Below are 72,089 nucleotides of genomic sequence, written 5' to 3' on the forward strand. Positions count from 1 at the left end.
TTGTGTCCAAAAATGACCTCTAATGCAACTCCTAGATCAAAAGGTGACAGCAACACGTAAGGCTTGCCATTTAAGATGAACATCTAAGGTGTTAAATGCAGGTGCTGAAGCTGATAATGAAGAAACTCATAAAATTCTAGAAGAGCTTTGATATCAATATGGACATTGATATCATTGCTAAATCCTTGAATGTTATAACAAATGACTGCTTGCATTGAAGGTGGCAGAAACTTCTCCTTTACTTAATTGTTGATTTTGAAGTATTTGAACATCAGAACAACTTTACAAATCAAAGTAAGCTGTATTGATATAGTGAAAAACTGTTAAATTTAAGGAGACAGAAAATGAGGATATTAAAGAGCTTCTAGAATATGACTGATAACACAATCACAGAAAACTTGAGTCTACGAGAAAACTCATTGCTGACCCCAGGGAGGGGATGTAGCTTGTTTGGCATTGAGGGAGGATAGGGATTCCCTGGATCAGGATCAAAATGGATAGTTTGAAATTCAGGGAAAGTCTTTGGCTATTTGTATTTGGTTTTGCCCTGGTATTCTTGTGAAATAGATAGTTTTGCATTCTGTTTTCCTTATAAATTTGCATGTTCATTTATACCATTTGGCTCCAGATTACTAATAACATTTATTCTAATTCCTGAGTTAGATTGCAGCAGTTCTCAAACTTTTTAGTTTTGGGAACACTAATGTTTTAAGTTATTTTGGAGCCCACAGAGCTTTTTAATGCAATTATATATTATACATACATATATATACATATATATTTGCATGTCTATTACTATATTTGGTGTTCTTAAAATTTAAATATATTTATATTATTATGAAAATAGTTTGAATTCACTGAGCGTGTCAAGACCCAGGGATCCATGATCACAGGGGAACTAATGGATGTAGAGAATAGAGAAATGAACAAAATGCTTACCTTAAAGGAGATTTTTTTCAAAAGTGCTCAGGAATAATCTTTATGAGAACTTAGCCAACAAATTGCCTTAGGAATGAATAACAGAAGGAAGCATTATTACAAAGGCCACATGACTATGCAGGTATATGCTTAGTTAGGGATATGATTCTTAATTCTTGCCTAAAACACTATTTTATCTTTACTATGCAGCTATTCCTCAAATGCCTAGCAATAGCATAGGGCTATCTAGGAGCAATTCTGTCTAAAATTAGTGCTGATTTCAATTAAAAAACCCAACAGATCACCCTGATGTACACAAGAGATTTATAAGGAATGTAGCAGCTGTTGCTCCTGGCACTGAGAGCTGCTGCTAGAGAAGCTGGGGAAGCCCTATATTTCTAGGGTCAGTCATTCATTTCTTGATGTCTCTTACACAGGCAACACTCCTGTAGTGGAGAAAGACAGCCCTTCATTTAATCAATGGATGCTGCTGCACAATGTAAATACATATATTCTTACCCCTTACAAATGAAACTTGATAGTATTTATTAGAAGAAATAGCAATTGTCTGGAATCCCAAATAGTTCATTTTAAGTTTATGATCACATAAGTGTTTGATGCTATTTTCTGATTCATACTATGATGAGACCCTAAGGGCAAAGCTTGGAGATAGAATGTGTAGGTGAGTTATGTAGCAGCTGTTGACTAAGCATCATCAAGGTGGCAGTACAGAGTCAATAAATGGTTGAGAAATAACTCATTGCAATGATTGAAAAGCATTTTGAAAAGCACAGAATGTCACATAGTTCTTCCAAAGACTAAAGATTAAAATAGTTAATAATTTTAATGGCGTTACCTAGTTCAAAAATATGTCTTGTTAAGAAAGAGTAAAATCAAAATCTCCATAATTTCCAGTTCATTCTTAACTTATAGTCTAAGAGATTCACCTGGAGGCACTGAGAGACATATAATTTGTCCTTAGTCATGTAGCAAGTATGTTTTAGTGGCTAGATTTGAATCAATTTCTTTCTCTAGAGAAGACCAATTTTTTATGACCTAAGCTAGACTGGCTCAAAACCTTTATAATACTCAATTAAGTGCCATCATCATTTATTATAGATATAATAGATATCCAGAACCCTCCCTTTCCATATCAAGTTTAGCCTCTATTACACTGAGTGCTCAAGACTATAATCAACATCTTTCATAATTTGTTCTCAACTTACTTCTCTAAATATTTCATTTGCCATTTTTTCTAATAATTTTTTTCATTTTACTGTAGAATTGACAATGCATTTTCTTCACACCTTTGTGGTGTATATAGAAGAGTATAATCTTGTACTGTTGGTTAGGATTCAGAAAAAAAAAGGAAAAAAATGACCTTGGTTACATGACCAATCAGCCCAGGCTTTGAGTCTAAATGATTTCTTCAAAAAAATTTCACCTCACATAGACCTTTTGCTTGGTCACTGTTAATGATCTACTTTTTGTCCCTCCAAAATGCCATGTATATTTCAGTTCCTCTCTGGAATGTTTGCTCTCTTTCTCTTCGGTTTTCTTAGACCTATCCTTCCTTCAATGTTTAACTGGAACATCTTGAAGCATTCCCCAAACTTCTTATCCCAGCCTCTAGTGATAAGGCTCTATCCTTTTCATCTCTCTTTCCTTTGAACTCTCATGTTCTGTATTTATAGTGTCTGTACCATTAATCTCCAACTCATCCTGTTACTTTATATTGCTATCTATTTTTATGCCTTATGAAGTCCTTCCTCCTTTATACTCCCAGAATCTCAACTCCATTTTACAGACCAGGAAATCATATCCTGCCCAGGGTCATATAACTAGTAATTTTCTGAGACAAGATTCAATCCTTGATCTCCTTGGCTCCCAGTCCACTGCTCTATCCACTGTTCCATACTGTCTTTAAAAAAGCAAGCAGGTGTTAAATGAATACCTGTTAATTATGTTGCTAATGATAATCATTATCGAAAGCAAACTCTATACATTATCTAAATAGCTTCTACACAAGATTTATCACAACTCAGGAGAGGTGACTACAAATATCTGTTCCTCTGTTCTCATAAAATTAATCCAATTAGTTTAGATGACCAAAACAATGATCTCAAGGGCACAAATTCTGTGCATAGGTTGTCTGCATTGAATGATTGGAAAGTCTACTTCCCTTTATGATAAACAGATAGTACCTGCATTTTGTTTGAAGGTTTTGTGCCTCTAAACCATATTCAAATTAATCGTTCCTGGAAGATGGAAAATCTCAGCCAAATTTTACCTGTTTTCCATAGCTTTTAGCAACAAACATCTAGTTATAGCAGATGGGGCTGTTACTATGAAAAAGCGAATTATTAAGCCAGGAAAATGAAAGATGATGCCCTCCAAATTCCAAGAGAAGTTAGGATTTTTCTTCATTGAGAAACATGAATCACAGAAAATGCTACAAAACAGCTTTTTTCCTTCCAATTTTTTTTGTGATGAAATTACATATGGATTGTGATTCTCAAAATGTTAAAACTCAGGACATTGTGAATAGTAATCCTAATGTAGAGTCACCATTTATTTTTCAAAGAAAGGCCAACTTTGGCTAATCTCTCAGATTTCTTGTTAAACCTGTTTCTTATAGTAACTAGCAGTTCTTTTGCTTCCTAAATGATTTTTAGGAGGAATGTAGATGCTATCTATTTTTTCTAGATTCCTTTAGATGAAATTTCAACAAAGAATATGTGGCAGAATTGTTTTTATAGTGAACTTAGTGTAGCTTCACAAGGATGGCTACATTTATTTTATATATGTATATAAATCACATAAATATATGCATAGATGTATACATATAAATATGTAGGCATATTTATATTATTATGTTGTATTATATTAGATATGAATGTAATATCCAGATTGATTATATTACATATTCCTGTGATTTTTAAATATTTAGAAATTACGTCATGTCTATATTTACAACAATGACTATTTCTCTAAAATTTTTATTTTACATTTTTGACTCTATCTAGGGCATTTTCAATTGTAATTCTTACTATTGCCTCAACCGCATTATTAAAATAGAAATCAGTATCTTACCCCATCATGAATTCTAATCCTAGTTACTTCTCTCTGATTAATTTATAGTTAATGATTAACCAATGTCTATTCAATGAATTATTTCTTTTAATTACAGAATTTCAGTGTGAGAAGAGTCTAATTTAACCAGTACCTCTATGATAATTTTCCTTTATAAAATTCCAATAACTGGTTATTTAACCTTTGCTAGAAGACATCTGATAATTAATATATGTACTCATCAGGCCTGATTTATACATATATAACACACATATTAGATATATTTTATACATATGATAAGACATAGTAATATACCCTATGTCATTAATATTTTATCAGTTTTTTACATAATTGCTAGGTCATTTGGATAACTAGGCAATACAATGCAGTGTTAAATTTTGAGTTAGAAATATTCAAGTTGAATCCAACCTCAACCACTGAGCTAGTTGTATAACCTTGAGCAAGTCATTTAACTTCTTTGAGTCTTAATTTCTCCCCCCTGTTGATGGGTATAATAGCATTTGTTTTGCATTGTTGAGGTGAGAATCAAATGAAATAATATCCATAAAAGGCTTTTCAAATCTTAAAGTGTTATATAAATGCTAGCTGATATATTCATTATTATTATTATGGTTATTATGATTATTTTCATCCAATTAATCATTCCATAAATCTATGTTAAGATTATTATGGCAAAAGCGTTATTTCCTCTCAAATTTTTTTTCCTAAATCAGTTTTCTCTTTAGTATTCCAGAAAATTTATGACATAAACAATTACAACTTTCTCTGAAAATTTTGCATTGTTTTGTTTTACCTGGTGGAAAGGCCAAAATATTTTTAAGTATTGCTTTCATAAACTGGTTCTATTTAATCACAAGATTATTATTGCACAATCCTAGTTGTCATGATACATGAATATACACAATATTAGCTCTATTATGCACTCCTTCATAAGTAAGTTTATCCTTACATTGACCCTACAATTTACACTGTACAGCTTCTACTCATTCCTCCAAGTTCTGCCCTACTCAGAAGATGAACAGATCTAATCAGGTGTCATTACTCTTGTGTATTATAACATTTATAATTATCTAGGACTGCTATTATACCTCTTATAAACCTTATTATCTAATGACTAAAAGAAGCCCATTTCATTCAATGAACCCTTCATGGCAAGACTTATAGTTGCTTCACTAACTTAGCCATTCTTTTCAGGATGAGCTCAAGCTCATCAATTTTCTTCCTAAGATGCTGTACACTCAGTAGATGGCACATATTCCAAACATTGCCTTGTGCCATTCATTTTAAATGTTTTAATTAGAGTTAATTTAATTTAATTAGAGTTCACACTTATCTAGTGAATTGAAGTTTATGAAGACCTCTTCTCAGAACATTACTAAGCATTTAAGTCATGCCATATTAATTCCATTTGAGAAAACTGAGGATATGAAAATCCAAGTAACAGACACATGACAAAGTCAGTGGCTCATGGGTTTATTAAAGTTGTAAATGAACTTAGTGATCAGCTTGTCTGATCTTCTCATTTTACCGATGAGCAAACTGACACTCAGAATGGTTCACAGATTTGCTCAAAGTCAGAGAGGTAGGATGTGGTAGAGCCAGGATTTAAGTTGATTTCTTTTCCTTCCAAATTAAGTGGTTCTCTGCAATGCCTAGCAACTTAATCTCCAATTGAGGTCTTCTGATGCTCAGCCATGTCATTTTCCCCCTGAGTCACATGTTAACTAGGTCTATGGATTGATAGGGAATTGAATGCTAATAAATTTTAATGTGACCGAAAAAAAGGAATAAATTAATTATTAAATAATTGCTATTCCACTATGTGCCACACACTGTGCTAAGTGCTTTAGAAATATTAGCTCAATTGATACTCACAACAACTTTGGGAGATAGCTCTCTTATTATCTCTATTTTATACTTGAGGAAACTGAGATAAAAAAAGAGATGATTAATGCAGAGTGACATAATTATCAAGAACATGAGATCACATTCATACTTAAGTTTCTGGATTCCAGGTCCAGCTCTGTATCCACCTAACCAGTTAACTGCCTCTAGCCCTGCATGGCTATAATCAGTATTGCAAAATGATGTCAGCTTGGAGTTTATAAAGTGATATGTGTTTTAAAACTAAGCACAGGAAGATATGTTTTGGTATAAGGAAACTGTTTGCAAAGGCTTCTTGTCACTGAATGATAGTCATAAATCAAACCATTGCTCCAGGCATTTTATATATAAATTTGTTTTACATTCAAAAATGAAACTTTAGCTATTGAATAGCATTTTAAACTAGATTTTCTTTTTTTTTCTCTTTTGGTTGTGGATATAAAAAATTTGTGGGGAGAAAACTGTACTCAGAAATATGTTCTTAGAATATATGACTAAAACTAAGAGTTTCCAATACAGAAACTACCTTTGACATTGATCAAGTGTTCTGTAACATATGGTCTTAGAAAATTGCTTTTTTGCACTGAAATGTTATATGATTGTCTCAGGATCACATAACCAATGTATATCAGAGGCCAGATGAGATCCCATTTTGCTCTATCTCTGTGGTCATTTCTCTACCATACCATGATACCACTCCTAAGTTATTTAACAATATGAAATATATCATTAGGACACAATGTATGATAGGGAAATGAGGAAGGCCATTCACATAGCAAGAAATAAGAATTAAATGTGAATAATCAAACTGCTGTACTGGCACCTGTGAACCATAGAAATGTCTAGAAGGAAGTTTGTGATGTCTTGGGTAGAACTCTGTAATATATCTGGAAGGGCATGTACAAGAACCATACTGGTGTTAAAAGGCAAGTTCGGTAGAGGGAAATATTTTGGGGAAAGAAAACAAATTCTGATTTGGACATCATGAAATTGCTTTGCCATGAATACCTCTATGAATATAGTAACTGTGTCACTTTTCATCTGTGTGCCCTGTATAGTGTCTCTGCCTATAGGAGTTAATTAATGGATGTTTGTTCTATTGAAATTAATTTTAATTCCAAACAGAATTTAATGACAACTTTACTTTCTCATTATATGAAAGAAGAGAAGACACTTTATAAACAACACCATAAATATCTAGCATTAGCTTTGAGTGATTTATAATCCTGATTTTGTCTATTAATATAAAAATATGTTATGTATGAATTGAGAATGTTTATGCCTATTTTTCATGTCTAAAAATTCTTTATTAGAAGTTATATATGTATCAAAAATTTCTTTAATGAAGATATCAAGAAGGAATAGGCTGGCTTTGGTACACAAAATTCTCTATAAGATCATATCTTCACAGTCACATAATTTATCAAAATATTCACAGTATTTAAGACTGAGTGAACTTTTGACTAGGAAAAAGGATTCAATTCTGTAGAAAAAATTCTGTCATGAGGGTCATTTTCCAATAATGTACCTACTATGCATCTATTAAAATTAGATAAGGTTTCTTCGTAGATGGAACACTAGAAATAACTGTGTTCAAAGACTAAATATTATGATGAAGAGTCTACATCAATGAGAAATGTTCAGGAATAGCCTTTGGTTCCAACTCCAAATGGAAGGAAGATACTCTAGAGATGATGAAGTAGTTAAGTGGATGATATTATGTTGATTTCATCAGACACCATAATATTGCAGGGCATTATCATTATAAGTAATCACTTCAAAAACTCTCCCTAACCATGTATACAATAAACAATTGAAATGTAAATGAAGGTGGCCTATTATTTATGTTTTTCTCTTTTTTCTTTCCTTTGATTTTGCTTTATTGTTTTTGATTTCTCATGTAAATATTAAAATTAATATCCAATACTCCAAGTATTATATTTAATGATATTTATCTTGAAGTATAAGGAAGTAAGCCTAACAAAAAACCAAGAGCTTCTCCTCCGTCCTCCACATGGATCCCAAGAGAGTGTGTAGGCAGAAAAAAGAAACTCAAAACTCCCTCCACTTAAAGAGACTCATAAAGAGGAAAAGGAAAAGGGGATTGGGGGAAATGTAGTATCTAGGGTTCAAGATTCTAAATCAATACATTCCCTCATATGATCCCTTGGGAGGCCAGTATCCCCCAATGGATCATGAAAACATAACTAACTTATAAATTGAACTAGAGGTATATACAAATGTTACAGTTTTTAAAGAGAAATTACAGTAATTTGGGGATAAGAGGAAAATAAAAGAGGAAAGGAACAAAACCAATAATAGGTACATTGAAGAAAAGTCAATTAGGGGGCATTCTCCTTTGGTATAAGAATGTACATTCAAAATAAAAGCATTTCAAACCCCCCACCCCAGGTTCAAATTCTCCATATCTCAAAGTTCACTCTGGATCTTCTGGTACAGGGTATGGTATCGGCAAGCAACTTCACAGCGCCTTCTAGATACTGGGAGGTAGTCTCTTGTTCTAAATTTTGCTCAAATTCAAGTCAAAGTTTACAATAATAACATAATCCCCCCTGAGGAAAATAATAATACATTGTCGCCCCCTGAGGAGGATACAGGGATGCATGTAGGAATTACACAGAGATACATGTTTGAGTCATAAAACATATGAATCAAGTATCAAAAAAACATCAAGGAATCAAAGAAATTAAAATAAAAAATAACTTCTGAGTCAGACAAAATATAAAAAGAAAACTTGAAGAAAAATATTCTGGGAAAATGAAAGTAAAGAAAATAAAGGAAAAAAATAACTGTAACTGCGAAAATGTGGGTTTCAAGACTGTGAATTGCCAAAACTGTAAAGATAATTTTTAGTGTCTTGATTTAAATCAAAAATAAGTGGTTGCCATGGGAAAATTCCCAAATATGAAAATACCCAAGTCAGCTGGGTTTTATGGAGATTTTAATTAATACAAATGAAGGAATTAAGGGAAGAGAGAGAGAGAGAGAGAGAGAGAGAAGAGAAAAAAATAGTAGGAAGGGCCTAGGCCTGTACCTTAAGAGAGACTAGTCAGTCTTTTTTTTTTTGTTTTGTTTTGTTTTTTGCATTTTAATAATATTTTATTTGATCATTTCCAAGCATTATTAATTAAAGACAAAGATCATTTTCTTTTCCTCCCTCCCACCCCCCATAGCCGATGCATGATTCCACTGGGTGTCACATGTGTTCTTGATTCGAACCCATTTCCATGTTGTTAATATTTGCATTAGAGTTTCATTTAGAGTCTTTCCTCTGTCATGTCCCCTCACCCGCTGTAGTCAGGCAGTTGTTTTTCCTCGGTGTTTCTATTCCCATAGTTTATCCTTTGCTTATGAATAGTGTTTTTTCTAGATCCCTGTAGATTGTTCAGGGACCTTACACCGCCACCAATGGAGAAGTCCATTACGTTCGATGATACCACAGTGTGTTTGTCTCTGTGTACAATGTTCTCCTGGTTCTGCTCCTCTCGCTCTGCATCACTTCCTGGAGGTTGTTCCAGTTCACATGGAATTCCTCCACTTTATTATTCCTTTGAGCACAATAGTATTCCATCACCAACATATACCACAGTTTGTTCAGCCATTCCCCAATTGATGGGCATCCCCTCGTTTTCCAGTTTTTGGCCACCACAAAGAGTGCAGCTATGAATATTTTTGTACAAGTCTTTTTCCTTATTATCTCTTTGGGGTACAAACCCAGCAGTGCTATGGCTGGGTCAAAGGATAGATATTCTTTTGTCGCCCTTTGGGCATAGTTCCAGATTGCCCTCCAGAATGGTTGGATCAGTTCACAACTCCACCAGCAATGAATTAATGTCCCTACTTTGCCACATCCCCTCCAGCATTCATTACTTTCCATAGCTGTCATGTTAGCCAATCTGCTAGGTGTGAGGTGATACCTCAGAGTTGTTTTTATTTGCATCTCTCTGATTATAAGAGATTTAGAACATTTCTTCATGTGCTTATTAATAGTTTTGATTTCTTTATCTGAGAACTGCCTATCCATGTCCCTTGCCCATTTATCAATTGGAGAATGGCTTGATTTTTTGTACAATTGATTTAGCTCTTTGTAAATTTGAGTAATTGAACCTTTGTCAGAGGTTTCTATGAAGATTTTTCCCCAATTTGTTGTTTCCCTTCTGATTTTAGTTACATTTGGTTTTGTTTGTACAAAAGCTTTTTAGTTTGATGTAGTCAAAATTATTTATTTTACATTTTGTGATTCTTTCTATGTCTTGCTTGGTTTTAAAGCCTTTCCCCTCCCAAAGGTCTGACATGTATACTATTCTGTGTTTACCCAATTTACTTATGGTTTCCTTCTTTATGTTTAAGTCACTCACCCATTTTGAATTTATCTTGGTGTAGGGTGTGAGGTGTTGATCTATTCCTAGTCTCTCCCACACTGTCTTCCAATTTTCCCAGCAGTTTTTATCGAATAGTGGATTTTTGTCCCAAAAGCTGGGATCTTTGGGTTTATCGTATACTGTCTTGCTGAGGTCACTTTCCCCCAGTCTATTCCACTGATCTTCCTTTCTGTTTCTTAGCCAGTACCAAATTGTTTTGATGACTGCTGCTTTGTAATATAGTTTAAGGTCTGGGACTGCAAGGCCCCCCTCATTTGTGTTTTTTTTTTCATTATTTCCCTGGATATCCTTGATCCTTTGTTCTTCCAAATGAACTTTGTTATGGTTTTTTCTACATCAGTAAAAAAATTATTTTGGGAGTTCAATGGGTATGGCACTAAATAGATAAATAAATAGATAAATAAGTTAGTGCCTTCAACAATCCCAGATTTCTCTCTTGAATGAAGATCTATCTTAAAAAATAATAATAATGCTCTATGAATACAAATTATGTAATTTCCCTGTATCCTATGATGTCATGAAATCTCTAGTAAAGTAGCAAAGTGCTGAGCTGTTCCTTATGGATGATTTTTGGAAATAGATGGATAAAACTTTTTATAGGATAAGAGAAGAGTTATTAACAACACTATTGAGAAGAATACTTGGATAGAAGAAATCAGAGATTTTAAAAATGTATAAGTAATTTATAATCTTTTAAAAAATCAGAGGCCATTGGCCTCTAGTATTATTAGAAAGAAATTATTTCTATGTTATATATTTTGCAATTCCCTTTCTCAGATTATGTTGATTCCTCAGAAGTTCCCATTATGTCTTGTGGTCTGAGTTCCTTAAATAATTTTTGGATATTTCAATTTTGATCAGATATCCTGTCAGTGGGTCATAGTAGATAAAGCCTTTGAGTCAGGAGGATCTATGTTCAAAGCCTTCCTATGACACATACTATCTGAATGACTACAGACCAGGCTCTTAACCTCTCAAAGTGGTCTGTAACTTTCTAAGATTTCTAAGATTAGCAGAGAAGATTTCCAAGTTGTGAGTTTCCTATGCCAATTTAAATGAAGTCCTAAAACAATTGTTCATACACATGCTGCTATAAATCCTCCTCATAGAGGAATTGGGGAGACTAAAGATTTTTAGGACCTATAAGAGCACAATGATCTATCGAGAAAAGGACAATTAATTAAATCAGCTGTGAGAAATAGAAAATGAGAGGATGTTTGATATACTCTTGGTGCATGGAGATAGAAGCAGAGGTTGAGAATTCTAAGGTGTGAAGGTTGTGATTCTAGTAAAGTAAAACTGGGGTACCAGGAAAGAAGTAAGGACTGAAATTCATGTGAGTGGGAGGCTGAGTAGGAGGAAAGGAAAAGGTACAAGGTATCTCCTTATCATGGTGAAATGGAGCAAGTACCTCATGACTGGTTCTTGGGTACAAAGCCAGGGGAGGACTAGTAATAATTTGATAAATATTTATTAAAGATTGGCTAATGGACTGTTCTTTATATTGGGGATATAAAATACAAACATAAAGAAGTCCCTGTCTTTAGAGAGTTTACATTCTATTGTACTCAGGGAAGTAAAATATGAAATATTTTAAGGAAAGAGAAAACAGTTAGAGAGATCAGAAAAGGTTTCCTATGGGAAAAAGCATCTGTATTGAGCCTTGAAGGATGCTAATGATTCTAAGAAGTAGAAGTGAGCAAGATTGACTTAATGCTGAGTCAGGGAATTATTGGCAGTTCTGTACTTCTATTCAGGAATATATAGGTTCAAGCCTTGTCTCAGAAACTTAATAGCCATGTGAACCTTAGTCCTCTCTAGGCATTCTGGACTTTTTATAAAATATCACAGGAATTTCTTCACCTTGAAAAGCTCACTCTACTCCTGGAATTCACAAAGTGTAATCATCCTTTATTCTTGTAGCATCTTCTCTAATGTCATGACTCCTCCCAGAACCTCTGGACTCTATCATTTTTCCTCCACCATACCATCATCTTTCTTCATCTTTCTCTTCATCCTTATTTTATGTATTGTTTTCCTTTATTACAATGTAAGCTCCTTGAAGGGAGAAATTGTTTTTCTGTTTATACTTGTTTTGTTAGTACTTATCAAAGTGTCTGGCATATAGTAAACACTTAATAAGTGTGTGTCTTTTTTATATCTATCTGCTTTAGTTTTCTTATCTGTAAAATAGAGATGGCAATAGCCTCTACCTCACAGGTTTGTTATGAAGATTAAAATAGATAATATTTAAAGTATAAACTTTGCATGTGTAAAGCTCTGTCTAAATGCTAGCTGTCAGTATTGTTTATTTTTATTATAACATGATTAAAATTCTCTGGAGACCGTGCCTTAATTTATAATTATTAAATAATAAAAACTGGTACAGAGAAAGTTAGGCACTAGCCACATGTTGGCCAGCAGCACTCTTCTCTGCCTCTCCTATATGAGCCTGCCCCAGCCCTGGCCTGACATCATGTCTCCTCAGTTTTGAATTCCAAGCAAAAGACCTTACTTCCTCCCCTACTCCAATTGGTGCTCTTCACTATAGCATTTTAGAACCTTCTTTGATGGGAAGACTAAGACATCAGTTTGGACAAGACAAGCTTCTGGAAGACAGGAGTCAACATTTGGAATGGCTGTATAGGGTGAATATGCATTTTTCTCTGCCTCATTTTTCCTAGCTTACTTAGTTGATTCATTATGCAAGGGACTTGTTTACAGATAAAGAAAGAGCTTGAGCCACCCTGATTCTGCAAGGAGGAAGAAGCAGGCTTTATGTAGTTTCAGTCTTAAGATCCATCTTTATCTAGGTGCCAAAAAAAAAGATGCACAAATTAATATTAAATTTACACAATAATAATTATTGTTATTTTAAAGTTGAAGACTTGGAACTCCGTTTAGAGAAAGGATGAGTCAGAGTATGAGCATGGGCTGAATTGACAAGGAGAGTGATATTAAATAGGCCCAGGTACCATGTTATATCAGGGAGGACACTGGCCTTTACTAGCTGCTTGTTATTTAAACTATTCAAGAGATTTTCTTGTTAATCTAAAAAAGTAATTCCAATAGCACTCTATTCAGCCCCATCACTGAAGTAACTTGAATTTTTTTAGTACCTCATGCAAAGTAGTATGATTTGTGTCCCAAGGAAGCTTCATATTGCCCATTTCCAGGAAACTGGGAGAAATTTTCTCTAATGAACAGTTCTCTAAAGAAAAATTATGAAAGCTTTGTGAAGGAATTGTGAAGACATTGAAATTATGTGGATGGAAGCCAGGCCTCTTGAGGAAACTCTCTAGACGAGCTCATTGACTTCCTGACAAACACTCTATTCTGTGTGCTGCAAGAAAGTTGGAAGTTCAATATACTTTTGGAAATGAGATCATGGGAGGGGGAGAGGAGGGAAGTGTCCCTATCTTTCATTTTAGCAAGATGGTCCATTTGATTTGTTTCTTGCAGTTCTCAAACAATAAATTTGATCAGAGTAGTCTTGTAATCTTAATGTTAATTCAAAGAGGGGAAAGATTTTTTCAGTCAAAGAATATTTTTCCTATGAAAAGCAGCCTCATGTTCTGGTCTAATGAGAATCTGAAGTACTCACCTGGTAATATATCTCAAAGCGACCTCTTGATGTTGCATACTCCAGCCTATTTGAATGCTGACCCTGTCAATGAAAATAATGTCATCTCTACAAGAAGTACTTATTGGGTGTTCTTGTCTCTGTCAAAAACAGAGATGGCTTCAAATAATTGAAACATGTTCACTTGGAAGAAGGATTAGCCTTTTCTGCATAGCTCCATAAAACAGGACCAACGGCAGTAGGTAAAAGTATAAGCAGGCATTTTCTAACAATTTTAGAGTTGCCTATAAATGAAATGGGCTGCTGCTGTATGAGGTCGTTTGTTTCTCATTCTTAGAGGTATAGAAAAGAGGGCAGATGAATGTCTCTTAAGGATTGTGGAGAAGAGAATTCCTGATATAAAGGGAAGGGATTGTGATATGTATGATAAAAATAAATTTGATTTTTTCCCCATAAACTTGTTGAGATTAACAGAATATGGACCTTTGCTGGAAGGATATACTTCCCCTGGAGCTAGACTTGTTCCCTGACAACTTGCAAGATAAACACAGAAAACTCTAGACTGAATGCTTGATACTATGGTCTAGTGATTCATTGACAGGTTTGAAGCATAGACTATTTTCAGAGGAATCATTCTCTATGTGGACTATGTAATTGGGAGGTGAATGGACTCATTTTTATATCTTTCTTTTCTTCCTCACACTTTATTTCCCATTGGCTTTTAGACCCAAGTGTAAAAGTCGTAGAACATTTCTCCTATCTTCAGGCTGCAGAGACAGAAGAAGATTATGACATCCAGAAGAAACTGGTAGTATTTTAGTGCCTCCTTCTGAAGCAGGTGTGCCTGAGCGGTGAGTTCCTAGACCTGCTAGTCTTGACTACCTTCTTCTTCCTTACTCTTTTTTTTTTCAGTTCATAGGATTCTGTGACACCTTAGCAAGGGCATAGAAACAAACCTGATGTTCTCATTATGCTCAGTGTTCCCTAATAACAATCATGTTAGAATAAATAAGTGATTTCAAAACATAAATTACAGCAGAATTGCTTGTAGGAAGATACAAATTTTAGAATGAAGGTATCAGGAAAGATCTAATATTGAAAGAGGTTATAGAGATGATCCTTGAAGGGAGGTAGAGTTTCTAAGAGGTAAAGTAATAAGGTATAGTATTACAAATATGGAAGATTATGCAAAGACTTGGAGGTAGGAAATAGAATGCTGCATACAAATGCTATACACCAATGAGTACTCTAATTCCACTGGAACATGGACTAGTTTGCTGGTTAAATCCCTTTCACTCTGAGGTTCTTTGATTTGACATGGGCACACTGGCTGTCATCAAAATTATTTCCCCAAATAAAACTTTAAAGGCTTAAGAATACTACTTGAGAGTATTTTTTCATTGTTCATATTTGAATTCTCACAAACTAGAATAGTGCCTGGAACTGGTAGATATTCAGTAAATATTTCTTTGTTCATTTATTGATTATATTAAGATCAAATGGAAATTGTGTTTAAAAAAGAGAAGAGCAGGCTATGGAGTGTCTAAAGTTTCTTTTCTTTAATCTAGTGCTTAAGGTACAGGAGTTATTTTCTAACTGCCTTAATTTTTTATTAAAAGAAAGGGTAAACTATCATCAGCTATGTGCTACTGTGTATGTATGGAACATACCTCTCTTCACCCCTTGAACTCTCAAATGATAAAGAAGCAAAGTTAACCAATTACTCAATGAGGATACTATTTGAAAATAACCTAGTGTCTGAAGACTTACAACCCACCACATAAATTCTTGTTAATTTACTTAAAATGAATCCCTTATGCTCTGTTGACATAATTCCTGATATTATCAAGTTATCTGTAAAAGAAATATCCTTAAAGTTATTATTGGAGTAGTACATATATAATTTTTTAATTCATAATTTTAATTTTTTTATATTTAATTCTTTAATAAGGTACAATGCAGTTTTTAGAATCTATTATATGAAACTCATTTTATAGCATCAGTGAAAGAAACAACTATTGACTATCCATGCCTTACCTTACTATGACCCAACCTGAGCTTAGTGTGTATTTGGCAGTATAAGGCAATGAGATACCAGGGCTAGATTTAGGAGATTAATTCTTGAGCAGGATAGAGTATATGAATGTGTATATGTTGTTTTTCCTTCTCCTCTCACCCCCATAGGCAATCAATTAAGTCCTGTTGATTCTTCCTTTGTGACCTCTTTCATCCATCACTTCTTTTCCATTTCTGCTGTTGCTACTACAAGTCTCTCTTGAATTCATGGCTGCTTTATTGCCCTGGCCTCCTAACTAATGTCCCTGTCTCCAGCATCTCTCCCCCAACAATCTATCCTACACATCACTGCCAGATTCATCTTTCTAAAAGGGCATTTTCGCCATGTTGTACTTCTCAAAAATCTCTAGTTCTTCTTGTATCCTTCTATGATAAATACAAAATCCCTAGGCAGTTAAGATCCTTCTCAATCTGTCTCTAACCTCGTTCATTATTTTCTCCACTATGTAGTACTACCTCCCTACATACATACATTCAAGTGTCCTGAATGTCCAGATTTACACAGTAGTTTATATGTTATGTTTAAGATGCTACTGACTTGGCTAAACATTTGAGTGCTTCAATTTTTAGAAAACTGTGTGAAATATTCTTTTTTCTGGTGTTTAATCAGCCTCTTCAATTGTGAGTCTAAAGAAGCACCTCCAGTATGGGCTGCTCCCATGCGAACCCACCAGGCATGCTTCTTGTCATGACCCCTGCATTATGGTATAATCTAATAATGATGATGTTGCAGACCTCTGATTTTTTCTGCTGAGGCTCACATTCTTCCTCTCAGCAGTCTTGTTCTCTATTAGCCAGATAATTATTTCATTACATTTGTCAAGGATTTTCATTGTGTTCCTCAATGATTTTGCTTTGGAATTTCCTGGAGGTCACTTTTTCTTGATGCTTCTCATGTTCATCTTTCTATTTCTCAACCACCTGGACCATATGCCCAATGTCATTTTCATTCAAATGACCTTCCTCATTGATGATGGTGATCTTATTCTCCTTGCCTTTGTTCTTTTCCACAGTTTAAATATTTAATATTCCATTTACATCAATGCCAAACATTATTTCAATTTGAGGAACACTCCTGGGGAAGGAGGATTACTATAAGTTCAAACTTGCCAACCAGATTGTTATCCCTTGTCGTTGCTTTCACCCCTTCACAAACCTGAATAAACACACCAGACTGGTTGTCTAAGTAGGTGGTGATGGTCTGTGTCTACTTGGTGGTGATAGGGGTTTAGCACAGCTAGGAATACTAGCTTTGATCAGAACTGTCAAAATTCCACCAGGAGTTTCAAGTCATAGAAAAGGAGTGATGTTTGACAGCACCAAATCTTGAACATTCTCAGATTTATCTCAGGATGAGATGATGGTATGCATAGGCAACAGCCTCAACAGAACTGCTACCCAAATTCATCTGAAATGACAAAAGGTCAAAAATAGCAAAGGAATTAATGAAAAACTGTCAGGAAAGGTGGCCTGGCAGTACCACATCTCAAACTGAATGATAAAGTGGAAACCATCAATCAGTCTGATATTGGCTAAGAAATAGAATGATGGATAAATGAAATATATTACATACATAATATATAGGGGGGAATGATCTTACAAATCCAGTGTTTTATAGACCCAAAGATAAAAGCTTTTGGGATAAGAATTCAAATTTAACAAAAACTTCTGGGAAAACTGGAAAACAATATGGAAGAAACTAGGTATAGACCAATTTTTCATATGATATACCAAGGTAAGGTCAAAAATGGGTATATGATTTAGACATATAGAGTAACACCATAAGTAAATTAGAGAAATATGAATATTTTACCTCTAAGATCTATGGAGAAGTAAAGAAATTATGACGAGACAAGAGACAGAAAGAATTATAATCTATAAAATAAATAATTTTGATTAGATTAAATTAAGAAGCTGTTGTATAAATAAACCAATGGAACCAAGATTAGAAGGGAAACAACAAACTGGGAAATTTTTTATAGCAAATTTCTCTGATAAAGGTCTTTCTCAAATTTGTAAGAATACAAGTAATTCCCCAATTGGCAAATAATCAAAGGATATAAACAAGAATTTTCCAATGAAGAAATCAAAGCTATCAATAAACATGAAAAAATACTCTAAATCACTCTTGATCAGAGATATACAAATTAAAACAACTCTGAGATACCTATCATATTTGTCCCTATTAAATTGGCTAATATGACAGTAAAGTAATAAATGTTGGAGGGAATATGGCTAAATTGGGGGATTAAGGCATTGTTGCTTCAGTTTGTGAACTGGTCTTAACATTTTGGAGGACCAATTTGTATATATATATATATATATACATATATATATATATATTTATGCCCATGGGTCTATAAAACTGTGCACACCATTTGATCCTGCAATTCCACTGCTAGGACCAAAGAAGTCATAAAAAAAGGAGAAAAGACCTACTTGCACAAAATTATTTATAGCAGCTCTTTTTGTTGGGGCAAAGAATTGGAAATTGAGTAGATGTCCATTAATTTGGGATTGACTGAACAAATTGTTGTATATGATCATGATGGTATACTTTTGTGCTGTTAGAAATGATAAGGATTATTTCAGAAAAAGCTGGGAATATCTACACAAACTAATGCAGAGCAAAATATGCAGAAGCAGGAGAATATTCTACCCAGCAACATCAATATTGCGGAATAATCACCAGTGAAAGACTTAGCTACTCTCAGCAATACAGTGATCCAGGATAACTCCTAAGGACTGATGACAAAGAATTCTATCCATCTCTAAAGAAAAACTGTTTGAGTCACATGCAGATCAAAGCACACTATTTTTACATTAATTTATTTATGGTTTTATTTTGTTTATTTGGTGTTATATGAGTATTTTCTTATAACAATGATTCATATAGAGGTACATTTTGCATGATAATACATGTATAACACAAATCAAATTGCTTATTATATCTGGGGGAAGTGAGGGAAGGTAGGGAAGAAGACAATTTGGATTTCATAATTTCAGAAAACATGTTGAAATTTGTTTTTACATATAATCTGGAAATAAAATCTTTGATTAAAAAAATATTTGATACTCTTGTTGAGCTCCTTACCAATGAAGAATTCCTACAGAAGTTCCTGGATTTGGAGATTCTGAGTAGATTTCTACCCCATACAAGATGTAATGAACTAAGGACATAAGTAGCTTGGTGTCTCTTAGTACCTTTTTCACATTATCCATTGTGTTTTGGAAGAAGGCGGCATTCAGTTTTTAAAAAAATTAATTAATTAGTTAATTAATTTAGAATATTTTCCCATGGTTACATGATTCGTGTTCTTTACATCCAAACCTACCTCTCTCCTCCTGTAGCCAATAAGCAATCACACTGGGCTTTACATATATGATTGATTAAGATCTATTTCCATATTATTCATATTTGCAATAGAGTAATTGTTTAGAGTCTAAATCCCCAATCATATCACAATCAAACTATGTGATCAATCATATGTTTTTCTTTTGTTTTTCTACTCCCACAGTTCTTTCTTTGGATATGCATTGTTTCTCATAAGTCTCTCAGAATTGTCCTGGATCATTGTATTGCTGCTAGTAGAGAAGTCTATTACATTTGATTGTGTCCCAATGTATCATTCTCTGTCTACAATGTTCTCCTGGTTCTGCTCCTTTCACTCTGCATCAATTCCTGAAGGTCTTTCCAGTTCACATAGAAATCCTCCATTTCATTATTCCTTTAAGCACAATACTATAACATCACCATCAGCCATTCCCCAATTGTTGGACACCCCCTCATTTTCCAATCAAAGGGAAAGAAGTCTTTTAAAGCCCTTTGGACATAGTTTCAAATTGTCTTCCAGAATGCTTGGATCAATTCACAGCTCCACCAGCAATGCATTAGTGTCCTGATTTTTCCATATCCTTTCCAACATTTATTACTTTCCTTTGCTGCCATATTGGCCAATCTGGTAGGTGTAAAGTGGTACATGAGAGTTGTTTTTATTTGTATTTCTCTAATCAGGAGGAATTTAGAATGCTTTTTCATGTGATTATTGATAGTTTTGATTTCATCTAAAAACTGCCTATTCATGTCCCTTGCCCATTTGTTAATTGGGGAATGACTTGAATTTTGGTACAAATTATTTAGTTTCTTATAAATTTGAGGATTTAATGTAGGGGATGATCTACGGATTCTTTCAATGTCTATTTTCCTCTCTTGTTCAAGAATATCAGGGCAGTTTTCTTGGACAATTTCTTGTAATATGATCCTAAGAGTTTTATTTTTTCCCTAGGCCTTAAGGTAGATCAATAATTTTCAGACTGTCTCTCCTGGATCTGTTTTCTCGGTCAGTTGTCTTTTCAATGAGACATTTCATGTTTCCTTCTAATTGTCATTCTTTTGTTTTTACTTTATTAATTCTTGCTGTCTTGTGACATCATTAGCTTATACTTGTTCCCAATTCTAGTTTTTAAAAACTGATTTTTAGCTATGACCTTTTAATTTTCCTTTTCATTTTGGTCTAATCTGCTTTTCATGGTTTCCAGCAGGTCTATTCTGGTCTCCAATTTGCTTATTTCATTTGATTTCTATCCTCTTTTTCCATGTGGACAATTTTGTCTTTTAAGCTAATATGTTCTTTTGAATTATGTTCATTTCTTTTCCCCGCTTTTCTTCCCATTTTTCTTCTTTTTTTCTAATTTGGCTATTAAACATCTTTTTGAGTTCCTTAAGAGCTTGTGACCAATTTCCATTTTTATGGGAAAATTTGGATGTGTTTGCTTATTTGTCACTCTCTACTGTTGCTTCTGTAATTTTCTCTTTTTCTTCATAGAAATTAACCAGGGTAAAAAACTTTTTCTACTAGTGATTATTTCTTTTGCTACTTATGAATTGTGGTTCCTGCATATTGGTGGACATTGCTTTCTTAGCTTCTATCTCATAGGGTTTTGCCTTGTGTAATGAGGAGGGTTGTAAACAGAAGGGATCACTAACTAACTAACTAACTATATATAACAATTTTATTATCTAAAGGGATAAGGGAATGAAAGGGGAATAGGAGATTACTTACTACTATTAAATCACCCAGATATTAATTCTTAGACTTTCTAAATAAACCTTAACCTAACTAAATAAACTAATAAAAGATACAAGGGGTTACTAATGTCCACAGGGCCAGATTCTTACAACTCCAGAGTCCTTGATTGGGTCAAGCTGCAGAATCAAGATGTAGGGTCTTCATAAGGTCCAGGAAGGGAGGAGGTTCACACCCATTCACACAGTCCATCAGGGTGTAGGTAAACACTCACTCAACCTTTGAAAAGATAATCCAAGTCCTTGGCAGATTCACAGTTGGTTTATACAGGGAGACACTTTGACACATAGCCTCTCTGTCTGCAACCCAGCTTGAGAGAGACAGTTGCCAGTTCCCAACTGTCTTAGCATGCTGACCCAGTCAGCTCTGTAGAATCTTGTTTGGAAGGCTGTCAGTCAAGCCTTGCAAATTCTCATGCCTCACTTGGTAGAATTTTCTAGGCAATTCTTTGTGTACCATATTTTAAAGCATTTTGCCCTGAGGCTATTTTTCCAGTCCCTGCTGCCTTCCCTGTGGTCATCCTTTTTTTCTGCCCAATCTCTATGCTCTGTTGTCCAGACTCTGCACTCTTCAACCTTGGGTCCCAAGTGTCACTGCCAAGGTCTTGCACTGCTTTCAGGGGTAAGTCTATGGTCAGCCATCCCCTGAGAATTTAGAGATTCCCTTGCCCTTGCTCTCACTCTGGTATGATAGGTGGTATGGGGGAGGTGATTATCTCATGCTTTGATAAGTGTAGTTTCCCACCCTTATGGTATGGAAATCTCCAAACAATGACTAGCTTTAAGGCTGTGTCCCATGGGAGAGCCCCTTTACTTCTCTGATTTCCATTTCTGTCCTTCTGAGACTCTCTGTATTGATTGAATGGAAGGATATTTAGAAAGTTCCTGCGATTCCACAACCATCTTAACTCTGCCCAGCATTCAGTTCTTATAAATGGGCATAGCAGATAGATACGTAGAAGTCAATACCTTCATAGAAAGAGACAATCTCAGTAATGACCTCAGTTCTTGAAGAGAGGGTGTGTTTTGCATATTCAAAGTGGTGTACAGATGGTAGATAGCCCTTTTTTTCTCACTGACTTCCTTATGTGTGTTCACTTGAACCAAAAATGAAATGGTTGGCCATGTGGTTGTCAAATTCCTCCCCAAACAAGTGGGTATTCTTAGCTGTGGACATTACTTCAAATATGCCATCTTCAATGACAAAAAGAGAAACACTGAAAGCATCACGCTCAAGGTCAAAGATGAACACATTTCTCTCAGCACTGCCCTTTTGTCCAAACCATAAGCAGAAGCATCAGCATTTGGCTCATTGATGATTTGAAGCACATTGAGACCAGCAATGCTTCTAGCACCTCTGGTTGCCTGATGTTGGGAATCTTTGAAATAGACTGGTATTGTGATAAAAGCTTTTGTGTCAGTCTTCCCAAAGGAAGCCTTGATAATTTCTTTCATCTTGGTCAAGGCCATAGAAAATACTTCTTCTGGACAGGAAATTTTGGTCTTCCTTTTATAGTCCATTTGGACCTTAGGTCTGTCTGTATCATTCACCACTGAGAGAGACCAGTGTTTTAGGTCTGACTGTACAACTGAATAATCAAATTTGTGACTAGTCAGACATTTGGCTTTAGACACTGGGTTGGCATGATTCATTGCAATTTGATTCTTTGCAGCATCACCAGTTAAACATTAAGTGTCAGCAAAGGCAATGTAGCTTGGGGTAGTCCTGTTTCCTTAGCCATTAGCAATGATCTTACCTTTTCCATGTTGGAAGATACCCACATAGGTTGTGACAGGATCAGTGCAAACTGGGGGTGTAAAATGGACTGGAATCTAGAACTTCAATCCCCACAAGCCTTTGCTCCACTTCCCCAGAATGCTTTTTAATCTCACCTGGGCCGAGATCGAGAAGGTATTTAACCTGGTGGCAAAGGTTTTTGGGTCTCTTTTTGGACTTCCTTTTTGGAGCAGATGCAGCTCTTTCCATAATGTAGGTGAGGTCTTGTCTAGGCCTCTGTGACCTAGGCACTATGTGTTTCTTATCCTGTATTTTCTTTAATCCTTAATCTTCACTAAACCTCTAAAAAATATAATACTCCTTGCAGAGAGAAACTAATTTCTACCTGCCTCAGTCTCCCCTAAATTTTTTAACTGTTACAGTTTGGCGACCTAATGAGAGAGAAATAGCTCAATCTTCTGATTTCTTTTCTGATCTTAAATTCAGTTTTAATAGTTAGTGCCTAGAAAAAAAAAAATTTTAAGCCACGTTTTCTCTGGCCGAGGTTTTTTTTACCCTTGTAAAGCTTCCTGCCTGCCTGCCTGTTTGCCGTTTGCCTCTCACCTGATTCCCGGCTGCTTTGTTCTGCCTGCGTGCTGCTATTGACCCCTCTCTGTCCTCACCTGGTCCCGGCCCTGCCCACCCTGGAGGCCCTCTCTGGCTCTGATCTCCCGGCCCTGCCTGCCTGTTTCTGCGCCCCAGACCCATGAGCGCGATCCCAGCTGGCTCATCACCCAGATCCTTGGAGCAGATCGTGCACAGGGCCAGCTGGTAACTATTGGCCATGTGGGCGGATGGTAACAGGGGAGAGAGAAAAAAGGGAGAGAGAGAAGAAACAGACTTTTCAAGCAGTAACCTTAATAGCAATGGGCTGTTTAAAAGGATACCTTTTGACTGATCTGGTAATTTCATTGATTTCACCTGTGTGCCAGAAGAAAGATTCAGCCCAAAGATTCAACTTTGGGGAGGCAAATGGGTGGCTCAGCGAACTGAGAGCCAGGCCTACAGACATGTGGTCCTGGGTTAAAATCTGGCCTCAGATACTTCCCAGCTGTGGGGCCCTGGATGGGTCCCTTAATCCCCATTGCTTAGCCCTTACCACTCTGCCTTCAGACAATAGACATTTAAATGGATAAACACACCTAAGGAACTTTAAAGACTAGAGGCTATATTTTAAGGCATTTTAGACTCCAATGGTTTATACAAATCTCTGTACTCTATTGCATTTTTCCTGATTGTTTTAAGATATAACTTTGTGATTTTAAGTTCATATATTACTGGATTGAATATTATTCTGTTATACTGTTCATTTTAATGCACTGAGTTAACTACTGTTAAATTCTGTTGTTTTCCCCCTATAACTGTGCTGAACAAATATTATTGAATAAGCCCATATATATAAAAAAAACAAAACAAAACAAAACAAAACAGCTTTTTTCTATTTTTGCCTTTGTCACATAGAGGATAGATGGACTTCAGAACTGGTTACAATTGTATAAAACCCTTGGAAAATTAATGTGCTAAAAACCTCAAATGATTTTAAGGGTTTTTTAAATATGATTTTTGGAAATTTTTTTTTAACAATCTCTGGTTATTTTTGCCTGCCCCTACCACGAGGTAAGGCCAATTGTAGCTGAAGTGAAATACATTTTATAACCCCCAACCTTCCCGCATTTGTGAATGGAAGTTGGGCAGTTAATCTCAGGGCATTTGTACCCCCAAAAAGCCTCCAAAAAGGAGCACCCCTTTATTTATACTCTTCAGCTCACTATTTTACTTGCACCAGAATGATATATAGATTTCTTGATTATGTTCTTAACCCAAGATGAGTTTTACTTTGTTTAAAAATATGTTTATTACCAAGTTTGAAAGATTGCTATGTTTGTAAAAACTGTGACAAATATCCATCAATTCATAGGCTTTTGAAAATGCCACACAGCAACTTATGTGAAATATGAAAGTGTGTTTGTTTGCTATTGTAATTAATTGGGCTATTGAGAATTTTGGGGATTTTGATATCTACATATTTGTACTACTGTATTTTTAAAAATGAAAAAATGTTAACCTTGTTCAATTCATTTGCCTTCTATTTACAGTGGAGCATGGCCAGATATTAAGAGGAAATGGATCACATTTTTGGTGAGAAAACCTTGCATTTTATATTTTCTTAGCTGACACAGAGCGTCAATGATTATAAGCTATATTTTTTAATTTTTTAAAGCTCTTTTATTATTATATTTTCTTGCATGTGCAATATGCTATTTCAGTTTTTTTTTTAATTTTTCTCTCTTTTTATATTTGAAGCTAATGTCACCAGTATTAAGATTTTCTTTAACTTTTTGATTTTTCAGTACTATAAGTTTAAGATACATTTGCCAATGCATACCCCAAAGCTTGTGACTATAAAAATGATGACACTAATTATTTAAATAAATTATGGAGCTTTGCTTAATGATTCTGTCTGATTCCAGGACAACATATATACACAAGAGCCATTTCACAGAGCCAAAGAAAAGCTAATCCAGGATGGATTGATGCACTTCTAGGCCAATACAAAGGTTTTGAACCTAGTGTGAGACTTGTGGTTGCGACACTTGACTTATGTTAAGATGTAGGCCTTCCTTGTGTCCCCACTCACTCTGAAGATACTCACAGACGAGTATCCCCAAACTTGGCTTCTACTTGGCTTCTATAATCTAGTCCCTTTCTTTTCTGCCTCTCATAGTGTGGCAACTTTCTGTAGTCCTGGCTACTGACTGGGTAAATGCATCATTGCTTAGATCATTTTGATTGGGCCCTGATTGAAGGACCTGTTATAGATTTATTTTTCTTTACTTGGAATTTTTACACATAAGACTTTGATAGTCTATATTTTCATCCAGTTTTTTCTTTTTTTTTTCTTTGGATTTTTCTGATGTCTTTTTAATTTCTCTTACCAATTGATTCATATACCTCATACCTCAGCCATGCATCCCTAAGTGATCCTGTATTTGTCAATCACCCTCTTCATGGGGGAAATGTAAAAAAAATATCATTATTTAAATTGCAAAGTTTAAATTCCTTTTGAGAAGAATTTTAGGTAAAGAAGATGCTACGTCTGAATCCAGAACTGAACTGTTGGAGAAGCCACCATGAAGAAGCCTCCAGACCACAAGTTGCCCAAAATTTAACTTTGGGTGTGGTTGATTGAACATTTATTTGTATGTATACTTTTATGCCAAAGGGGACTGCCCCCTAACTGGCTTTCTGTCAATGTGTCCAGTAATTATTGGTTTTGTTCTTTTTTTTTTCTTATCCTCAAATTATTGTAATCTTTAAATTGATAATGTTTTTATGATCCTTTGGGGAAGGACTTCTTCCCAGAGGATCAAACGGGGGGAATGTAAAAATGGACTGGAATCCAGGACTTCAATCCCCACAAGCCTTTGCTCCACTTCCCCAGAATGCTTTTTAATCTCACCTGGGCCGAGATCGAGAAGGTATTTAACCTGGTGGCAAAGGTTTTTGGGTCTCTTTTTGGACTTCTGTTTTGGAGCAGACGTGGCTCTTTCCATAATGTAGATGAGGTCTTGTCTAGGCCTCTGTGGCCTAGGCACCACGTGTTTCTTATCCTGTATTTTCTTTAATCCTTAATCTTCACTAAACCTCTACAAAATATAATACTCCTTGCAGAGAGAAACTAATTTCTACCTGCCTCAGTCTCCCCTAAATTTTTTAACTGTTACAGTGGTCCCTTTGACATGGTTGCTAAAACATTGGGGGGTCATAGCTGACTTCTGTGTAGTAAGAAAGGCAGCTGCTGTGCTGAGTAAGCCATATTCACATTGCAAAGCCAAATTCACATCACATATGCTCTTGTTGCCTCTCCTGACCACTGTAGGCATTAATTATTTTCCATCCTTTCCATATTTATGGTATCTATTATCTCTACTCTTCATTTGTCATTTCTCCCAGTCTCTAGTTTCTTCATTACTTCCCTTCACATTGTCTAACTTGCTTCTGGCAGATTGTCATTCCAATACTCAAAGAGCTTTAGTGCCATCCTGTTGCCAATCAAATAAAGGCCAAATGCCTTTTACTAATTTCCAAGGCCTTCCAAAATCTCTTTCTAGCTTTTTACCATTAGTGCTATTTACACAATTAACTCTCCATTAAAATGGGGTAGCTGGGTGACTGCTTATTATCCAAATATGTTAGATATTTCTTTATATTCCTGCACTTGTTCATACTATCCGTTGGGCCTATTGTTCCCTCCTCCATCATCTATATTTGTTTAAATTATACTTTCTTCAACATTCGAGTCAAGTGCTACTTCCCCATATATGTTAGATCAATTTTTACAGCCTTGTGAGATTTATTGTTAAATTTTCCATATTAGCACTTATATTTCAGAAATTTGCAAACACTATAGATTAGGGCTTGATTTATTGGTTTATGGATTGTCTGTACTTAAGAAAGTGATGGAAACATCTTAATAATGTAGATTAAGTTTAAAATGCAAACTGCATAATTTTTCTAGAGAGAAATTTTTAAACATTTACAAGCACATCTCTGACCACTTCATTAATGAAACAATATATTTTTTTACTTTTTAATTTAATTTACTTTTTAAATTTTTATTTAGAATATTTTTCTATGGTTACATGATTCATGATTCTTCCCCCTCCCGTGCTCTCTCCTCCCCACTCCAAAAGCCAACAAGCAGTTTCACTGGGTCATACATGTATCATTGTTCAAAACCAGTTTCCATGTTATGCATAGTTGCAGTAGAGTGATCTTTTAACATCAAAACACTAATCACATCCCTATCTCACAATGTGATCGATCATATTTTTTTTCAATATATTTCTGCTCCCACAGTTCTTTCTTTGCATGTGAATTGCATTTTTTCTCTTAAATTCCTCTGAATTATCCTGGATTATTGCATTGCTCCTAGTAGAAAAGTCAGTTACATTCGATTGTGCCATAATGTATCAGTCTCTATACAATGTTCTCCTGGTTCTGCTCCTTTCACTCTGCATCAATTCTTGGCGTTTGTTCCAGTTCACATAGAAATCTTCCATTTCTTTATTCTTTTCAGCACAATACTATTCCATCATCATCATATACAACAATTTATTCAGCCATTCCCCAATCAATGGACAACACCTCTTTTTCCAATTTTTTGCCACCACAAAGAGTACAGCTATGAATATTTCTGTACAAGTCTTTTTCCTTATTATTTCATTGGGGTACAAACCCAGCAGCAGTAGGGCTTGGTCAAAGGGTAGGCATTCATTTAAAGCCCTTTGCACATAGTTCCAAATTACCCTCCAGAATGGTTGGATTAATTCACAACCCCACCAGCAATGTATTAGTGTTCCAATTTTGCCACATCCCCTCAACATTTATCATTTTCCTTTGCTGTCATATTGGCCTATCTTCTAGGTATGAGGTGGTACCTCAGAGTTGTTTTAATTTGCATTTCTCTAATTATGGAAATTTAGAGAACTTTTTCATGTCCTTATTGATGGTTTTGATTTCATCCTGTGAAAACTGCCTATTCATGTCCTTTGTCAATTGGGGAATGGCTTGATTATTTTTTTTGTATATTTGACTTAGTTCCTTCTATAATTGGGGAACTAAAAATTTGTCAGAGAGTTTTGTAATAAAAATATTCTCCCTGTTTGTTGCTTTCCTTCTAATTTTGGTTGCATTGGTTTTGTTGTACAAAAACTTTTTAAATTTGATATAATCAAAGTCATTCATTTTACATTTTGCAATGTTCTCTGTCTCTTGCTTGGTCTTAAATTCCTTCCTTTTCCACAGATCTTACAGGCATACTAATCTATGTTCATCTACTTTTTTTATTATTTCACCCTTTATATTTAAGTCATTTACCTGTTTTGAATTTTTTTTTCATTTAGGGTGTAAGATGTTGATCTAAACCTAATTGTCCCCATACTGTTTTCCAATTTTCCCAGCAGTTTTTGACAAATAGTGAGTTCTTGTCCCAAAAGCTGGGGTCTTTGGGTTTAATCAAACACTAGCTTACCAAGGTCATTTATCCCTAGTCTTTTCCATTAATCCACCCTTCTGTCTCTTAGCCAGTACCATATTATTTTGATAATCACTGCTTTTTAGTACAGTTTAAGATCTGGTACTCCTAGGCCTTCATCCTTCACTTTTTTTTTTCATTATTTTCCTTGATATTCTTGATCTCTCATTCTTCCAGATGAATTTTGTCATAATTTTTTCCAATTCTATGAAAATATTTTTGTTAGTTTGATAGATATGGCACTGAATAAATAGATTAATTTGGATAGGATTGTCATTTTTATTATATTTGCTCAATCTACCCAGGAACAATTCATGTTTTTCCAATTGTTTAGATCTAATTTTAATTGTATGAAAAGTGTTTTGTAGTTGTGTTCATATAATTCCTGTGTTGGCCTTGGCAGATAGATTCTTAAATATTTTATATTGTCTAGAGTGATTTTAAATGGAATTTCTCGTTCTAACTCCTGCTGCTGAGTTTTGTTGGAAATATATCAACATGCTGATGATTAATGTGGGTTTATCTTATACTCTGCTATTTTATTAAAGTTGTTAATTATTTCCCCTACCCTTTTAATTGATTTTCTGGGATTCTTAAAGTATACAAATTGAATTATATTTGACATGATATTTAACATGACATTATTACTGACTCAGTCAATTAAAATTTATTAAGTCACTATTATATTCTAGGCATTGTGCTAAATACTGTGAATACAAAAAAAGGGCAAAATACTGTTTCCACCCTCGAGAAAACGAACGAAGCTCACATACACACATACTTACACACACATATTTGAAGCCTTTATTAACTCTTCTTAATATTTGAGTTTTCCCTAAGTTAATTATTTTCTACATATTATATATATGATAGACGACAAAAAAACTCTTTCACACATGTAGTTTATTTATCATATGATCATATGAATGAAATGAATAAAATCCTTTTATATCTTATAATGCACATATAAGATTATATGTAATATCTTGTTCATGCTGTATATAATAATTCATATCTATATGTATATAGCTTGTGTATTCTATATATGATATAATAATTTAATTATAATTATAATTTTATATTTGTATTTATAATTATATCACATATATCTCCATATACATATATACATATAGTCTCTCACTATACATACATATAGAGAGTGTTTAGTTATGCTTATTTATCTTTTATATATCTTTTTAGTAAATAATTAAGGTAAGGAAATCATTTGGTTAAGTATCCTCAGCCTTATGGACTGCCAACAGCAGACTATGGTGAAGATTTGGTCTTAGGGCAAATAAGAATGGCAGGTCAACTCAACCAGTCTAATCCACTATACCAGCAGAGGAGAGAAAAGAGTGAAGATTCCCTCCAGGGCAGAGCAGTGCAAATGCCCTGTTCTATATAAACCAACAATTTACAGTGGGGGTGGATGGGAGGGGGAATGAGTAAAAAAAAAAAGGAGGCAATGATTTGAAAGGCTCTGTGGGCATAAAGATGAAAGAATAAAACCAACAGAGGTTGACAGGATCCAAGGAATTTCAAGCAAAATCTCAAAAAATCCAGGGAATTGGACTCAGGCTCTGGAAGAGCTGAAAAAGGAGTTAAAAAAAAATAAAATACAACAGGTTGAAGAAAAATGAGAAAAAGTAAACAATAGCTTAAAAAGCAAAGTAGTTCATCTGGAAACTGAAGCATGTGAATTAATACAAGGAAATAGTGTTTTAAAAGACAGAATTGACCAACTGAAAACTGAGGCAAAAACGTTAAGGATGTAAAGGATGACTTGAAAAGAAGAATGGACCAATTGGAGAAGTACAAAAATGAAAGAAGAAACTTTGTGATAAGATTTTTTGCCAAAGATCTAATTTCCCAAACATATAAAAAGAGCTAAGCCATATGTACAAGGATTCAAGCAATTCCCCAATTGACAAATGGTCAAAGCATATGAAAGCATCTTCAGATGAAGAAATCAAAACTATCAGTAATCACATGAAAAAGTGTTCTAAATTCTTCATGTTTAGAGAAATACAAATAAAAATAACTCTCAGGTACCCCATCTCATACCAGCAGATTGTCCAATATGACAGTAAAGGAAAGAAAAATAAAATGTTAGAGGGGATGTGGCAAAGTTGAGATACTTATTTATGCATTATTGGTGGAGTTGTAAATTGATCCTATCATTTTGGATGACAATTTGGGATTATGCCCAAAGGGCTACTACTAGGTTCATACCCCAAAGAGATATTAAATAATGTTTGTACAAAAATATGTATAACCTCATTCTTTGTGGTAGCAAAAAATAGGAAAACAAGGGGATATTCCTCAAATGGGGAATGACTGAACAAACTGTGGTATATGATTGTGATGAAATATTATTGTACTATAAGGAATGATGAACTGCTTTGATTTCTTTTTCTTGCCTTCTTGCCTTCTTGCCTTCTTGCCTTCTTGCCTTCTTTCTTTCTTGCCTTCTTGCCTTCTTTCTTTCTTTCTTTCTTTCTTTCTTTCTTTCTTTCTTTCTTTCTTTCTTTCTTTCTTTCTTTCTTTCTTTCTTTCTTTCTTTCTTTCTTTCTTTCTTTCTTTCTTTCTTTCTTTCTTTCTTCCTTCCTTCCTTCCTTCCTTCCTTCCTTCCTTCCTTCCTTCCTTCCTTCCTTCCTTCCTTCCTTCCTTCCTTCCTTCCTTCCTTCCTTCCTTCTTTCTTTCTTTCTTTCTTTCTTTCTTTCTTTCTTTCTTTCTTTCTTTCTTTCTTTCTTTCTTCCTTCCTTCCTTCCTTCCTTCCTTCCTTCCTTCCTTCCTTCCTTCCTTCCTTCCTTCCTTCCTTCCTTCCTTCCTTCCTTCCTTCCTTCCTTCCTTCCTTCCTTCCTTCCTTCCTTCCTTCCTTCCTTCCTTTCTTTCTTTCTTTCTTTCTTTCTTTCTTTCTTTCTTTCTTTCTTTCTTTCTTTCTTTCTTTCTTTCTTTCTTTCTTTCTTTCTTTCTTTCTTTCTTTCTTTCTTTCTTTCTTTCTTTCTTTCTTTCTTAACAATGTGAAGACTTTATTGATGGTACACAAAATAGGACACTATGCCCAAACAGTGTATTGGATCACCAGCCTAAGGACATGGGTTTTTATGGATGTGGGTTCCCCAGTGGAGGAATTGCTCTTTTTTGTCTGGGGATGAAAACCCATTGCTTTCCACTTTACTCCTTGGAGGCCATTTATATCATGAGGTCTACTACATGGTGACTGTAACTGTATTCATTGTAATACCAAGAGAAGAACTTGACAAACTGTTTAGGGTAATGCCAGCGCCAGCATTGAAAGTAGAAGAGTGGGTGTCACTGTTAAAATCATAGGATACAAACTGTGTAGCCCAAGATGCCCTTCAAGGCAGTTTTCTCCAGATGCCAAGTCAGATCCTCCATGGACACACTTGGAGTGGGGACACAGAAGGCCATGCCCGTGAGCTTCCTGTTCAGCTCAGGTATGACATTGCCCACAGTCTTGGCAGGACCAGTGGAAGCAGGGATGATATTCTGGGCAGCACAATGTTCATCAAACCATAGATTGCCAGAGGGGACATCTACTGTCTTCTTGGTAGTGATAATAGCATGGACTGTGGTCATGAGCCCTTCCACAATGCTGAAGTTGTCATGAATGATCTTGGCCAAGGAACCCATGCAGTTGGTAGTGTAGGTGGCATTACTGATGATCTTGATGGAATTATCATATTTCTCATGATTAACCCCCATCACGAACACTGGGACATCAGCCAAAGGGCCAGAGATAATGACCCACTTGACTCCACCGTTCGAGTGAACCCTGGCCTTTTACATGGTGGCAAAGGTGCCAGTGGACTCCACAATGTACTTGGCTCAAGCATTTCCCCACTTAATATACGTGGGACCCTGCTCCTAGAAGATGGTAATGGCTTTTTCATTGATCACAGACTCCATTCTCTGCCTTTACAGTGCCCTTGAATTTGCCATGGGTGGAATCATATTGGAACCATGTAAACCATGTAGTTGAGGTCAATTAAGGGATCATTGATTGCCACTACATCTACTCCACTGGAGTTGAATGCTGCCCTGGTCACCAGGTGTATAATATGGGCAAATCCATTGACTCTGATCTTCGCTATCCAATCTCTTGACTGCAGCAGAGAATCCTGGCAGTGAGCTTGGGAGAAGAGCTAACTTCTTTGATTTCTTTAAAAACTAAGAAGACCTCCATGAACTGATATGGAATGAAATGAGTGGAACCAGGAGAACTTTGTACACAGTAACTGAAACATTATGGGAAGATCAAATATGATAGACTTTGCTACTAATAGCAATGTAATAATCCAGGACAACTCCAAGGGACTTATGATCCACATCAAGAGAAAGAATTGTGGGAGTATACACACAGAAGAAAAACATATGATTTATCACTTGTTCATATCAGTATATTATTTGGGGGTTTCGTTTTAAAAGACTACTCTATTACAAAAATGAATAATATAGAAATGGGTTTTGAGTGATAATATATGTATAACCCAGTGGAATTGCTTGTGAGCTCCAAGAGGGGAGGGAAGAGGGGAAGGAGAGAACATGAATTATGTAGCCTTGGAAAAATAATTAAAAATAAATAAATTTTTTCAAAAATCATCTGCAATACTATAAAAACAACAACTACACAAAGTCTACATTGTAACAAAGGGCTAATTTGTGCATTAGTAGAAAGAATTTTCTCATTGGGATTTCCATATTCTAAGGAAATCATTGGCCTACTCTAATCTGTATTGCAGACTGAGATTATATGAACTTTTTTGGCTGCCACCTTATTCTGTGAACTCATATTGAGCTAGAATTTCAGTTAAGCCCATGGACCTTTTTTCAGTAAAAACACATGCTTATAAATGCCTCTTCAGTACATCCTTGGAAGCTGATTTCTTGAAATAATATAGATCTTAATATTCTTATTTAATTTATCCTTTTCCAGTTCATTTTAATTCTATATTAATAAGATCTTTTAAGATTCTTTGTAATTTATTATGTAAGCTTTCCTCAGCATTCTGTCATAAATGGCTTTCATTCAGTTCATTGGTTTAAAAAGATATTAAAATATACCAACCTAGGTAAAATATTTAGTCTTCTCTACCTAAGAACACCATTCAGACTGCCACTGAATAGTTAATTCTTAACTTGAATCAGATTATTCAACCAGTTCTATATAGACCACATTTCTCCATCTTGTTCACAAAGTACCATGAGAGACTTTATGAAATGTGAACTATCTTAATAATAGTTCAATTTTTCCCCCTGCTAGAGCGAATGTCCTCAAATTCATATTGACTTCTGAGGTGGTAGAAACATGGATCATTCTGTAGAACAGATCAGTGCTAGGTCTTATAGTATCTGTAAAAAATTATGAAAATCCCTTCTTTCAATAAAATTTGAGCATGACTGTGAAATTATAGATATATACTACTTTACCACAAAGCCTAGTGTTATGAATCATATTAAAAATTACCCTACTGTGGTGCCCAAAACCATGAAGGTTAAAGTATTTTTATACTAGGTAGCTGAAGGCATTATAGTAGGCACACCTGGTATTCAATCATAAAAGAAATCCTAAAAAAAATCAAACTACTAAGGAATGTTTTATTTCCTTAAGCTCAAAAGAAATGTTCTTTTCAGTGCACACCTAACTGAACTTTACATTTTGAGATTCATGAATTAAAGTATATTTAGAATGACTCTCCTAAGATTTAATATTCAATCTGTGATGGGTGAGAGTGATCACATTATAGTTTCCATGAATTCCACTTGTTCCTTACTTCCTTAATTTTCTCTAAAAACAGAAGAATAAATCAAACATTTAGAAAATGCTTTCTATGTGCCAAGCCCTGTGCTAAACACTGGCATGGCAATACAAGTGCAATCAAATGATCTCTGTCCCCAAGAAACTCACATGCCAATTGGACAAGACAAAGAGGGGCTAGAAAAATGGATAAAAAAGGGGGATGTTTAAAAGTGTAAGGTGGAAACACTTGGAGGGTCAGGAGTAGAACAAAGAGGGAAGTATGTAATAAATGTCACAAAGAATAAGGGAAATTTATATCTGAAAGAGATTTAAAAATCACCAGGGTCAGTACTTTTCTTCCCCTCTTCTCAATTTTACAGAGGAGTATCCTGAGAAATATATAGGTTACAAATAACCAATGTCCAAGAGTTAGTGCAGAGTTGAGTTATTTGATGTCTAAGCTAATGGTCTTTTTGGTATAGTCCATTACAATATGATTGATAAATTCAACACTTCAGAGTGGAGAGATGTTTCTAATATAGGGGATATATTTTTTATTTCAACATGATACTTTACTTAATTTGAAAAGAAAAAAAAAATAATCTATACTAACCTATAAGCATTATATTAATCTTTATAATGTTCATTGTGTTATTAGATAATGATGGTGTTATAATTAAAAATTAATATTTCCCTGACCTTTATTAAAAATGAACTAGAAGCCAAGTTCAAATTTAAAATATTATCATTTACCCTAAGCCAATAGGGTTTCTAAACTTGTTGATATCAGTTACTCATCCTAAAACCTTGATGTCACCCTACTTCTTTCACATTTTGTCAGTAACTAAATTCAATTAACTATTGCATTATCTTTACTCTCTTTTGCATATTTAAAAACTTCCATATCATGCTAAAACATAAAATTCATGAACACTTTTTTTAAACCTGGATTATTCAACTGTTCACACTCTCATCTGTGTCATAAACAAACTTTTTGTATTATGTCAACTCTAAATTTCATATACATGTGTATCTGTGTATATTTTTGTGTATAAATTCGTTTTTTCCTCATTTATTTGCTTGTTAATGTTCAATATCTGTGTAAATCACCAAAAAAAAAAATCCAATGCAGGTTTCACCATTCCATTTCAGGTTTCCAATGGATGAAAGATATTATTACTTTTCTAATGATGGAAAAAGATGAAGTGGAATAATTCATTATGTCAACTCACCTTACAACAGCCCTGAGTTGCTGTGAGAAAGATAGAAGGCACTTTGAAGCTAATAGTAGGCTATAGTTGAACAAAATTGTTATGCCCATCAATACAACTCTTAGGGAACTCATCAGTCAACATTATAGTGCTAGTAACACAGACTCAGTGGATGTGATATGGTGCTATTTATCTCAGCAATGTTCATTTCTCTATTCTTGTGACTAAGACTATTCAAGAGCCATTGACCACCTGTAGGGTTCAATTTATTTCACTATCCTTCTCCAGGACTACCTGAACTCTCCCTCATATTGACACATTATTGAAGGAGAGTATTGATCTGTAAGAGACCTCTCTTCCTGAATGAATTGAAGTATGCTATTAATACATTAATGTTGTAATGTTGTTAAAGCTATATTAAGCCATGGTAAAAGAGGATCTAGATCAGATGGTAGACCGTCATACAAGGGACACTTAGCAGGAGAACCATTCTGAAAAAATCCAGGGTCCATCCTTGTGTAAGGTTAAAAATTAATATCCAAATATTTTAAATATTATAATTTTATAAGATTTATTAATAATAACTGTAAGTAAAGAATACTGATAGTCTTAGTAAAGAGGAGGATTCCAGCCTAGGTGCGAGTGAGAGAGAGAGAGAGTGAGAGGGCAGAGTTCACAGCAACTTATGTTCAAAATTTAAGGACTTAATGTAGGGAATGTAATTCAAAGAATTCTGGGGAAAGTAAGGGAATTCTGGGGAACATAGTCCTGGGGCACAAAACTCTGTATACACATACTGACCCTGGGATCCTTTGGGAGACTAGTCTCTCCAATGGATCATGGAAACATAAACTTAAAACTCTAAATATTTTTAAGTAAAGGTACATAAAATATTGAAGTGTCTAAAGGGAAATTACAATAATTTGGGGATAAAATGGAAACAAAGGAGAAAAAGAACAAAACCAACAATTGCCACATTGACAAAATCCAATTTGGGGGCAGTCTCCCTTGGAATAAGAGTGTATATTCAAAATAAATGCATTCAACCCCCTACAGTTCAAATCACAACATCCCAAAGTTCACTCTGAATCTTTTGATGTAGCATGTGGTTTCTGCAGGCATCTGCATGGAGCCTTCTCCAAATAGTTCACTTTCTGGATTTGGAGAGGTAGCAAGTTTCTTATCCTAAAATTACTCTCAAAAGAATTTAAACTTTGCATTATAAGATAATAATACATTACCCCCTAAGCAGGATATTAACAAACACAAGGATCACTGAGGTATGTATGGCTAATTTATGAGGTATATGAATCAATTGTCAAAAGAAATAAAATAAAATCCAAATAAAAGAGAAAAAGTAACTTCTGGATGATATATAAAATATCAAAGTCTCATGTGTAAAAATTCTAAGTAAAGGACAAATAAACTTATAACAGGTCCTTGAATCAGGGCCCAATTAAAGTTTCATAAGCCTATAGTATATGTCTCATAAGCCTATAGTAGCAAGAATGCACTTACCCAATCAGCAGCCAGGACTAAAGAAAATTTGCCACACTGTGAAAGACAGAAAAGGGACTAGATTTTAGCAGCAAATTGGGAAATAGAATTCCCTGGTCTGATTTTACCTTATCTCTCAAGGATACAGTAGCCATGATGGCAGCCCAAGTGTGGTGCTTGGTAGAATGTGGCTCAGGGGAGTCCTGTGTCTAACATATGTCAAATAGCCACAACCTTGTGCCTCAAACAAGTTCAAGTCCTCTGTGTCTTGGCGCAATATCTCATCAATCCCACTGGGATTGGTTTTGGTCTCTTTGACCTTGTGCTTGATTGGCCTTATGCAAGTTAGTTTTGTGTTTCTTTGGCACTGTGCAGTGCCTCTTTTTTGTTTTCCCTTCTCCTGGAATAAAACAGAATCATAAAGCAAAGTCCTATAAGTTTAAACAATGAATGGCAGGTTTCTGTAGTCTAAAGTTTTTGAGTATACATTTATATTAGGGTTAATGGATATTTTAAACTTACCCTAGTGCAAAAGTAAAAAAAAATAACCTTAATACTTATAACATGTGCTTCAAGTACAAAAATTTTGAGAGAAAAAATAAAACTCAAATATTTTATTACACACACAAGGGAAAACAATAATAAAACAAGTTTAAAAAATATATATGTATAGCTTACAGTCAGTGACACACTGTGTCAGCCAAGGAGAGATAGAATACAAAGCTTTCTCACCCCCAAATGAGATCCATTTCCTTTTTAACTTGGCCATGATCCACAGTGTGTGTGCAAATGATTTTCACAAAGTAGTTTTATAAAACAGTAGTAGAGTAGGCAATGCACATTCAAAGAAAGTACCAAATGGAGAAGAAGCCAGAGCCAAAGCCAGACCTGAGGGGGGGGTCAGGGACAGCTGGGGACCCGGGGGAGGGGACTGAGGTAATGACGACAACCACAAGTGCTAACTGCCACCCGGTCAGGCGAGGGAATGTCGAAGAACACAGTGTCGTCAGCCCGGTTCCAAAAAGTGGACGTGGATGTGTATGACAAGAACAAGTTTGTGTATGAAGAGGATGGGGGTGATGGCCAGGCTGGGCCCAATGAGGGAGAGGTGGACTCGTGTCTGCGACAAGGGAACATGACAGCTGCATTACAAACAGCTCTGAAAAATCCTCCACCTCCACCAAAATCAACACCAAGAGTCACGCAATTAAGGACCGAGCAGGCAGCATTGTCCTGAAGGTGCTTATCTCTTTTAAAGCTAATGATATTGAAAAGGCAGTGCAGTCTCTGGACAAGAATGGTGTGGATCTTCTCATGAAGTACATTTATAAAGGTTTTGAAAGTCCCTCGGAAAACAGCAGTGCTGTGCTACTGCAGTGGCACAAAAAGGCACTTGCTGCTGGAGGGGTGAGGTCCATTGTACATGTCTTGACTGCCAGGAAAATGGTTTAGTCCAGCAAGAAGTAAGCATCTGCCACAGCTATGGGATTTGCTGGTTCAAAGACAAAAGCAGCCAAATGCCACTGCTGTCCTGTGGGGAGCATCCTTGTCTCTCAGCATTGCCTTGCTTCTTTTTTCATATATGTGAAGGAAAAAAAATGCATATCAGTTTTTCTTTAGTTAAAAATTGGGGTAATGTAGAGGTACAATTTTGTTTTAGCAGGCATATTTGATGCTCTCAAAACTGTTTAAGTCATACATACACACATACACACACACCTGTTTATAAAATGATTTGCATTCAAGTATATTTGTGCAGTTTTAACCCCCACTGGCTTGATCTTTCAAGCTAATAGAGAAGTATTTGATCAGAACCTGAGAGCCGTGTCTTAACACATTGCCAAACAGAGGAGTATACCTTAAAAAAGATGTTTGAGAGACTGGCAGCTATTAACATTGCAAAAATGGACCAACTGCTAGTCAAGAAGAATGTATTACTGAAACAGATTTTTTAAAAAGAAAATACATTCCTTACAGCTTTGGTTCTCTTTGCATCCAGATTATCTATGTTGTGAGTTGTGTGTTCTTTCTCTTAGCATCTACTATTTATATCTTCTCAGCTTCTTTGACTATTGTGTGTCCAGAACAAGGGGTCAAAGTATATCCATAAGTATCTTCACAATATTACTGCCTGACCAGCATAAACGTAAAGCTTTTGCCCCAGTAGAATGGCCCTGTTTAAGGGAACTGTGATCCTGATGGGAATCATGATATGATTCATGTCCTGAACAGCACCTGAATAAATGCTATTTCCTACAAAAGGCATAGTAGCTGCCTTGAACAGTATGAAATGTACAACTGGTATGTGCCCTATAGTTGTGTCTCTGATCAGTGTTCTTCAGGTAGTTGGGATCTCAAAAGATTTGGTTCTGACCAAACAAATACACATTCTGTGTAATATTACAGTGTTTTGTTTTTTAAGAGAAACAGCTACACAGCAAAAAGTGTTTGTTGGATAAACCAAATAATTTCTCTCAAAATGACAGGTGATTTAAAAAAGTTATTCTTCAGGAACTCTAGAGCAAACCACCTGGGACTACCTGAATGCATATGACCAGGAGGGAAAACAGCCTATATCTAATACTTACATCCGACACCAGTTCACATATCGGTAACTTCTGGGAAAACTGGTGCAAAATTTCAGAAAACTCTTTGCTGTTTTTGATACCTGCTTTTTTTTTCTAAAAATGAAGTTCTGAAAATAAATTGTCATTGTTGAATAAAAAAAAGTACCAAATGACAATAGTAAAGAAACCCACTATCATATAGCATTCACATGAGTCTCTGTGTGACATTTTTTAAAACCTATGAACTCATGGATACTTGTCACAAGTTCTATAAATATAGCCAATCTTTCAGCCTTGGCTGAGATTTTTTAAAAATAGTCTATTACAGACATCATTCCAAAATTTGGCAGAGGAGTCCCCAAAAAACTTAAACCTCTGTACTACTGCTGAAAACATTTTGGTTCTAAAATGTCACCAAGAATCTAGATTGTTCTAGTGGAAGGGTAGAATAAACTGAACAGTAACATATATATATATATATATATATATATATATATATATATATATATATATATATATATATATATATATAAACAATTCAAAGCTATGAGGCTTCACAGGAAAAATCATACCCACCTCCCAGATGAGATTTTAACCCATTTTGAGGTAACTAAGTCTCTTGGGAAACCTCCCTCCCTCTGGTATGAGACTGTAATAGTGTAAAAGACTTTCCTCCAATATGTCCAACTCAATTACCTGGAGCTGAGGACTAAATGGCGAAAATCACTTCACATGTCTCATTCATTATATTTTTTTGGAAATTTTATTTAATTAGATGATTTAGAATATTTTTCAATGGTTACAAGACTCATATTCTTTCCCTCCCCTCCCCCAAGCCCTTCCTGTATCTGACTCACAATTCAATTGGGTTTAACATGTGTCATTGATCAAGACCTTTTTCTATATTATTAATATTTGCACTAGGGTGATGTTTTAGAATCTACTTCCCCAGTCATATCCCCATTGACCCATGTGATCAAGCATGTGTTTTTCTTCTGTGTTTCTTTTCCCACAGTCATTCCTCTGGATGTAGATAGCATTCTTTCTCATATGTCCCTCTGAATTGTTCTGGATCATTGCATTGCTACTAGTAGAGAAGTCCATTATATTGGATTTTTACCACAGTGTATCAGTCTCTGTGTACATTGTTCTCTTGGTTCTGCTCCTTTCACTCTGCATCTATTCCTAGAGGTCATTCCAATTCAGATGGAATTCCTCCAGTATATTATTCCTTTGAGCAAAATAGTATTCCATCACCAGCATATACCACAATTTGTTCAGTCATTCCCCAATTGGAGGGTATCCCCTCATTTTCCAATTTTTTGCCATCACATACAGTGCTGCTATGAATATTCTTATACAAGTCTTTCCCCCTCTTATCCCTTTGGGGTACAAACCCAGCAGTGCTATGGCTGGATCAAAGGGCAGACAGTCTTTTAGTGCCTTTTGAGCATAGTTCCAAATTGCTTTCCATAATGGTTGGAACAATTCACATCTCCACCAGCAATGTATTAAGGTAGCCACATCCCCTCCAACATTAATTACTTTCCTTTGCTGTCATGTTAGCCAATCTACTAGACATAAGGTGATACCTCAGAGTTGTTTTGATTTGCATTTCTATGATCATAAGATATTTAGAACATTTTCTCATGTGCTTATTTATAGTTTTGATTTCTTTAATCTGAAAATTGCCTATTCGTGTCCCATGCCCATTTATCAATTGGGGAATGGTTTAATTTTTTTGGACAATTGGTTTAGCTCCTTATAAATTCGAGTGATTAGACCTTTGTCAGAGTTTTTTGTTACGAAAATTTGTTGCTTCCCTTCTAATTTTGATTGCATTGGTTTTGTTTGTACAAAAAACCTTTTTGATTTAATGTAACCAAAATTGATTTTTTTGCATTTTTAAATTTTTTCTAATTCTTTCTTGGTCTTAAAATCTTTCCTTTCCCAAAGATATGACAAGTATACTATTCTGTGTTCACCTAATTTACTTATAGTTTCCTTCTTTATGTTCAAGTCATTCACCCATTCTGAGTTTATCTTGGTGTAGAGTGTGAGATGTTGACCTAGACCTAATCCCTCCCATACCATTTTCCAATTTTCCCAACAATTTTTGTCAAATAGTGGATTTTTGTCCCAAAAGCTGGGATCTTTGGGTTTATCATAGACTGTCTTGCTGAGGTCACTTACCCCAAGTCTATTCCACTGATCGTTCCTTCTGTCTCTTAGCCAGTACCAAATTGTTTTGATCACCACTGCTTTATAGTATAGTTTGAGATTTGGGACTGCAAGTCCTCCTTCCTTTGCATTTTTTTTCATGATTTCCCTGGATACCCTTGATCTTTTGTTCTTCCAAATGAACTTTGTTATGTTTTTTTTCTAATTTAGTAAAAAAGTTTTTTGGTAGTTCAATGGGATATTGCACTAAATAAGTAAATTAATTTGGGTAGGATTGTCATTTTTATTATGTTAGCTCATCCTACCCATGAGCAATCAGTGTTTTTCCAATTGTATAGATCTAGTTTTAATTGTGTGGAGAGTGTTTTGTAGTTGTGTTCATATAGTTCCTGTGTTTGTCTCGGGAGATAGGTTCCTAAGTATTTTATATTGTCTATGGTGATTTTAAAGAGAATTTCTCCTTCTAACTCTTGCTGCTTAGATGAGTTGGAAGTATATAAAAATGCAGATGATTTATGTGGGTTTATTTTGTATCCTGCATGTTTGCTAAAGTTGTTGATTATTTCCACTAGCTTTTTAGTTGTTTCTCTAGGATTCTTTAAGTAGACCATCATTATCATCTGCAAAGAGTGATAGCTGTGTCTCCTAATTACCTATTTTAGTACTTTCATATGGATGAATATTTATAAAAGTATAAATTGCCTAGATTAACAGAGGAAGAAATAGAATACTTAAATAACCCCATATCAAAAAAAGAAATTGAACTAGTCATCAAAGAACTCCCTAAGAAAAAATCCACAAGGCCTGATGAATTCACAAGTGAATTGTATCAAACATTCAAAGAATAATTAATCCCAATATCATACAAATTATTTGACAAAATGAGCAAAGAGGTTCTAACAAATTCCTTTTATGATACAAATATAGTACTGATTCCAAAGTCAGGGAGATCAAAAACAGAAAGAAAACTATAGACGAATCTCCTTAATGAACATAGATGCAAAAATCTTAAATAGAATACTAGTAAAAATACTACAGCAAGTGATCACAAGGAATATTCATTATAATCAGGTAGGATTTATACCAGGAATGCAAGAGTGGTTCAATATTAGGAAAATCATTCACATAATTGACCATAACAACAAGTAAACCAACAAAAATCACATTATTATCGCAATAGATGCAGAAAAAGCCTTTGACAAAATACAACACTCATTCATATTGAAAACACTAGAAAGTATAGGAATAGATGGGCCTTTTTTAAAAACAATAAACAGTGTATATTTATCTAAAACTATCCACAAGCATCATCTGGAATGGGGGTAAATTAGAAGCATTCCTATTATGATCAGGAGTGAAACAAAGATGACCTTTATTATATTTATCATTTAACATTGTACTAGAAACACTGGCAGTAGCAATTAGAGAATAAAAAGAAATTGAAGGGATTCAAATCATCCATTACATTTTTAATAAATGCAGAGATGGTAAAATAAAACAGTGCCATTGAACTCCTCTTCAAATACAAATGGACCCTATCTCTTGTTACAGAAAATTAAGAGACATGCAAATGATCAGTCAGAGATATTGGATGCCATTAGATATCTGGAAATCATGTCTGAAGTCCCCTTAAAATCAATTTAGATATTTATCTCATTAAATTCTCCAAAGCTTGTATACTGTAAAGAGTTTGATGGAGTCCATCCATCATCATGTGACTTCCCCTCCCTAGTATCATCATCCATTTATAGTCCATTTGTCATACCTCTGGAGTTTCTCATACATGCACTGGGCAGAATCTCCATTCTGCATTCTGAGAGTATATAAGGTTTTCAAAACTTTGTCAAAATAGTCCAGTTTGGTGTGTAATTCAAGAATTCTAGCTTGTTGCTGCATTTTCTTGAGTAGAAGTAAATAAAGAAGAAAATATCCAATGAAAATAAAAACTGCCAGTAAAGAATTAAGCACATCCAGTCTCTACTTGATATCTCTTTCATCTCCAACTATTCTTTCAGAGTTTCAATAATGCATTATTCCTCAAAAAAAAAAAAGAATGAATTTTATTTCCAGGTAAAACAAAAAGACCCTGACTGGAAGGGGAAAAAAAAAAAAAAACCTTTAAGTGTTTGGTAAGAGGCTTATAAAAGCTATTCTTTCTTCTCCTCCTCCCTAGGGGCAAAATTGGGAGGGAAAATAATAGTGTATTTGCATATGAGAGATGGACTTCTCTTGTAGTTTTGGGTCAAGAAAAAAAGGACAAAAAATCAGAGGCAAATTCCCCAAAACTCTGACTTCAAATCCAGTGATTTTCTACCTGCCCTCCCTGTGAAAAAGCTCAGTTGTAACCCTCTAAGCCAGGAGCCCAGAGTCAGTTTTTTAAAAATCTGCTTGAAAACTAGAAGAGGAGTGTGGCTGAATAGTGTGGATGTGTTCCTTCACACTGTGTTTCCTTGCTGAAAAACACCTAGGATAAGTTTGGAACCCACATTGGGGGTTAGAGGGGATGGGTAAGGATTTATACTCCACCCTCCTTTTGGACCAAGAAGAAGCTTCCAAACTCCAAACAGCTTTTAGACCTCCAGCACACAGCAGCAATAGGGAGACTTGGGCAGGAACACCAGTGGCCATGATAGTACACCATCTCTTCTCCTGGGCTACAGGAGTAGTTTCAATAGCAGCCAAGAGGCCAGAGAGTGTAGAGCCAGGAAGAGTCTCTTGACTCTCCACTCTTGTGGTGGGTGGGTCCCTAGCATTGGGCAAACTTACTGTCTTTATTGAGAGGCTATCTGAGTAGAAATTTTGACAATTTATGTCATTTTTGTGGTTGCCAGAAATGTAAGATTAAAAATTAATATCCAAATACTTCATGTTTATAATTTTGTAAGATTTATTAATAATAACTGGAAAGAAAGGATGATGATAGCCTTAGTAATGAGGAGTATCCCTAAAGGAGAGAGAGAGAGAAAGGAGGCAGAGAGAGAGAGAGAGAGAGAGAGAGAGAGAGAGAGAGAGAGAGAGAGAGAGAGAGAGAGAGCAAGAGATTGGAGTTCACAGCAATTTATTTACAAAACATAAGCACACAAAGTAAGAAACATAATTCAAGGAATTTGGGGAAAATGAAGGAATTCTAGGGAGCATAGTCCTGGAGCACAAAACTCCATTTACACACCTGTCAGTCACATTTGAGGAAATATAGGAGGGGAGTAAAACCCAGAAAATTCTAAGTAAAACACAGAAATGCATACTAATACTTCCCCATGATCCAAGAAGGAAGCTGAGACACTTATGGGATTTTCTATGATTTATATAATCCACATTTCCCATCTAGATATCTTGATTTAGCCAGTATATGTAGGAGTTTGCACATATGCATATTCATTTTATGTTGTGTGTGTGTATTTGTACATATATGAATATTGTGAACCTTAAAAATTCTCAGACCCTACTTCATAAGGTTGTGTTAAGACCATCCCCATTGGGACCATTCCCCATTTGGGCAGTGAAGGTACTTGATCAGGAATTTGAGAACTCTACTCCACCCCTGCTTAAGTCTGCCCTAGGGGAAGATAAAGTTGTAAACTCTTTCTCTGAACAATGAAAAGTACTTAAACCCATATTTATAGTGGGACAAAAGTTCTTAAGCTATGCCTATTTTAGGACTAATACAAAGGGGTGCTAAGTACCTATAACGGTCAGGCAACTTGTGAACTTACAAGGAGCAAAAAGGTGAAAACTTACTCAGAGATTCTAGTCTACTCAGGTGTGAATTACTCAAAAAATTAGTCTTTTTAGGTGTGAACTAAGAATGGTCTGTCCTTTGAAAAATGTCTACTGTGATTGGTAGATGTGAGAACTTAGGGGAGGAGACACAGGAGAAAATTTCCTTTAAATAGGAGCTCAGATAGACATTCTAGGACATTCAGATTCAGGATTGAGCTGGTGACAGTCAGAGGAATCTCTCCCTGGAGAAGGATGGCTGGCTGAACTGGTATCTATATTCTTGCTTGGATAGATCTTGTGGTGAGTGATTAAGGACTGACTGATCTCTCTCTTAAGACTCAGGTCTAGACCTTTAGGCTAAGGCCCTTCATACTTATTCCTTTCTTATTCTATCTTTCTTTAATTCCACATTTGTATTAATTAAATCTCTATAAAACCCAGCTGATTGGATATATTTCATAATTGGGAATATTTACCTGGCGACCACCTTATATTTGATTTAAAACAAGACACTGTAGTGAAGACATATTTTCTGCTGTCACAATTTAAGCAAACACTCTATTATCTGCCACAGTTTATGTCTTCCACTATTTTAATTATTACAGTTTATGGCTTCCACTATTTTAATCACTACAGTTTATGATAACCAACTATTTTAACTCTTACAATATATACATATGCATATATAAACACATATACATGAGCACAATACACATTCATATATATGTGTATATATGGAGAGAGAGAGAAAGAGAGAGAGGGAGAGAGAGAGGGAGAGAGAGAGAGAGAGAGAGAGAGAGTTTATGGGCAATTGTATAACATAAACTAGAAAATCAGTATTTTTTTTATCAACTCTTATTTTTTCGGTGTGAGTAGGCCAGTCTTTTTTGAATGTCTTGCTCCATGTTGGGTGGCTCCCTTAATGACTTGATGCAATTATCCTGATGTCATTTAAACTTATTTAATTTCAGTGATCAATCTTCATTAAAAATAAATCACATTTTTGTTAACAAAAACTTGAACTCAGAGAATCATTAATTCTTCATTAAAGTGAAGAAATCATTCTTATTTTTGAAAGATACTTTTAAAAATAAATATTTTTACTGTAACTTCCATGTAAATTGCTTCACTGAAAAGTAAAATTGTGTATTTAATAAAGTGGGGGTAAAAATTCATTGAACACTAAAACTCTAAAAATGCATTTTTCTCAGATATATTGGAGCATGTTTTGATATTGAATGACTTAAATACAATTAAATTCAACTCATCAAACATTTATTAAATTTATTCATATTCAAGGCACTATCTTAGGTACAAAGTATAAAAAGCAAAATGAAACATCCTTTCCCCTCAATGTACTTTCAGTCTATTGAAGGAAAACAGTAAGTCAAAAAGAATTTAAGTGACTACTATTTCAAATATTGTGTTAAGTTCTGGGGATACAAAGAAAGGTGAAATATAGACCCTGATTCCAAGGAACATAAGGCTCACAGTCAAATGGATGTAGGAAGATCATATGAAAACAATTACATATAAAGATTATGCAGCATAAATTTTCTAAAGCATGAATAGAGGAAAATCACTAGTAATAATGAAGATTAGGAAAATCCTCTCATTAAGGATAAGATTTCAGTTGGGACCAGAAGGAACCTAGGGAAGACAAGACAGAGATGAGAAGGAAAAACATTATAGGTATAGATAAGAGCTGATGAAAATGTAGAGTGTTTTCTAGGAGCAACATCAAGGAATCAAGTATTACTACATCAGAGAATGGGCCTGAGTAGGGAATAAAGTGTAAGAATACTAGAAGGCTAAGTGGGATCATATTTTGAAGGACCATGAATGCAAAATGGGGAATTTATATTTGATCCAAGAGGTAACAGGGAATCAGTTTAATTTATTAAAATGGGAAAGTGCTGGGATGGTTGAATTTGTGCTTACAGAAGATATTTTGACACAAGTGGAGAATGGACTGGAGTGGGCAGAGCCTTCAGTCAAGAATTCTAACCAGCAGTATATGGCAGTAATCTCAGCATGGCCTGATGAGAGTCTATCCCAGTGGTGTCAGAAGTGAGAGGGGTGCATATATAAAAGATGTTAAAAAGGTAAAATTGACAGCAGATTGGATAAAGGATTATGTACCTGGATAACTGGGTGGATGACAGTGCCATTGATGATATCAGAGAAATTTGAAACAAGCAACAAATTAAAAATACTAAGTATACATGTGCTGTTATACAAAATAATATCAGTAGGGAGAACTGGCAGTTCAGAGAATTAGAAAAGGACTCAGTTTAAAGGTATCAGCTGAATTGTTTATTTTTTTTTTAAGGAATTCAAGGATTCTAAAAACAGAAGTGAAATGGCAGAGTATTTAAGAAATTGAAACTCCTTGAAAAGTAAATAGATGGGAGATAAACTGTTATTTGTGTTTGCATTTTGCATGTAAAAATATATTTAACAAATATGTTTATGAAATTTTTATTGAATTTAAATCTAATAAAATGGGAAGTTTTTCTCATTGGGTAGCAACTTTAGCTTTTACAGGCCAGTAAAAAGTGCAGTTAGTACTTTTAGTTTGTACATTATACCTGTCAGATTAGCAAGAGAATAAAAAAGAAAAATGACAGATGTTGGAGGGGCTGCAGAAGAACAGGCACACTAATATATTATTGGAGCAGCTGTGAATTTGGTCCAGACACGTTGGAAAGCATTTTGGAATAAAACCTCTCTTACCCCTACCCCAAATCACTAAACAATCCATACCCTTTCATTGAAAATTGTCACTACTAGAATTATTGCATTCAAAGATATCAAAGGAAAAGAGAAAATGGTAATAGCTCTTTTTGTAGTAGTTCACAACTGTAAGGTAATGTAGTAACATTTTGAGAAATGGTTAAATGAATTATGGTATAGGAGTGTAATGGAATATTCCTATACTCTAGGAAATGATGAAATAGTTTCAGAGAAAACTGGGAACACATCTATTAACTGATGCTAAATAAAGTAAGCAGCACTGAGATTGATTTCTATAATACCTTAACTTTAAAGTAAAGCAATATATGAAAGCTTTTAGAAAACTAATTAATACAATGATTGAATGTCCTAAATGAAAGGAATATAAACTTGAAGTACACTACCCCTTTCCAGTCATAGAGATGAACGATTTAAAATGAAAAAATGGGCCATACATTTTTGGACATAGCAGACATTAGAATTGGTTTTGATGGCTTACACGTACTTATTATAAGAGCTTCTTCTTCTTCTTCTTCTTCTTCTTCTTCTTCTTCTTCTTCTTCTTCTTCTTCTTCTTCTTCTTCTTCTTCTTCTTCTTCTTCTTCTTCTTCTTCTTCTTCTTCTTCTTCTTCTTCTTCTTCTTCTTCTTCTTCTTCTTCTTCTTCTTCTTCTTCTTCTTCTTCTTCTTCTTCTTCTTCTTCTTCTTCTTCTTCTTCTTCTTCTTCTTCTTCTTCTTCTTCTTCTTCTTCTTCTTCTTCTTCTTCTCTCTCTTTCTCTCTCACACTCAATTAGGAAGGAAGTGGGACAGAAATAATAATAACAATAATGATCATAATAATAGCTAATATTTATACAATGCCTACTACATGCCAGGCATTATTCTAAGACATTTACAATTATTATATAATTATAAACCCTGTGATGTAGGTATTATTTTTATTTCCATTTTATAGATGAGGAAACTAAAGCAAATAGAATTTACTTGACTTGCTCAGAGTCACACCTACCAAAGTGTCTGAGGCTGGATCTGAACTCAGGGCTCTATTCACTGCCTAAAAGGATAATACATTTTGTAAAAATAAATTAAATAAACAAAGTGAAAAACATATTGAGAAGGAATAAAAGAACTTTGTTCTTAAATAACAACAGCAAAGGAAATGAACCTAGTTCAGAGAAATCAGGACATCATTACCACACTTGGAGAATAAATGCTTTAAAGGATACCTAACTAAGTTAAAGTAGTTAATGTAGCTCATTATGATGCTTTTGCCTACTTTATCATCCTCGTCTAAAACAAGAAATTTAGAGTTTAAAGAAACTACAGAGGCCATTGAATCCAGCTCTTTTCTTTTTTTAAACAAAGAAATGGTGATGATACTCAGTTAAGTCATTTATCCAAGTAACACAGTTAATAAATATTTGAAGTAGGATTAGAACCCAGAGTTTTTTGTAAGTATTTTATTCTACCTCTCATTTATTCTGGCTTTCATTTGTACAGTGGGATATTTTGTAATCCATCTATTATTACCTACAGAGATATTTCCTGGGGGAAATGGACCTTTTTCATGCATCTCATACACAAATGTTTCATAATTTGTATTACTATTGGTAAAATGCAACTCTTTAGTGATGAATAGTCTTGTCTATTTTAAGTTCTGGGATAGAATCTCGGATTTGCTTTATGTTGATTTGGCTAAATGTTTTTCTTACTCTTCCAGAAAAATGTAAATGGTTATACATGCTGATGCAGATGCACAAAACACCAACAAGGAAGGAATGAGCATTTATTAACTGCCTACTATGTATCAGGCACTGTGCTAAGAGCTTTACAAATTGTATCTTACTTGATTGTCAAAACAACCCTTGTAGGTAGTCACAATTATCATCCCTATTTTATAGTAGACTGGAGTAAACAGAAATTAAGTGACTTGCCCAGAATAACATAGTATATTGTATAGTGCCTGAATCTAGATTTGAATTCAAATCTTCCTGTTTAAAGGCTTAGCCCTTTATTCAGTGCACAACAAAAATTCAATATGGGGTTAATTCTTAATAGCTGACACTTTTTTTTCTGAATGTGAAATATCAAGCATGATGAAATAACTTCTCTATGACTTGTTTTCTCTAAAGAAAAATGTCTTGTATTTGTGGTTTGAATAATCTCATAAATAAATTGGTAGTGAATTGATACTAGTTTCAGCCTTTCTAAGACAATCACTGTCTTGTCACATAAGGACTATTTAGGAATTTGTAATTTTGTGCTTTATTTAACTAAATAACTATGAAATTGGCTCATTCCCACCCCTTGACCCTAATTGTGCCTTCTTATCTTCTTTTAAAGCTGTAGAGTACCAGAAAGAACAAATGCTGAAAGAACTGATTCTAAAAGTACTGATGAAAGAAACTTAATTTTAGAATATGTAACCTGTGACACTTAATTTTTATAAGCCTTTGTGTACTTATCTGTAAAATGGGTTTAGCTATAATTTCTCTGTCCACCTTACAGTCAGGTCCAAATGAGGAGTTTTATAGGAAAGCATTTTGTAAACAGTAAATAATTATGCAAATATGAGATATTATTATATCTTATTATTCAAGTGGAATACATGTTTCTTTTCTCAATTATATGTAAAGACAATTAAAAATATGTTTTCTGATATTTTGCTTTCCAAATTCTATTTTCCTCCTTTCCCTCTCCCCTCCTCAAAATAGGAAGCAATCCAATATAGGTTATATATGTGCTGTTATGTAATACATAAAATATGTTTTTATAATGAATTCATCAAAAGAAGTGATTTATATTAGTAAAATTTATCTCCCCAGAATGCAACATGTAGTGTCATTGAGGACATTCAATTCATATTTATTTTATATTTTTTGCATTTATGTATTTATTTAATTACTTAATTTAGAATATTTTCCATGATTGCATGATTAATGTTCTTTCTCTCCCTGCTTCCCTGCCCCCTCCTGTAGCTTATGAGCAATTCCACTGGGTTTTACATGTATCATTGTTTAAAACCTGTTTCCACATTACAAATATTTGCAATAGAGTGATCATTTAAAGTCAACATCTCCAAACATATCCCCATTGAACCATGTGATCAATTATGTTTTTCTTCTGTTTTTCTGCTCCCACAGTTCTTTCTTTGGATGTGGATAGCGTTATTTCTCATAAGTCCCTCAGAATTGTCCTGGATAATTGCATTGCTGCTAGTAGAAAAAGTCCATCATATTCGACTGTGCCATAATGTCTGTGTACAATGTTCTCCTGGTTCAGCTCCTTTTGCTCTGCATCAAATTCTGGAGGTCATTCCAGTTCACATGGAATTCCCCCAGTTCATCATTCATTTCAGCACAATAGTATTCCATCACCAACAGATACCACAATTTGTTCAGGCACTCCTCAATTGATAGAAACCCTTTCATTTTCCAATTTTTGCCACCACAAAGAGCGCAGCTATAAGTATTTTCAATACATATTTATGGAATTGAACTAAAATGTGTTTGACCCTAGGCCAAAATGTAGGTTAAGTAGTATGGAACCTGGGCCAATATCAGCTGTTTGAATAATATGGATGTCTACATCCTTTAGTCTGAGAGGTAGAGGTAGCCTCCTTTTGTTGACTGTTTACCTCTTTCAAACTGGAGAAAATGATTAAATATCCAGTTACTGTTTTCTTCCACCATATTTTTGGGATTCTCTTCTCAACAATTCTTATCTGCTGTGCCCAGTATGATTGCCTTGAAGTAAATCAGTGATGGGGAAGGATTTTTCTTTCCCTTTTACCTCCTAAATTCTGTGAAATGCACCTGGGGGTATTTGTTTCTGTGCTGACTTCTTTATCTTCAGTTTCAGGCATGGGAAGTGATCCACATGGGACCTGAGGTATGAACTATGGCTATCTTGGGGCCAGGATTATAGGTGGGGTGGCACTGGAAACTAGCCTGACATGAAAGCCCAGAGTGCCTGGGAATTGAATTCAATGAGAATTTTCAACATAGAATTGAGACTGTATTTTCTGGGATCAGAACTAAGATATGATCCTAATAATTTTTCCTCTCCCTAGAGACTGAGGTTGTGCAAAGGGGAAAAGGATTATGTCTTCCATGTGATGACAGGAGCCAGTTTTATATTTGTGATTAAGCCTTTTGAAATAAATATTCCTTTGTAAAGCTCTAGTTTTACAAATAGGTTTTCATCAATTATCTTGATCATGAGAGAATTTCTTATGAAACAATATTGTTGTTAAGTAGTGCCAGATGCAAAAGTAAGTAGTCCTTTAGATGGTCAACTCTGAGAATTCCAAAAATATGTCTGCCACAATTCTCCCTTGATTGATGCATTCCTTCAGAAACACAGTCTGCTCTTTTAAAATGTAAATGCCCTTGGGAGAGTTACAACATGGAGCTGATATCAGTCACTTATACCTTAGTATGAATCAGGCACACTGGCAGAATTAGATCCATTGTAGGACTTGGAATTAGGAAGACATAGATAGATTCAAATCCCATTTATGACACTTTTGAGTTGTATGTCATTCAAATTCTCTGAGCATAAGGCAATTCTCTAAGATGATAAATGATAGATGGCTTGGCATCTGCTGTGTTATGATTCTCAATCAAGGAAATAATAAGTTTTGGGCATGTTAAAATCTAGTCAATTGTCATAATAGTTAACTTTCCTCTGGGCATAAAGGAGTTGAAGGTTTAAGAGAGAGACAGAAGATTTTCTTTTGGATAAGTTAGCTTCTACATAATGAGGGCCAGGTCTAGAGGGTGGTTGTTCTGAAAATGAGTAGGGTACATAGAGCATCATCAAGTCAATTACTCTGGGTGATGAGAAAGGTAGTAAAGCACTGATTTAAGCAGTAGGAGAGTATGTCAGAGAGAAGAATGGAAAGAATGGAAGAAACATGAGCTGTTTCACAATATTTCTCAGTAGCATCCCAATTAAAAACTAATATTGAAAAGATGATAGTATAATTTTTATGTTACTGCTCATTTAACAAATCTACTGATATTCTGTAATCATGAGAGATTAATTCTTTTCTTTCCTTTGGGCCTCAGTTTCCTTATTGAACTAGAGTCATTCAGTCTCAGGAGTAGCTAAGTTGCATAATGGATAGGGGCCTTTGGGTTTAAATTCAAGAAAACACGAGTTCAAATCTGACCTCAGACACTTACTAGCTATATGACCCTGGGAAAGTCACTTAACCTCTATTTGCCTCGCTTTCCTTCTTGGTAAAATGTGGAAAATAATAGCACCCACCCTGTAGGGCTGTTGTGAGGATTACATGTAACAATATTTATAGAGTGCTTACATAGTAAGCATTATATAAATGATTATTTCCTTCCATTCTCTTTCCAAATATTTTAACATCCCAAGAACTATTTCACCTATTTCATAAGCAAGAATGAGACTTAATAATTGGGTCTGTAAGAGAATAATTGAGGTCTAATAGCATAGAAAAACATAGTAGAGTTGGAGTCTAAAAGGCTGTGTGTTCCAATAAAGGTTTTGCTGTTTAAATAAATTGAAATTGAAAAAAGAGCCAACTCATGAAGAAAATAAAGTGAAGAGTGGTATGTTTCAATCTACATTTCCATCTCCATCAGTTCCTTCTGTGGTGCTGAGTAGCATTTTTCATTGTGAGTTCCTTGGAGTTGTCTTGGATTCTTGCATTTCTGATAATAGTTAAGTCAATAACAGGTGATCATTCTGTTTCTGTTCTTGTTCTGTTCACTTCATTTTACATCAATTCATGCAAGTCCTTTCAGGTTTTAATGAACTGTCCTGTTTGTTATTTCTTATGGTACAAGCACTGTGGAGTGCTTAGGGCGTGTTGAAGCGCAAAAGACAACACGGCCATCCAATGCAGCTGAGGAAGTCTCCAGGTGTAACAACTTTTCATGCCACTGGACCCAGGCTTCCAACACCGAGAGAGTGGGACTGTCTCTGTGCATCGACTTTTCCATTTAAATCTCCTTCCCGCACAAGTGTCTTTGTGCACACTCATCTATCATAGATGAAAGCACACAAAGACAATCGTCATCCTTGGTTACCGAGAGACTACTACTACTACACTCTGGGCAAGTCACTTAACCTTTCTGATCCCCAACTTCCCTAAACCCTTAAACCCATACACATAATATAATTCATAACCTCATTCAAATACATGAAGGATCCTTTAAACATTTTTTTCTGATACCCAAACCAAAGCAGTAGAAAAGAGAAGCATAGAATGAGTTTACCTTGTATTAGCTTGCTTTGCCACATTTGCCATAGGTGATATCTTGGTAACTGATTTTCATAGAGTTATGTAAGGTTTACAAATGCTTTCAGATCTTCACAGTCTCTAGGTAGATAATGTAAGAGAAACATTAATATGCATATTTAGGAATGAGAAAATAGAAACTTTAAGAAGTCAGGTGATTTTGCCTGAGATTTTAGGGGTAGGAAGTGAGACAGCAGGAATTTAAAACCAGATCTTCTAACCATGTCATCTGCCATAAGATTTTAGAACTGGAAGAACTAGAAATACTATGGAAATGGAAATGGAGACCTGGAGAAAATAAATGGCTTGTCTTAAGTTAAACAAGTAATTAGTGGAAAAGCTAGGTTTTGACTCCAAGTAATCTGAAAATAAGTCATGAATGGAATTTTAGGAAGGACATTAGGGAACGCCCAATTCAACTTGCACTACAGAAGTGAAAATAGAGACCCAAAGAGATTAGAAGTCTAAGGCATACCTACTAAGTGGCAGAACTGAGACATCAACTAAGGTGTTAATAGAAAATGTTTTTTGTTGTACGGTGTGGATGATGCCATTGTCCTATTCATTCATTCAACTTTTAGGCACTAGTGTTTTTTTCTGCTATTTTATGCAAGATAAATCCATATATATGTATATACGCATATAATATAACCTCTTAATTGTTTCTTAATGCAAAATTGCATTCCTTACCAAATGTGTGCCTTTCCCTTACTAAGTTAAGAGTCATTGGGCAAAGAATGAACAGCCTTTGCTATCACTATTTGCCGATTAGAGAAAGAAATGCTGTATCATGATTTCCTTTATTGTTGACATATGTTGCTCATCAAACCCTTGCACCAAACTGGCACCTGTTGTGCTGGCATATGGAAAATGAAATACAAAGATAGGTATGACATAAAAATTTGATGGCTAAACTAGATTTCTCAATGTATTTGATTGCAATTCTATTCCTCTCTTACTTAATAGGGTAGCTAATGGACAACAGACATTTTTTCAAAAAGCATCTCCCCTGATGGAAGAATCAACAAACTTGTTTCCTCACTGGCTAGGATAAGAATCCTATCTTCCCCTTCTAAGGCACTTGAAAGCTTTAGGAAGTGTTTCACTTAAAATATTATTGTTCATTGTGATATGCTTGATGAGGGTTCACATTTCTATAGCATGTTAAGGTCCTCATTACAATACTGTGAAGTGGGGAGTATAAATATTATTGCTAGATTTTCCAAATGAAGAAACTGAGGCTTAGAGCTTAAGTCACTTACTTATAGTCACAAAGGCAGTAGATGTTAGAGAGCTGGTCCTAGAATCAGGAAGACTCTTCTTAATGAGTTTAAATCTGATCTCTGACACTGGCTGGGTGACCCTGGGCAAGGGACTTAAACCTGTTTGCCCCAGTTTCCTCATCTGTAAAATAAGCTGGAGAAGGATATGGCAAGTGATTCCAGGATCTCTGCCAAAAAAACCCCCAATGGTATTGTGGTCTTGAAAACACTTGAAAACAGCCCAAAAACATCTTTAGTAAAGTTGTGATATAGAATGTAAGCTCATTGAGGGCAATGATCATTACATTTTTATCTTTGTCTACTCAATACATTTCACAGGATTGATGTTCAAGAAGCTTTTGTTTATATGAATTTAATGTTAGCATTTTTAGCTGGTATAAAGTTATTGGAACTGATATCTTGGAATGCATGATTATTCTAAATTTCTGGTTCACATATTCCAGTGTTTATTTCATGATCTAAATAATTATGCCAATGATCTAGTGGGAAAAGTAGTTACACACATAAAATATTTATAATTTACTATCTAACTGTATAACTTTAAGAAATTCAACTCAAGATTTTTTCCCATTAAAAATGAAAGTTAGTCTGAATTTTCTGCAGTAACCCCTTTCTTTTCTAACATTTTGTGTGTCTAATAAAGATTGATGTCTTTTTGTGCTCATGAGAAATATTCATTGACTATTAAATCATTAACTATTAATGATTTGATGTATTTTGGTCTGAGGCAAACATAAATGGAAAGTCACATTTGATAAATCAAATAAAATGTGAAACATTGACTTAATATTGCAGGAGACTCCTGAAAATGAGTGAAATATTCTCTGAGCAGTCATTTCTCACTTATCCATACTCATGGAGGGGAAAAGTGGCACTGACGATAATGGATAGTAATAGTAACAACGCATTTATTTAATACTTTAAGTCTTACAAGTGCCTTCATTATTAGGTGATACAATAGAATAGATAATTGAAAAATTTCTTTATAGTTGACTTTGAAACTTTTTTCCTTTGGGTTATTTACTGCTAAAATGAATTTTAGTTAAGGCAAACTGAAATTTTTCATCACTTAAATGATCTAGTTTTGCTCCTGTTATAGTATATAAGTTCAGAAAGTCAGTTATTGGTATTCCTGAATGCCTGAAAAAGTATGTATGCTTCTCACAAAAATTAATATGAAACGAGACACAGAAATATTATTGTATCAGTTTTATAGGTAAGATACTAAGGTGGAAATAAGATCTTAGCTTAGGATCTTGCCACATCTGAATACATGATACAGAATCATCATTAATTAGACATTTTTTCTCACGGAAGTCTATCCCAATTTGGATAGTTCTCATTGTTACAAAATCTTTTTTTATAACTCCATGTAGCTTCCTTTTATGTGATGGAATTCTTCATCCTACAACTAGAGATAAATGGTAAAATTCTACAATATACAGAGCCCACTCAAGCAATTAAGACAAATACCATGGCCATTAAATAATTTCTTTTCCATGTTGATTACTGTTGGTTCCTTCAGGCATTTCCTTGTGACATGGATATCCTTTTGTCTTCTCTTCAGTAGTACTTTGTTGTATCAGGATAGTCTCTTCTTTCTGTTGATTATCTCCAATTTACCTTATATCTTTCATGTTTGGATCTCTTTTATTAGATTATGAGTTTCTTGAGAAAAGGGGTTGGTGTTTGGGGTTTTTTGCCCTTTTTTGTATTCTCAAAATTAAGATCATGCCTGGAACAAAGAAGGCACTTATTAATGTTAGTGAACTTACCTTGTTCCTCTTAAAATTTCCTCATAAATGAATGTAATATTATCAGTAGTATTATAAATTCAAATGCATTTGAATTTCCAGTGAACTAAACCACATCATATTGCAGAATTTTAGACCCAACTAAAAGCCAGACCTTTCACTTTTTGAACTGGTATTGCTAAATTTTGAGAACTCTTCATTTCTCTTAAATACATTTGTAATTATTTTGTTCAATTATTCTAGTCTGTTGTGAATTTATGAATCTTCACTTGGTCATTATCACTCTCAGCTTTTTGTCTCTTGAAAATTTACTTTATATTGTGCCCCAAAGTCTTAGTGCAGTTTTAAGATTTAATAGCATGGGGCAGCCAGATGGCTCCATGAATAGAATGTCAGGATTCAGGAGCACTTGGGTTCAAATCTAGCCTCAAACACTCCCCAGCAGTATGACCCTGGCCAAGTCACATAAACTTAATTGCTAAGCCATTACTTCTCTTTTGCCTTGAGACCAAATACTTGTATCAATTCTAAGAAATGAAGTCATTTAAAATTATTCTTAAAGATTTAATAACTTAAAATAGCATTAAGATTTTAGGGGAATTCCATATGCATCTTTATTCAAATCATTTCTATAATAGTTGAATGAATTAGGAACACATATGGAGTATTCTCTTATTGGGAACAGTTATTTCACCATTTCTGAATCTATGTGTCTGTACTGTCATCTAGTCTATTTTTTTCATTTTGTCCTTTGGGTCATGATAAACTTTAAACAAGTCAGCATACATTCAAATTGTATTATACCTGAAACAGAGTAGCATATTAGAAAGAAAATTGCATTTAGAGTTAGAAGAATTGAGCTCAAATTGCATATCTTTTACTATGTGCATATGTGACCTTTAATAAGACATTTAATGCCTCCAAAGTCTAGTTTTTCTCACCTGTAAAACTGAGTTTGGTGAACTAGATAATGTTCGTGCTCCTTTCTGTTCTGTAGTCCACAGTCTACCCTAAGCTCCATGTCTTATTAAAATAGAAAAGTGATTAATTGTCATGACTAGTTTTCATTAAATTCATATGCACTTTCAATCCAATCTGATTCAATAATCATTAATTAACTGCTTATTGTTCATTGTTTACTGATGATGTAAAGACAGAACCCCAAAAAATCCTTATCTTCAAGGAACTTACCTTCTCCACTGTGTGTGTGTGATAAAACAGGTAAACAGATGAGTAAGTGCAAGATATTTTGAGGATGTTGGGAAGAGAACTTACAACTAGAGAGTTGGGAAAATGATTCATATACAAGATGACATATGAGCTGATCCTCAATGAAAGCTAAGAATACTAAGAATTAGAGACAAAGAAAAATTGAATTCTAGACATGGAGAAAGACAAATAATTGGGAAATGTAATGCAAAGTACGAAGAGTGAATCAATCAGTTTGAATCAAAAACAAAGTGGACAAAGGGAGTAGAATGGAATTGTGAAGGAATAAAATTACAAGATGAAGAATTTACATAATATCCTATGATTAAGGGTTCTTGTTAAAGGAAGTAACAGATTTGCTATTTAGAAGGATTATTTTGCCATTTGTGTGGAGCATGGTTTAATAAAGGATTTGATCAGCATCCTATTAGGGTGTTATTGCATTAGTCCTAGAGAGAAGTAATGAGAGTCAAAACTAAGATGCTGATATTATGAGTTGAAATAAACAGATATATTATTGGTTTTGAGAAGTTAGAATTGACTAGTCTTGACAACTGATTGAATATGAGGATTCAGGAAAGGGAATATTGAAGGATTGCTAAGTACATGGACTTGAGTAAAACAGGGAAGATGGTGCTATCAAGTAAAAGTTTGGAAACTTGCAAGAGGGGTTGGTTTAAGAGAGAAAATAGTGAATTTCATTTTGAGCAAGTATAATCTGATATAGCTGTTATGACCCATAGTTAGGGTTATCAATGTGGTCTATTGGTAATAATGGAAGAGAGCTTAAGAGAACTCATAATTAATTTCTTATCTATAATATATATAGTTATCTATATTTTTCTATAAATTTATTTTGCTGTTTTATTACCATAGCCATTATATCTATTCTATATCAAATAAAGTTTCCACTTTATTTAGAATGGAAGTAGTTACCTTGGAATTCCTTGTTTAATCCTTGAATTTACTGGAAAATATTCTAATTTATTTGTTACATATAATAACTTGGTTTTAGCATGTATCTTTTTTTAAAGGAAAAATATGTATTTCTGTTTTCTAATATATTGAACAAAAATTACTGTGGTATTTTGATAAAATTTTTCACTATTTTTATGCCTTGTTATATGAGTGATTAAGTTTGGTATTTTATAGTATTATATACTAAATGTGTATTTCTGGTATTAATCAATCCTGGTCCTTTTGTGTAATCTCTGTGATATTATATTAATCTGTTTGTTAATATTTTATTTATTTTTTGGTTGATGTTAATTATGATAAAATTATTTAATATTTGCAAAGTATTATATAAATATGGTAATGTGGTAGTGATGATGCTGAAAGATATTAGTCTATAATTTTATAAATATTTTTGTTTAGATTCTTCCTTGCTTATTAAAAATACAGAAAAATAAATATGAGATCTATGGAGAGGGAAATGTCATTTCCAAATAAGGAATAAAGAGGATAATAAAAGATAAAAATAAAAGCTTTCATTAATTAAAAATTTTAAAAATGTTTTCACACAAACACATCTAATGAAGTTAAGCTGAAGAGAAAATAACTTTGAAAAAATTTGCAACAACTTTTTCTGATAGGGGTCTCATTTTCAAGATATATAAGGAATTAATTAAATTTATAGGAATCAATTTCCACTTGACAGTCTAAGATTATGAACAAATAGTTCTCAAGAGAAGAAAACGAGATAATCTATATCCATCTAAAATGCAAATTAAATACAAACAATTTAAAGCATTTCTGAAATTCTGTCTTCCATTCATAAGAGTAGCAAAAGCAACCAAAAAATAACCCTTATAAGTATTGGAGGTGCTGTGGGAAAACAGGTACAATAAATGCACAATTGTTCTATCAGTGAATGGGAAAGTACTTTGGAAATATGCACAAAAGTTATTTTCTAGTATTTGTACTTTGATCTAGTTATGCCACTGCTAGGCCTACAACTCAACTGAGATAAAAGAAAAGAGAACACTTTTTTTCTACAAAAATATTAATTTCACTTTTCATGTTGGCAAAAAGGAAACCAAGAGGATGCTCACAAATTGAGAAATAGCTGAACATATGTGTGGTATTAAACATGATGTAATATTCTTATGCTACAAGAAATTATGAAAGGCATATTTTTAAAGAAACTCGGGAAGACAAATGAAGTAATGGAAAACGAAGTGAGCAGAAACAGGAAAAAATTTGTACCATAGCATCAATGTTATATAGAGAAACCTTTTTGAGTACTTTCATAAATTTGTGAAGTATTAAGTGGAAAAAACCATAAAAGCTTATAATAATATAATAACATTTAAAAAAAGTATTTTGAAAGCTTTAAGAACTATGATAAATAAAATAACCAGTCATGCTCCAAGAGTATTATTGATGAAACCAGCCATCCATTGCAAAGAAATGATGAATATAGTGTATAGAATACAACAATTTTGGAGGTATGTAACCATTTAGGAAATTTGTTTTTCTAGACTATGCTATTCATTAAAAGGAATTTATTTTTTCTTTTCTTTTGCTTATTGATTGAACGGTTAGAGGTAGAGAAAATAGATTTCTGTCATTTTTTATCAATGGAGAGAGGGGGATGCTGTAGATTTTGTGAAATGTTACATGCAAATTATGATGAGATCATTGTATTTTTTATTTTACTTAACAGTTTTACTTTGCTACATGAGAGCTCTTATGAAGTGGGAGTAACATATAAATAAAATGTAAGAAATTAATCAATAGAAATTTAAAAAAATTGACAAGATCTATATTAGTTGAATATTGAACTGAGATGGCAAATGAGAAAGAAGAGAGGAGTGAAGGTGTGCCTATATATACATATACACACATACAAGGTATGTATATGTATACAGAGATAAATACATTTATTTATTTATATACACACATACACACCAAGAATTGGGCTGTGAAGGGAAACTAAAAGATTATGAATAAAGCTGATGAAAAGATCAAGTGAAGACTTTTTAAGGATAAGGAAGACCTGAAAATATTGTGTGACATCATTCTCATTTACCATGATTTTTGAAAGTAGCAGACTGATCACATTTGTAAATTCTTTCATTATTTTAAAATGTAATTTGCCTAACCAAGAAGCAATGGAAGAATAAATTGGTATTGTAGCAATAGTAGGCTCCCAGTATTCCATCCATGTTTTCATGAGTTTTACTTTCATTAGAGAATTATTATGTCTATTTTAATTGGCATAGCTGATAGGAATATTTATTGCCTTCCTTTTTGCTTAGTGTAATGATATTTTGGTGCAGACCTCATTTATAAATATCATAATAGAGCCCTGGATTTGGATACAGGGGACCTGTGTTTCAATCTCACCTTTGTCTGTCATTTATTACTTATGGGTCAACTTGAGCAAGTCACTTCATCTTCCTGGACCTGTTATCTTAAATGCAAAATAAAAGAATTGACTTTGTTGGCCTCTGAAATCCCTTCTAGTTATAAATATATGGTCCTACAAGCCTTGAGACTTAAAACAATTTAAATTGACTTTACATGTTTGATTCTGTGTTTTAGTGAAGCTATCTGACATCACTGAGACATAGTCTTTCTACATGCAGAGAATTCTAAGGTGATTAGGAGCTGTTCAACAACCAAAGCTAATTCACAGCCACAAGAAAGATGAGATTTCCATTTTATCTAGGTTCATAAGGGCATTGTTATGCTCACCATATTAAAAGATGTGAATTGTACTCAAGTTCTTTAGATAGGACATAAGGTTTTTTAATATTCTCACCTTACTTGACTTGTTACCACCCCTTCCTCCCCAGAAAGCCCATCACTTCCTTGTCACCATCCTATTCTTACTCTCTAGATATTCCTCTTATTGTTGGCCCTTATTTGCTGAAATTCTTCATTTATATTGTATATTGCTTGGCAGACAACAACATGAAAGAACTAAGTTTGACTTGACATATTTCAGTCCCACCTTTATTTCTCATTCCCAATTTACAAATTGTCTTCTAATTACAAACTAAGACAACAAAAAATAATCACAAGATCCATTTTTCTCCTTTTTGTCAAATATGCCCCCAAAATGTTATTATAGCAAGCTAAAAAGTAAAGAGAAATAGTAAATTAGCCAACTGTCACCAGAAAAAAATTAAATGGAAATAATTGTTCTAATTAAATTAAATTCATAGATTGTAAAAACAAGGGCAAAACATTCAGAAAACAAAACAAAACTATAGCACTTGGCAAGATTTTGAAAACTAATTTCTCTTTATTGTCCCTGCTTTTCCTTTCTATAGCCCTTACCATCTTCATGACTCTTTACCTCTTCTATTTTAGGAACCCACTGCCTTCATGCTTTGCCCTTCCTTCTTTTTCACTTTCCTCAAATTAAAACTTGTGCTCCGGAAAAGTTTTCATGTTAGTCATTTAAACAGAAATAGATACTGTTCTGTCAAGGGGTTTTTCTCCCAAGGCATTTATACATTTTCAACATTGTTTGATTTTCATAATGGAATGAGATAACGAAGTAGATAGAGTGTGGATAGAGTCCTGGAATTAGAATCAAGAGACAAGTTCAAATCTTATCTCATGGAATTCTGGACTATGTGACCCCTGAGAAGTCTTTTTCCTTTACTCAGTATGAGTTTTTTAATTTAAAAATGGAAATTATAATAATAATCACTATTGTAATGAGCATAACATCAGCCATTGTATATAAAATATTTTGTAAGTCTTAAAATATTGTATGTATGCTATTATTATTATTTTTACTACATTTAAATTCCAGTAAAATGTGTCTTTCTGTGAGTAGGAAAGGACTCTTGGGGTAGCAACATCTTCCATTATAAACTTTAAAGCCATAACATTTAGATGGCTACAACCTCTCCCTAAACTTTATAGTCAACTTTAAGTTATAAAGAGACTTGAGTCCAGGAGTTAGTAATGAAATTTTAATGCTATCTAATGGCTTGATAATTAATTTTACTCTAGGCCAGGGACTCCTTTAATTTTATTCTCTATAATTTCAGAAGTATTCAAATTCACTAACACCAGGGTGTATTTTGAAGATTGTCTCATCTTGTTATTTTGACTTTCACTCTAACATTATTTAATCAGATATTAATTATTAGACTCAATTCTCAATGTAACCAACATGCTAATGACTTTTAAATCATTTTTAATGCAAGGCACTGGGAATTCAAGTCTTTGGGAACTCTGTCTTTAAAGATTTTACATTGTCTTAGGAGTGGTGTGCGTTACATTTAAGGACAAATGCAAATACAAGATAACTTGAAAAAGGAGAAAGTACTACCAGTGGGAGAGGTGATGGGAAGACTTGTCATACACAGTTTATAGTGTCTAAACTGAAACTTGAAGGATTTTGCCAGGTAAAGGTAAAAAGAGATTCTATTCAAAGCACAGACAGCCTGTGCAAAGTTGTGCAGGTATAATATGAAATGCCAAGTGTGAGAACAGCAGAAAAGGTCTTTTAAGCTTGAATAGAGTACTTGAAGGAAAATAATGTGAATTGACTTGAAAGATCGGCAAGAAGCCAATTCTAAAAGTCTCTAAGTGCTAAAATTAGGTGTTTGTATTTTATACTGGAAGAACAGGAATCCATTGATCATTCTTGGAGAGTAACATGATCAAACATGTCAGGGAAAAATAATGTCCCCTTTGTGGAGGATAGAATGCCAAGAGGAGAGGTAGAATGCTAGTTATCTTAGAGGACCATTGTAATGGTTGAAGGAAAAGGTGGAGAGATATCTGATAAGCTAAATTGGTGACTTTTGGAGTAGAATCAAGGTTTTGGTGATGTAATTTATTCTGATGTAATTGATAAGATTTGGCAACTGAGGAATGATGATGTTGATGAACAGTATCTAAAGTATATAGAAAAGTGAATGTGATTTTAGGCTGTGTTAAAATAATCAGATCATTGATTGAGAGTTTTGAGGGATCTTTGAGACCATCTAGTTTATTTTTTTTCTATTTTGTAGGTCAACAAACAATGCAAAAAGACATGGCTCTAGAAATTAGAGTTATTTTCCCTTTCTACTCTGACCTTAGATCACATGTTGGATATTGTAGTTCAGTTCTGGTCAGTATGTTTTGCAAAGGGTTTTAATAAGCTGAAGAATGTCTAGCAGAGAACAAACAGAATTATGGGGGCATCAACTAGCCCACAGTATATGAGAATCATTTGAAAAAATAGGGATGCTAAACCTAGAGAAAAAAATTTCAGGAGGATATTGGAAGCTCTTTTAAAGAGTGAAATGACCACCAGTTTTAGAGTTAGAGGATTTGCTTTTACTCTATTACAACTGTGTAAATGTCAGCTAGTAATTTGTTCCCATTGGGTCTCAATTGTTTCCTTAGTAAAATTATCTAGATTGTCTAAGCTAAATAGATTGTCTAAACTTAAAATAGATGGCCTCTGAAATTCTTTTAATAATCTAAGATCCTTTAAAGTGTCTTCAGGTATTGAAAGGCTATCAAGTAGTAGAAATTTCTTTTTAAAATTATATTATTTGTTTATTTTTTTATTCACACAATATTTTTTCAGTTCCAAATTTTCTCTTTCCTTCCAGCCCCTAACCCTTTGAGAAGGCAAGCAACATGATAGCCAACATATTAGTGAAATCATGCAAAACATTTCCATATTAGCCTTGTTGCAAAAAAAAGAAAGAAAAATAAAGTGAAAAATTATTCTTCAATTTACACTCAGAGTTCATCAGTTCTCTCTGTGGAGGTGGATTGCATTTTTCAACATGAATCCTTTGGAAATGTCTTGGATCATTGTATTGATCCAAATCCCAAGTCTATTCTCCTAGTCCTCTTCCCATCATTTTGTGTAATTTAATATGTCTTCCTATGTTTTCTGAAACCATATACATCATTTCTTATAGCACAATATGATTCTATCACAATCATACAGCACAGTGTGTTTAGGCATTCTCTAATTAACAAAGATTCTTTCAATTTCAAAAGAAGTTCTAAGGAAAAGAGAAATCTTTTTTTTTTTTTTGGTCCTGGATAAAGAGTCAGGCCAATAGATACATAGGTAGATGGGCAGAGATAGACAGAAATAGATAGATAGACTGATAGAAAGATAGATAGATAGAGATAGAGAGAGAGAGAGAGAGAGAGAGAGAAAGAGAGAGAAAGAGAGAGAGAGAGAGAGAGAGAGAGAGAGAGAGAGAGAGAGAGAAAGAAAGAGAGAGAAAGAGAGAGAAAGAGAGAGAGAGAGAGAATGGTAACTTAACTTGTGAGGTAGTCAGAAGTGTGGGGCAGAATCACTGAGTAGATGGACTTAGAATTAGGGTCTCAGGTCTCTAGTAGTAACTATTCTATTTGGAAGGATATCATCTTGAATTCAACAAAAATGGATTTAAATTCATTATTGTCACATATTGTATATATTGAAATGCATCTTTTTTTTTCTAAAGTGAAGTTTTAACTACTTTTGGACTTCCTGAGGTGGAAGTCGTCATGCTAAAAAGAGATCTTATTTGTGAAAGGCTGTGGAGGATGCCAATGTCAGTGAAGAAAATCATCAGTAATTGCTTAGATGTAATCATTTTACTTCATGCCGACACAGAGGCTTTCAGCATTGCCTCTGAAGATCATAAAATCATAGAAAAGTGTGCTTGGAAGAGACTGTAAAAATCATTTTGTTGAATATCCAAATAGCTTGCCAAGAGTTTCAAATAACTGTGATCCTCCCTATATCCCTGTAGAGGGGATTATTTCTGTTTTTAGGATGCCTTAATAATGACAAAACATTTTTGTGTTCAAAGTATTAGGCATATGGCTTAAAATTATACACCGAGGTGTTGTCTTCCACACTGTAAAATTAAAATATTAATATCAAAGATGCCAGTAACACACTGGAAGATTGTTCTTCCTCATGAGATAGTTATAGGAAAAGACCATCCTCTATTCCCAATGGATTCTTTGTTCTTATTCTTACAATAAACCATAAAGATAGTATCCACATGCCCTCTCTCCAAAATTCTTCCATCAGTTGACTTAGACTTATATAAGATCATTAAATTTAGAAATTAAAGATAGGTGAGAAGTCATTTAATTTAAATCATTCATTCTTCAAATTGGAAAACTGGAAAAGATTAAGCAGTTCATAAGTGGCAGATATGGGATTCAATTCCAGGACCTCTGATCCAAATTCCCTGCTTTTTCCTCTGATCTATGCTACCAGAATGGTGAATGTTCAAATTTTAACTGGATCTTAGCAGGCTGAAATAAATGCTGTGTAAGTGGGAATTGTCTCTGTAAATACTGTATTTTACAAAGTACTATTTATATGGTTATCATGCTTTTTCTAATGAAAGGAAATTTTATAAGTGCTATAAAAGTCAGAGATAGGTCTCATATAGACACCTTAAAAAGGATAAGAATTTAGGAGACCTGGATTGTCTCCTGGGTCTCTCACTTGCTGCCTACATTGCTTTGGTGGATGACTTTCCTCCTTCTTGACATCAGTATACTCATTTGAAAAATGAGGACTCAAGACTGACTTATTTCACTGAATCACTGATTTTCATTTGATGGAGCTAGACGTCACCTTGTTCAATACCCTCATTTTATAGATGATGAAATAGAGACCCAAGAGATAAAATAACTTGCCCCAAATCACTCAGTTAATAAATGGGAGGGCTATGATAGAAATTCTGATTCATTGTCTCCAAATCCAAGACTCTAATGGATAACATTGTTTTCATTTTACTTATAAAAAGGAAGATTTATTTTTAATGTATATGTTAATTATACTCAGTTATTTAGAAGAACTTTCCAGTGCATCTTATTTTATAAAGTCAATGAATAATTTTACAAATATGCTAATTATCCAAGTTTGGACAAGTTGCTTAAGCGAAGAGAGTCTAACATGCCTCATTTGTATTATGTAAATGAAAATGTGTTCTATCTATTTCTCAGGACAGTTACTTCCATTGTTTATCAATTGCCTTAAGTATCTAAAGTTCTTTGATAATACAAAGTATTATATATACATAGTGTCTCTTGTCCATATATGCACTTGAATAGAAAACTCATAGAGTTTGTATAACAGTAAACTTATGGACAGACACACAATGACCTACGGCCTGAATTGACCAGGGGGAAGAGAATAAATTGGATTTCATTGAAAATTTGCCCAGTGCTTTTAATTGCCCCAAGATTTCCCCTGAATTAAAGGGCAATATTTTAAACATCAGTTATTCTCCAATAATTGCAGTACTAGTAGTAAGTTGTAAAATACCACAGTATACAAAAATTTTTAAGTTTTAGGTTACTAAAAAGTAGTCGAAGGGAGTAGCATGATGAACATGAGTAGGAAGAAACAATTTGCCAACAAAGAGCTGTGAAAAATAACAAAAGACATGGATAGAAAAAATTGGTAGGGGGAGCAAGTGTAAATGGTAACTGATAGATAGTTGTGTTATATTGTGTAAATAATCTTGAGAGATCTAGAGAAAGTATGCTGGGATGAATTTGTGAAAGGGCATTGACAAAAGAGTCACATACTGAGGTCAGTTCTAATCTGTGTTATTGGGAGGAATACATGCACAAATGAGTTCACAGACCTACTGAGCCACTGGAATAGATAGTAAATAATTAAATGTTACTATGGTTATTAAAAATGTGGAAGGTCTTGATTACCCACCTGGTTTACTTAATATGTACAATAGGAATGGTGCATAAGATATGAAATGACTTACAGGAGGAAATAAATTTCGTGAATTTCACATTCCTTAGTTGACCATCTATTGTAAGTATAATGTTCTTCAATAGCAGACAGATGAATAAGTTATTTTCTTTTTTAATTATAAATATTGTTTATTTTATTATTTTATTATATTTTATATATTTTTATAACATAATTACACATTATAATTATATTATAAAAATATTACAAATATTTTATAAAATATTATAAACTTAGTAACCATAAGCAATAACAGAAAAACATATAAACAAACAAATGAAAAGAATTAGGTGAAAAACCATTAAATCTACATTGTTTACAGTATGTGTGTGTTTCTCATTTTCAGTGTTTCTTGTAAGCACCACATTGTTGGGTCCTGGTTTTTGATTCATTCTGCTATCTATGCTATGCTATGCAGGGTATTAGGAAGATGGTGAAGCTTGATGTCTTACTCCACAATCTTCCCAAAAGTATCTTTGGTTTAGCAATTTTCAAAGAACTAGAGGCAAATTTATGGTTTAAGATTTGTCAACAATTATTTCATCATGTACATTCCAAATATGCTCTTCTGTTAGTCAAAAAGCCACTTCTAGGGTCTGTAATATTAAAACAAATTCTATCCCCCAAATCATGTCATTCCTCTACCTGTGTGAAATTTGGTGGAGAGATTTCATTTTTCTTTTTAGGTTTATGTTTTTGAAATCAATATTTTTTGACAATTTCAATTTGGTTGTTTTATGGAACTTTGTTTAAGTCCTATAATAAATTGAATACAATGTGGTCAAAAGTAGAATCTTATGGAGGAAAGAGTTCAAAGCCCTGGGACTAAGAGACAGATCTAATGCTTCCTGGGTGTATATTTTGGAAGGAGTTTGAATCTGTGACTTCACTGGGATAGAGAATTCTCAGCACAAAAACTCTCTTCACCAATACAAATCAATAACTACTCTATAACTTATCATTCTAATTCTGTCTTTTCTCAGTTACTTTCCATTATGTCGTATGTACCATATTTGTTTTATTCATTTTACCTTCCCATTAGCCTGGGACTTTGTTTAAGCTATTTTTGGTATCCCCAGTTTAGTGACTGACTAGAGTATTTCCTACAGCACTAAGAAATTAGGCATCTTGCCTATACAACTAGTATATGTCAAAGGTAGTACTTGAGTTCAGATCTTCCTGACTCCTTCACTGCAATTTTATTCATTATACCTCTGTAGCTTCTCTACTGGCCATATAAATATGAATCAGTTTTCCATTTGAAATATATATGAGGAAGAAGCCAGTAATATCATAGCTCTGATATTGTGGTCCAGCTAATCTCAAAGGGTTATCAAATTATTTTGAAACCACAAAGTGCTATACACATGTAAAATTTTTGCATTATTACTAGTTAAATATTTGTTATATGAATATTTTATATGCACATACAAATAAAAAATCTCTACAACCAAATATCTTTATAGATGAATATATGTGTATATATACAGATGTCTGCATTCATGTCTACATATGATATGTTTTTGGTATGGTGCTTTTCTGAAATAATTTTCACAACAGAAAAATATGATAATTTGATCTGAACTCTCATTTCATTAGAAACACCACCTTCTTTCCTACCTATTTAATCTCTCAATTACTGAACACAATTTGGCAAGATACATGATATATGACAGAACCTCTATTATGTAAAATATTTAAATGAAGACAAGGAAGGATGAAGAGAGGAGGAGAGACCCTACCCTCAAGGAATTTATATTTACCAAGTTTATAGTACCTAAAAAAGATCAGTGTCCAGGGAGATATATTTTATTCTGGGAAGTCAAAGGGATGGTAATTTGGGAAATAGGATAATTAATTTGAATGTCCTATATAGCAATGGTAATTTTGATTTCAATAATATTCTAAGAATAAGAGATACAGTGTTGTTGAGGAGGGAATGATATGGCAGAAAGATTGCTGGATTACTACAAGATGTCTTTGTGACCAGGTTAGATGTAGGGAACTCTCAACAAAAAGGATCATGGGGCCCCAGGATAGAAGCTAGAGCACTGAGTAGAAGACAGAGGGTAGAACAACTCCTTCATTTTATAGATGTTGAAACTAAGGGACAAGTAATTTATGTAAAGTTACTTAGGAAAGAAATGAAAAAGTTGGAATTCCAACTCAGATGACTCCAAAATCAATCCTAATTCCACTGTCTTTGAAACCTTCAAGCAAGATTTTAGTCCAACATTATAAAACACTACTGTGTGAGTGTATTTGATTAAGAGGTTTAAATCGAATGTAATCTATTTTATTACAGGCTATAAATTCCTTATTTACATAAACTATTTTATTTTTTTTGTATCCCCAAAGTTAAAAACAATGACTTCTATATTTATGCATTTTCCAAAGAATTAAATTGATATGCTCTGAAATAGCTATTTCTAGAGACTAAAGTAAAAATAAAATAGCCATAATGGCAGTATGTAAAGGTAAAGCATTGATGTTATTATCACAAAATGAATTTTCAAGTCCTGCTTGACAGTCCAAAGTCCTGGGTTCAAATCCTATCTCTGATACTATATGATGACTATGTTCAAGTCTCTTAATCCATCTTGGCCTTGGTTTCTCATTTGTATAATAAATGCCTTCCACATCCTACCTGGAGGTTTAGCACCTCCCCTCCAGAGTAATCAATTTCTAAAGAGTGAGAGTTAATCCTATCTAGACTGGTCCCAGGCACATAAATCATTTAACCCTTAGTTTTTTTATCTGTAAAATGAGGATATTGCATTTGATGAACCCTAATTCCCTTTTAACTCAAAATATGTTATACCAAGCAGAAAATTTTTACATATGTACCCATATATGATACCCATATATACACAAATCCCTTAACTTCAATGCACAGGCAGCTAACATTGAAGCTACAACCAAGTTGCTAATCTGTACTTGAGGAGGAAGTTTCCTTACTGCAATTTCTATACACTGATTAAAATCACAGGCCAAGATAAAAAAAAAAAGCTTTTCTTTTTCTATGCCCAAGAAATTGGCATTAGAAATAGAGAAATATCTACTCTATGACCTATCAAAGTCTAATCTAGGCCAGCCCAAACTTCCTTTGTCAAAAGCGTATGAATATTGGTCTTTAATTAGCAGTGGATGCATAAATATTTCATATATATCTTCACTTGAGCAATCCTTTCCTGCATTGTTCATTTAGTTGCTCTCAACATTTTATAGATTTAATGAAAGCCTTTGAACCAAATAATAACATTACCACTACAAATACTGCAAGTGATTCCACTTCCCATCACTGACTTTATTCTGTCTTC

At 34.2% G+C, this 72,089-nt stretch overlaps 3 pseudogenes; 1 reads left to right on the forward strand and 2 right to left on the reverse strand.

Annotated features, from left to right (window-relative positions):
* Nucleotides 1–21,971: 21,971 nt before the first annotated feature.
* On the reverse strand, nt 21,972–23,606 carry LOC130455589 (heat shock cognate 71 kDa protein-like; annotated as a pseudogene).
* Nucleotides 23,607–32,034: 8,428 nt separating this feature from the next.
* Nucleotides 32,035–37,484, reverse strand: LOC100030173 (glyceraldehyde-3-phosphate dehydrogenase-like; annotated as a pseudogene).
* Nucleotides 37,485–38,314: 830 nt separating this feature from the next.
* LOC100030182 (actin-related protein 2/3 complex subunit 5-like) lies at nt 38,315–38,820 on the forward strand (annotated as a pseudogene).
* The last annotated feature ends 33,269 nt before the right edge of the window (nt 38,821–72,089 follow it).

Source organism: Monodelphis domestica, chromosome 7 (genome assembly GCF_027887165.1).
Source record: "Monodelphis domestica isolate mMonDom1 chromosome 7, mMonDom1.pri, whole genome shotgun sequence".
In the NCBI taxonomy this organism is placed as follows: domain Eukaryota; kingdom Metazoa; phylum Chordata; class Mammalia; order Didelphimorphia; family Didelphidae; genus Monodelphis; species Monodelphis domestica.